General features: G+C 44.5%; 4 protein-coding genes and 1 pseudogene across 5 annotated transcripts; 4 read left to right on the top strand and 1 right to left on the bottom strand.

Annotated features, from left to right (window-relative positions):
• The first annotated feature begins 22,681 nt into the window (after positions 1 to 22,681).
• On the top strand, positions 22,682 to 51,751 carry LOC109741560 (ABC transporter G family member 45-like; annotated as a pseudogene).
• A 4,018-nt stretch (positions 51,752 to 55,769) lies between these two features.
• On the top strand, positions 55,770 to 58,660 carry LOC109741561 (F-box/LRR-repeat protein 10). 2 transcript variants are annotated; one of them, XM_020300646.3, is made up of 5 exons: positions 55,783 to 56,086; positions 56,194 to 56,399; positions 56,552 to 56,645; positions 56,989 to 57,204; positions 57,280 to 58,660. In XM_020300646.3, the coding sequence occupies exons 1-5, from the start codon at positions 55,889 to 55,891 to the stop codon at positions 58,414 to 58,416; spliced, it is 1,851 nt and encodes a 616-aa protein (XP_020156235.1). In that variant the 5' UTR covers positions 55,783 to 55,888; the 3' UTR covers positions 58,417 to 58,660. The 2 variants fall into 2 exon arrangements, with proteins under 2 accessions (XP_020156233.1, XP_020156235.1); XM_020300644.4 differs by having other exon boundaries at positions 55,770 to 56,086; positions 56,989 to 58,660.
• Positions 58,661 to 61,330: 2,670 nt separating this feature from the next.
• Positions 61,331 to 62,854, bottom strand: LOC109741569 (probable carboxylesterase 2). The gene has a single exon (XM_020300655.3). The coding sequence runs from the start codon at positions 62,416 to 62,418 to the stop codon at positions 61,450 to 61,452; it is 969 nt and encodes a 322-aa protein (XP_020156244.1). The 5' UTR covers positions 62,419 to 62,854; the 3' UTR covers positions 61,331 to 61,449.
• Positions 62,855 to 65,621: 2,767 nt separating this feature from the next.
• On the top strand, positions 65,622 to 66,975 carry LOC109741554 (glutathione S-transferase F11). Its single transcript, XM_020300639.4, has 2 exons — positions 65,622 to 65,971; positions 66,308 to 66,975. The coding sequence occupies exons 1-2, from the start codon at positions 65,770 to 65,772 to the stop codon at positions 66,784 to 66,786; spliced, it is 681 nt and encodes a 226-aa protein (XP_020156228.1). The 5' UTR covers positions 65,622 to 65,769; the 3' UTR covers positions 66,787 to 66,975.
• On the top strand, positions 66,582 to 70,067 carry LOC109741556 (glutathione S-transferase F10). The gene is made up of 4 exons (XM_020300641.4): positions 66,582 to 68,000; positions 68,076 to 69,092; positions 69,182 to 69,230; positions 69,318 to 70,067. The coding sequence occupies exons 2-4, from the start codon at positions 68,940 to 68,942 to the stop codon at positions 69,785 to 69,787; spliced, it is 672 nt and encodes a 223-aa protein (XP_020156230.1). The 5' UTR covers positions 66,582 to 68,000; positions 68,076 to 68,939; the 3' UTR covers positions 69,788 to 70,067.
• The last annotated feature ends 2,022 nt before the right edge of the window (positions 70,068 to 72,089 follow it).

Below are 72,089 nucleotides of genomic sequence, written 5' to 3'. Positions count from 1 at the left end.
ATCCACTTGGTTCCAATGACATTATGGTTCCCCGTTGGCCTTGGTACCAATCTCCACACCTTGTTGTACTCGAAGTTGTTGAGTTCTTCATGCATGGCATTAAGCCAATCCGGATCTTTGAGGGCTTCATATACCTTTTGGGGTTCAACACAAGAGACAAACGCGTGATGTTCACAATAGTTTGCCAATTGTCTACGAGTGCTTACCCCCTTTTGAATGCTTCCAAGCACATTTTTCATGAGATGACCCTTGGTGGAGAGCTTGGATGCAATCTTGGCGGCACGACGCTCCAATTCCTCCTCGGTGGTGAGTTGAGGAGCGGTCACTTGATCATCTTGAGCGTCGTCTTGAGCTTGTTCTTGATCTTGAACTTGCTCGGAGGAGAGAACTTGACCTTGGACATCACTTGGTGTGTCAACACCATCTTGAGCATGATCTTGCCCTTGGTCTTGTTCATGAGGTTGAGGGCCTTCACTTTGTTCTTCAGAAGCGTGTGGGCCTTGGGTTGGTGATGGCTCCACTTGAGTGGAGCATTGTCCTTCTCCTTCGGCCACAAGGGGTTCCTCAATGGGTAGGATAAAACCAACACCCATTCTTGTTATGGCTTGAGGAGGAATTTCATCACCTACATCACAAGTGCCACTTTGCTCCACTTGGGAGCCGTTATTCTCATCAAACTCCACGTTACACGTCTCCTCAATAAGTCCCGTGGATTTATTGAGGACACGGTAAGCATGAGAGTTTGTAGCATAACCAACAAAAATGCCCTCATATGCTCTAGCCTCAAATTTAGACAAACGAACACCTTTCTTGAGAATGAAACACTTACACCCGAACACCCGAAAGTACTTGAGGTTGGGCTTGTTACCGGTGAGTATCTCATATGGAGTCTTGTTCAAGCCCTTGCGGAGGTAGAGCCGATTTGATGGATGACATGCGGTGTTGATGGCTTCGGCCCAAAAGTTGTATGGAGACTTGAACTCCGCCATCATGGTCCTTGCCACATCCATCAACGTCCGGTTCTTCCTCTCCGCAACACCGTTTTGTTGAGGGGTGTAAGGTGCGGAATATTGATGCTTGATCCCCTCATCACTAAGAAACTCATCCAAGGTGTAGTTCTTGAACTCGGTGCCGTTGTCACTTCTTATTGTCAAGATCTTTGCATTGTGTTGACGTTGGGCTTCATTTGCAAAGTCAATGACGGTTTGTTGGGTCTCGCTCTTCCTCTTGAAGAAATACACCCAAGTGTATCTTGAATAATCATCCACAATCACCAAGCAATACTTCCTACCCCCAAGACTATCAAAGGATGGAGGCCTAAAGAGATCCAAATGAAGGAGCTCCAAAGGCCTCTTCGAGTAAATGATAGTCTTGGGAGGGTGAGCCTTCTCATGTAGCTTTCCTTCGATACAAGCACTGCAAGCACGATCTTTAGCAAAACTAACATTCGTTAGTCCACGGACATGGTCCCCCTTGAGAATACTTTGCAAAGATCTCATATTGACATGGGCTAAACAGCGATGCCAAAGCCATCCCACGTCAACTTTAGCCATTAGGCATGTCGCGGTCTTAGTGGGTCGCTCCGAAAAGTTAATCACATATAGACCGTTCTCGACATGCCCAACAAAGGCTACTTTAAGAGTCTTGCTCCACAAGAGGGCCACGGTATCAATATCAAAGAAAGTGGCAAAGCCCGTGATTGCAAGTTGACGAATGGAAAATAAATTGTATGCAAGGGACTCAACAAGCATGACCTTCTCGATCGTGAGATCATGAGAAATGACAACCTTGCCGAGTCCCAGTACCTTAGAAGACGAGGCATCACCCCACTCGACATTGGTGGGCATAGATGGAATCTTGTGCACGTCCACCACCAAGTCCTTGCTTCCGGTCATATGATTTGTAGCTCCACTATCGAGCAACCATGATCCTCCACCGGAAGCAAACACCTACAGGAGATCAATGCTTGGTTTTAGGTACCCATTTTGTAATGGGTCCCTTGATGTTAGTAACAAGGGTCTTAGGAACCCAAATAGACCATTCAATGTACTCATAAGGAGAACCAACAAATTTGGCAAAAACATGTCCATCACTAGCACGGCACAACACATAAGAAGGGTTAAAGTCGCCGGCTTTGTTGAGAAGGGAAGTGTTCCCCATCTTGGCATCACCACCCTTCACGGTGTTCTTCTTCTTCTCCTTAGTAGCACCCTCTCCCTCCTTCACAAAGGTTTGCTTAAGAGGGGGAGGTCGTTTGGCCTTGTCATTCTTCTTCTTGATCTTGAACTTGGGTGCCTACCCAACCCCTTCCTTGTCCACAACTTCCTTTTGATTGCTCAAAAGGTCGTTGAGGTTCTTCTCGCCTTGTATGCAAGACACAAGACCCTTCTCAAGCTGATCCTTTAACTTAGCATTCTCCTCAACAAGTTGCACATGCTCACAACATGGGTTAGTAGCATTTGCATTATCAATTAACACCATATGAGGAAATGTGGCTTTCTCCTTGGTTAGCTTCACTTGGAGTTGATCATGAGACTCCTTGAGGCTAGCATGAACACCCTTCAAGACTTTGTGAGCCTTGTCGAGAATGTCAAACTCCTCTTTGAGTCTAGCAAGATCAACCCCAAGCTTTGCCTTCTTGGAGTTTAGCAACGAGAAACAACAAGAGCATGATCAAGATCTTTCTTTAACTTAGCATGATCATCATTGTGTGACTCCTCAAGAGCCAAACGAAGACCACGCTCTTCCTCAAGAGCATTGGAAAGATCCGAAATCTCATCGGCATAGTCACGACTATGCCCCTCCATCTTAGAGATGGTATCTTCGTGAGCCTCGATCATGTCATTGGCTTCACCAAGTTGTTCCAAGAGAGCAACGAAGTGCTTCTTGGATTTACCCTTTAGTTTACCCATAAAGGTCTCAAACTCATTCTCCTCCACATTTTTCCCTCATGTTCATCAATGCTATCCGTCAAAGAAGGATGATTAATGATGGTAGTTTTGATGTTCGGGGTTACCTTGTTGGTGGCTTTAGCCATGAGGCACTTGGCGGTGATGCTCTCATTGGGTGAGTCGAAGAGAGACACCCGTGGAGTCGTCGCAATGGCAACGGAGGCCATGGCAACTGACTCACCATCTTCATTGTCATCATCATCCTCATTGTACTCTTCTTGTACCACCAATGCCTTGGGAGGAGTCTTCTTGGTGAAGTTGCTCTTGTTGGGGAACGACTTGGCCTTGTCCTTTTGGATGAGCTTGCCACCATTGTCTTCCCTCTTCTCATAAGGGCTCTCCGCAACAAAGTGGCTTACATTGCCACAATTGAAGCAAGTCCTCACTCGTTGCTTGGCCTTTGTGCCACTTGAATTGTTCTTGTTGAAGTTGGGCCTTGAGTTCTTCTTGCTCCAAAATTGCCTTGAAGCAAGGGCCATGTGTTCATGATAGGCATACTTCGTATCTTCGAGGTTGCTCTCCTCTTCTTCCTCTTCACCCTCTTCCTCCATACTAACCTTGGCCTTTAGAGCAAGGTTGGGCTTCTTTACTCTTTGAGAGCGAAGTACCGCATTGTCGGCGGTCTTTTCCAAGATGCTCATAGCAACGAACTCATCCAACACTTCACTTGAGGACAAGGTGTGGAAGTCCGGCCTTTGACGAATGACGGAGGACATGGCTTTGTGGTAGGACATCATTGCCTTGAGGAATTTGCGCTTGATCCAATTGTCATCCGTGTCCTTACTTCCATGATCTCGGAGAGAGACCGCGAGTTTGGTTACCCTCCGATAAAGCTCACGAGGTTCTTCATCTTGTTTCATTGCAAACTCATCGGCTTCATCTTGCACCACTTCATAGTTGGAGCGTTGAATGCTTGCGCTTCCCTGATAGAGGGAAACCACTTGGTGCCAAGCATCTTTGGCCATGGAGTAGGCCGGAGATGAGGAAGATCTTCGGGTGGGATATCTTCTTGGATGATGAAGAGAGCATTCTCATTGAATTGATTATCCACGGCTTCTCTAGGAGTGAAGTTGCTGCGGTCATGCGGATAGAAACCTTCTTCAATTATTCTCCAAAGGTTAGTGTTCACATGATTTAAATGATGCTTAAAACGATAGACCCAAGAATCAAATTCTACATTCTTCTCAATCTTAGGGGCCGGGCCGGCATGATTCAAATGAGTGGAAGGAAGCGGTCCACCATAGACAAGTGGAGGTTCCACATGGGCAAAGATGTCGGTGCCATTTTTACCACTAGAAGAAGGAGCTTTCTCGCTAGTAGCTTCCCCCTTGTTGGAGGTAGCATCCGTCACCTTGTTAGCGGGATCACCCACTTTCAACGGTGCGGAGGAAAGTTTAAGCCCTTCTAAGAATTTATTAAACATGGTTTCGACCTCGGTCGTCATGGAGGTTTTCAATGTGTCCAACGCCACATTGAATTCCTCACGAGAGACCGCGGTTCCCCCATCTCCCGTAGACGAGACCGGATTCGCACCGGAGTGCTCCTCCACACTGTCTACGACGTCAACCATACTCTTCAGACGGTAAATTCCTTAAAAAGAGACGAGGCTCTGATACCAATTGAAAGGATCGATATAGTTGACTAGAGGGGGGGTGAATAGGCAACTAACAATTTTTAGCTTTTCTTTACCAATTTAAACTTTGCATCAAAGTAGGTTGTCTAGATATGCAACTAGGTGAGCAACCTATATGATGCAACAACAATAAGCACACAAGCAAGCAAGAGATATAACACAAATAAGCTTGCACAAGTAAAGGCATGAGATAACCAAGAGTGGAGCCAGTGAAAACGAGGATGTGTTACCAAAGTTCCTTCCCTTTGAGGGGAAGTACGTCTCCGTTGGAGCGGTGTGGAGGCACAATGCTCCCCAAGAAGCCACTAGGGCCACCGTATTCTCCTCACGCCCTCACACAATGCGAGATGCCGTGATTCCACTATTGGTGCCCTTGGAGGCGGCGACCGAACCTTTACAAACAAGGTTGGGGCAATCACCACAACTTAATTGGAGGCTCCCAACGACACCACGAAGCTTCACCACAATGGACTATGGTTCCGCGGTGACCTCAACCGTCTAGGGTGCTCAAAAACCCAAGAGTAACAAGATCCGCAAGGGATTAGTGGGGGGAATCAAATTTCTCTCGGTGGAAGTATAGATCAGGGCCTTCTCAACCACTCCCGAGCAAATCAACAAGTTTGATTGGCTAGGGAGTGAGATCGGGCGAAAATGGAGCTTGGAGCAACAATGGAGCTTAGGGTTGGAAGAGGTAGTCGACTAGAGAAAGAAGACACCCCTTTTATAGTTGAGAACTAAATCCAACCGTTATCCACCTAACCAGCCCATGACTTGCGGTACTACCGCCCCTGACAAGCGGTACTACCGCACGGCCACACGGTACTACCGCGAGTGACCGCGGTACTACCGCTGCTATGGCAGGAAATAGGTCAAGCCTGAAGCACAGAGGCTGAGAGCGGTACTTCCGCAGGCGCGGTACTACCACTCCCCCTTGCGGTACTACCGCAAGGCAGGACTGGCCTAGCCTGGGAAGGACGCGGATGAATAAAAATACATCCGTGCCTACTTTCGCTGAAAATCAATCGATGCAAAAATCCGACACGGTACTACAGCTGGAGGAGCGGCACTACCGCATGGCGGCTAAGCCAGGCCAGGGCGGGCAGTACTACCGCACACAAGGTGCGGTACTACCGCGGAGGCGCGGATGTAAAAAATTACATCCGCCCCTACTACCGCATCGCAGCGGCACTTGCCCTGGGGGCCATGGTACTACAGCTCCAGAGTAGCGGTACTACCGTGGGCTCCTGTGGTACTACCGCGCTGAGGACCGGTACTACCGCAGGTGCCTGCGGTACTACCGCTCCAGGGAGCAGTACTACCGCAAGCCCAATATCAGCAACCAAGACATAATGCATAGAGAATAAACGGAGGATGCTCCAAAGCACATGGGAAAGGTGGAGACAAGGAAGAAAATGTGTACGTGATGATTCCACCCGAACCTTTCCGAAACGGACCCCCTCTTGATAGTACGGCTTTCCTACGACTCAATTCCACCGAAAAGAAACGTAAAAAGAACATCGTCTTCAATAGTCTTCGAGGGGCACCAAACCGTCTTGTGCCTAGCGATGAAACGTCTGAGAAACTCAAGGCACACGATTAGTCCGCAAAAGCATTGTCATCAATCACCAAAACACCTTAGGGGTAAATATGCCCTTACAACTTGCACTAGTGAAAGTATGAACCCTAGGCCTTGTTTCCTAGCATTGCAATACCGTTTACGCTCACTTTTATTACTTGTTACCTTGCCGTTTTTATATTTTCAGATTACAAATACTCATATCTACCATCCATATTGCACTTCTATCACCATCTCTTCGCCAAACTAGTGCACCTATACAATTTACCATTGTATTGGGTGTGTTGGGGACACAAGAGACTCTTTGTTATTTGGTTGCAGGGTTGTTTGAGAGAGACTATCTTCATCCTACGCCTCCCACAGATTACTACAGACTGTTCTGTTTTTAACAGATTCTGTTTTTCGTGTCTTGTTTGCTTATTTTGATGAATCTATGGCTAGTATCAGAGGTTATGAACCATAGAGAAGTTGGAATACAGTAGGTTTAACACCAATATAAATAAATAATGAGTTCATTACAGTACTTTAAATGGTGGTTTGTTTTATTTCGCTAACGGAGCTCATGAGATTTTCTGTTGAGTTTTGTGTTGTGAAGTTTTCAAGTTTTGGGTAAAGATTCGATGGACTATGGAATAAGGAGTGGAAAGAGCCTAAGATTGGGGATGCCCAAGGCACCCCAAGGTAATATTCAAGGACAACCAAAAGCCTAAGCTTGGGGATGCCCCGGATGGCATCCCCTCTTTCGTCTTCGTTCATCGGTAACTTTACTTGGAGCTATATTTTTATTCACCACATGATATGTGTTTTGCTTGGAGCGTCATTTTCTTTTGTTAGTATTTTCTTTCTGTTATTTAGAATAATGTTTTGCATCTCTATTTTCAATAAAAAATGTCAAGGATAGCCTTTACCATGCTTATTTTGCAAGTATATATGTTGCTGTTTCAAAACAGAAAGTTTACCGCTGTTACAAAAATTCCCTAGAAAAGTCAGAATGTGATAAAATGTTGAAACCTTTTGCATAATAAGCTCTGATAAATTTACTACAGTGGGAATTTTCTTTCGTAATTTTTGGAGCTAGGGAAGTATGGATCTTGCTGCATTCTTTACAGACTGTCCTGTTTAGGCAGATTGCTGTTATGTTTGCATTGTTTGCATATGTTTGCTTGTTTAATGATTCTATTAGAGGATATGACTATTAAATATGCAGAGGCATTTAGTATGCAATGTTGAATAATAATTTTAGTGATTTGCTACAGCAGAGCATGATAAGGTTTCTGCATTGGTTTATACTAACTTATCTCACGAGTCCTTGTTGAGTTCTGTGTGGATGAAGCTTTTGAGATTTAGGGGGACCGCGATATGAGAGGAATTAAGGAGACACAAAAGCTCAAGCTTGGGGATGCCCAAGGCATCCCAAGAAATATTTCAAGAAGTCTCAAGCGTCTAAGCTTGGGGATGCCCCGGTTGGCATCCCACCTTTCTTCTTCGACAACTATCGGTTAGTATCGTTGATCCTAAGTTTTTGCTTCTTCACATGATGTTTGCTATTCTTAGATGTCGTTTTATTTTGTTTTGCTTGCTGTTTGAATAAAGTATCAAGATCTGAAATTATTAAATGGGAGAGTCTTCACATAGCTAAATAATTATTTAACTACTCATTGATCTTCACTTATATCTTTTTGGAGTAGTTTGTCATCTACTCGTGTGCTTCACTTATATCCTATGAGTAAATAGTTGAATGAGCGAATATCATAAATCTGAAATTATATATGTTTCATATGCTTATCCCATGGGGAGTAATGACTTCACATATAAGAAGTAGAGGTGGTAAATTTATTGAAGGTTAGCAAACATTGTATTGGTCACTTGAACAATTCATGAAAGAATATTGAGGGAAGAGAGATTTCACATATAAATATACTATCTTGGACATCTTTTGTAATTGTGAGCACTCATTAAAATATGACATGCTAAAAGGTTGATGTTGGACAAGGAAGACAACGTAATGGGTTATGTTTTCTTATATCCGAAATAAAGTATATTGTCATGGATCGCCCAACACGTTGAGCTTGCCTTTCCCCCTCATGCTAGCCAAATTCTTTGCACCAAGTAGAGATACTACTTGTGCTTCCAAACATCCCTTAAACCAGTATTGCCATGAGAGTCCACCATACCTACCTATGGATTGAGTAAGATCCTTCAAGTAAGTTGTCATCGGTGCATGCAATAAAAATTGCTCTCGAAATATGTATGATCTTTTAGTGTGGAGAAAATAAGCTTTATACGATCTTGTGATATGGAAGCAATAAAAGTGACGGACTGCATAATAAAGGTCCCTAACACAAGTGGCAATATAAAGTGACGTTCCCTCGCATTAAGATTTTGTGCATCCAACTATAAAAGCGCATGACAACCTCTGCTTCCCTCTACGAAGGGCCTATCTTTTATTCTTGTCTTATACCTTATGCAAGAGTCATGGTGATCTTCACCTTTCCATTTTACATTTTATCCTTTGGCAAGCACATTGTGTTGGAAAGATTCTGATATATATATATATCCAATTGGATGTAAGGCATCATGAGCTATTATTGTTGACATTACCCTTGAGGTAAAAGGTTGGGAGGCGAATCTATAAGCCCCTATCTTTCTCTGTGTCTGATTAAAACTTTGAACCCATAAATATCGCGTGAGTGTTAGCAATTGTGAAAGACTAAATGATAGTTGAGTATGTGGAGTTTGCTAAATCAAAGCTCTGACATAGACTCTTCCTGAAAATAAGATGAAGTGTAATTGTTTGATGACTAATAACACGGTTTGTTAGTTTTCAAGAAAGTTTATGATCTATACTTTAACATGTGAATAGCTTGTTATTTGATCATGAGAAGTCCTATGAGTTGAGCTACTGTTATGATCTATAATGACGCTAGAAAAGGTGATTGAAATTATCATTGATCAAACTTGTGCACCTGCTAGCATTCACACTTCATAAATTCTTTCTTTTATCATTTACCTACTCGAGGACGAGCAGGAATTAAGCTTGGGGATGCTGATACGTCTCCAACGTATCTATAATTTATGAAGTATTCATAAATTATATTATCTGTTTTGGATGTTTATGGGCTTTACTAAACACTTTTATATTATTTTTGGGACTAACCTATTAACCGGAGGCCCAGCCCAAAATGCTGTTTTTTTGCCTATTTTAGTGTTTCGCAGAAAAGGAATATGAAACGGAGTCCAAATGGAGTGAAACCTTCGGGAGAGTTATTTTTGGAACGGAAGCAGTCCAGGAGACTTGGAGTAGACGTCAGGGAAGCTTCGAGGTGGCCACGAGGCAGGGAGGCGCGCCTGCCCCCCTGGGCGCGCCCCCACCCTCGTGGGCCCCTCGTGGCTCCCCTGACCGACTTCTTTCGCCTATATATATCCATATACCCTAAAAACATCGGGGAACATAATAGATCGGGAGTTCCGCCGCCGCAAGCCTCTGTAGCCACCAAAAAGCAATCGGGACCCTGTTCCGGCACCCTGCCGGAGGGGGGATCCCTCACCGGTGGCCATCTTCATCATCCCGGCGCTCTCCGTGACGAGGAGGGAGTAGTTCACCCTCCGGGCTGAGGGTATGTACCAATAGCTATGTGTTTGATCTCTCTCTCTCTCTCGTGTTCTTGAGGTGGTACGATCTTGATGTATCGCGAGCTTTGCTATTATAGTTGGATCTTATGATGTTTCTCCCCCTCTACTCTCTTGTAATGGATTGAGTTTTCCCTTTGAAGTTATCTTATCGGATTGACTCTTTAAGGATTTGAGAATAATTGATGTATGTCTTGCATGTGCTTATCTGTGGTGACAATGGGATATTCACGTGATCCACTTGATGTATGTTTTGGTGATCAACTTGCGGGTTCCGTTTATGAACTTATGCATAGGGGTTGGCACACGTTTTCGTCTTGACTCTCCGGTAGAAACTTTGGGGCACTCTTTGAATTACTTTGTGTTGGTTTGAATAGATGAATATGAGATTGTGTGATGCATATCGTATAATCATACCCATGGATACTTGAGGTGACATTGGAGTATTTAGGTGACATTAGGGTTTTGTTTGATTTGTGTCTTAAGGTGTTATTCTAGTACGAACTCTATGATAGATCGAATGGAAAGAATAGCTTCGTGTTATTATACTACGGACTCTTGAATAGATCGATCAGAAAGAATAACTTTGAGGTGGTTTCGTACCCTACAATAATCTCTTCGTTTGTTCTCCGCTATTAGTGACTTTGGAGTGACTCTTTGTTGCATGTTGAGGGATAGTTATATGATCCAATTATGTTATTATTGTTGAGAGAACTTGCACTAGTGAAATTATGAACCCTAGGCCTTGTTTCCTAGCATTGCAATACCGTTTACGCTCACTTTTATTACTTGTTACCTTGCTGTTTTTATATTTTCAGATTACAAATACTCATATCTACCATCCATATTGCACTTGTATCACCATCTCTTCGCCAAACTAGTGCACCTATACAATTTACCATTGTATTGGGTGTGTTGGGGACACAAGAGACTCTTTGTTATTTGGTTGCAGGGTTGTTTGAGAGAGACTATCTTCATCCTACGCCTCCCACGGATTGATAAACCTTAGGTCATCCACTTGAGGGAAATTTGCTACTGTCCTACAAACCTCTGCACTTGGAGGCCCAACAACGTCTACAAGAAGAAGGTTGTGTAGTGGACATCAAGCTCTTTTCTGGCGCCGTTGCCGGGGAGGTGAGTGCTTGAAGGTATATCTTTAGAAGAAGGTTTTTAAATTCTAGTAAATCCAAAACTCATCTGAAATTCATGAAACTTGGCATGCTATCATGGAGCGGCATCAACATGTCGTGGTAAAAATTTTGTCCCATTTGGGGCAGGTTTGGGTACATGCTTCTCACAAACCGGAGCTTCTCAAAACAAGCATGATGGTTTCGGTAGGGAACGTCCCACCTTTGGGGACGAAACGACATCCATTGCCTCTTATTGCTTTCAAATTTTTTCTCGTGTCAACATAGAACAACAGGAGTGTTGTGTCAATTTTTGTGATTTTTCAGGGTTCGTTTGGACATTTTTATGCATTAACTGAGTTTTCAATGCATTTATGTGGATAATTCAAATTTGAACTACATGCATATGCTCCAATGCATATAAATTGGTTGAAAAATCAAATATGTGTCCTTGGGTGCATGCTTAGGTCCCATGCAAGAAATGGGAATGAATTTCAAACACCAGGGCACCGTTGATTGCCGGCAAAACATTGAGATGCCTGGTTTTTAAATTCTAGTAAATCCAAAACTCGTCTGAAATTCATGAAACTTGGCATGCTATCATGGAGTGGCATCAACATGCCGTGGTAAATTTTTTGTCCCATTTGGGGCAGGTTTGGGGTATATGCTTCTCACAAACCAGAGCTTCTCACAACAAGCATGATGGTTTCTGTAGGGAACGTCCCACCTTTGGGGACGAAACGATATGCATTGCCTCTTATTGCTTTCAAAAAAAATTCTCGTGTCAACATAGATAACAACAGGAGTGTTGTGTCAATTTTTGTGATTTTTTGGGGTTCGTTTGGACATTTTTATGCATTAACTGAGTTTTCAATGCATTTATGTGCATAATTCAAATTTGAACTACATGCACATGCTCCAGTGCATATAAATTGGTTGAAGAATCAAATCTGTGTCCTTGGGTGCATGCTTAGGTCCCATGCAAGAAATGAGAATGAATTTCAAACACCAGGGCACCGTTGATTGCCGGCAAAACATTGAGATGTCTGGTTTTTAAATTCTAGTAAATCCAAAACTCGTCTGAAATACATGAAACTTGGCATGCTATCATGGAGCGGCATCAACATGTCGTGGTAAATTTTTTGTCCCATTTGGGGCAGGTTTGGGTATATGTTTCTCACAAACCAGAGCTTCTCATATAAATTGGTTGAAAAATCAAATCTGTGTCCTTGGGTACATGCTTATGATTTATAGACACATCAGGGGTTTTTCTAAAAAAATTGACTTGAAAGTGAACTTCAAATTGATTAACGAAGACATAAGGGAGTTTTCTGCAAAATAGCATGACGGACAAGAGTACCTATTTTCTTTATTAGTAGGTATAGATTAGCAAGTTTAGGCAAGTACAAAATATAAGTTTGGCCGAAACAATTGCTAAGGTGAGATAACAAGTATAGATATGTGTTCAAAAAGACATGAGTTGAACTAACACAATAATCTAAAGCAAGTGCAAGGTAAAATGACCAAAGTAAACCACAAGAAAGAGCTGAGGTTAGGGATAACCAAAACTACGGAGATGAGGATGTGTCCCGATGTTCACTTCCTTGGAGGGAAGCTAGTCACCTTTGAGGGGTGGGTGTTCCTGTGAAGGCACATCAGCACCACGAAGGCTCACCCTATTGTCCTTGGGATATCACAACGAATGTGATTCCCAACCACTAGTGGTAGACCTTAAGATGACCACCAAACTTTCACAAACTTTCCACGGTAAACGACAAGTAGATTCCTCACTAGAGACGTCATATCCGCCTAGGAGTCTTCAACCTTCAAGATTAAAAATCCTCAATGAAATCAAGGGAGAACCCAAATTCCTTTGGTGGAAGTATATATAGATCGGGGGGCTCCTCTATCTTTTCCTCAAAGGTGTGTAGCTATCTACGGAGGGAAGAGGAGGAACTTCTGACCTTGTCCAGATTCGTGGTTACTTCTCGAGCCCTCCATTCTACTGACCACATAGGCTCTGTTTTCAAGCCAAAGTGAGGGCCAAAGGTCACGTCGGATTCTTGCACTGTCGGATTTCAGAGCATACTCTGGGCGTTTCGGATTCTAGAGCTTGTTCCGTCTAGGCAACAGAGGCTCTGTTATCAGTCGGGACCTACATCAAAGGTAACATTGGATTCCATAGGCTTCCAAAGGTGCTCCCGAAACTTTCGACACCAACTTCCGTCAAGTGCATAGATGGCCCAAATTGCATGTTTCAACCTAGATTTCTTGGTTGTAGGGATGGTGTATGATGTAGGATAAGTACCAAAGAATAATGAGTTCCACCATTATTTCATTGAGCACCCCTCTTAATAGTGCGGCTTTCCTATGCTCAAGTAAATGTAAAATGCTATGTGTATTGAGTATACTGCCTTCTTCTCCCTTTGTCAATTAGGGCTCCACGTGCGCCTTTGCTTCAACCTTTTCGACTAATCCACCTTGTATATACTTAGCACACAAGATTAATCTTCAATTCATATTGGCATTATCACTAAAACCACCAAGGAAGACAATTGCACTTTCACTTGCACATCCAGTCTCATTGCACGAGCATGTTTTTGTTGTCCATGTCCATCTCCATCAGATGAAGCTCAATTAGATATGGATCTGTCAGGGAACTTGTGAGGTTTGTGTCACCATTCTCTGCTTGGCCAGAGTAGGGATTGTCTTCTAGCCCTCCTCGATGTTGGTTTTTTCGACGGAGATCTATCCAGCTCGCAGTCAACGACGTCTTCTGCTCTAGATCGATGACTTCCTGACCACCGCTTCTACAAGCTCTGCGGTTTCTTGATTTTTAAGGCATAAAATGATATGCTCATTTTTTCATCTCTACTAATTTGCATGAAAAATATCCATCGAGTCCAACCTATTGGAGAGATCATTTTGTTGCTGTGCAAACTATGGCAAACACATAATAATTCAAAAATATTTCTCCATCTGATGCAACCAAATACTTTCGGTTAAGCTTTCCTGCATTTTTAGAATCCTATGTCACCGAACAATCCCTAAAAATAGGCTAGAGAGGGTGGTGAATAATTAAGTTTAACCGGACTAGATCTAATAGGTTGTGTCCATTGAGTACATACAAGCGATCACATGCTTGCATCTCAATAAGTTAACTGCATTATTCATACTAGCATTGTATTTACTTAGGCCAACAGAATTTTAAATCTGATGCATTCATTCATATCTCTGAACAACCACCCCTCCCAATTCTACATCTTGGACTGGTGCTAAGCCATGCCACATAGGCCAACAAATGACGTGGCAGGGTAATTAAAGTGGAGAGCTATGGTTTTGGCAAGGTATATTTGGATCCAGTGTGGATCTCCTAGCCTCCATTATCTTTCTTCTCCCATGGTTGTCACTTCAATATTCACACAAGATCCTACAACTAATTAATTGAAGTAAGGTTAATTAGCTAGAACAAACTAAGCATCTATGCATTAGAGAGTTTAGTTCCTAAACCCCCTCATGCATTAAGCACTTGCTCTAAACACATGTGCATTGAGAGAGGCGTAATGCAACAATTTAACAAATTACCACATTATCTATTACTCCATCCACTATTGAATGTGAGACTTCCATGAGTCAGTATATTCGTAGTTTGATTTAGATTAACAGTTACTTGGAAATGGTTTTGGAGGAATTTTGTATGATTTGTTACGAAAGTCATGTTCTGCTCCTGAGCTCATTTGAGCTCGGGATGAATAGTAAAATCGAAAAAAATGAAAAACATTTCAAAAAATTCTGATTTTTTTGGGTGGAAACATTGACAAAAATTCTCAGTGCTTGCAAAATTTATCCAAAAATGACATTCGTACAAGTCGTGCCAAAAAAAACAAAATCAGTACTCCAAAATGTTTTTGGAAATAACATTTTTGGAGCATCAATTTTGTTTTTTTTTTTGCTGCGACTTCCACGAATGTTATTTTGTGATGAAATTTTGTGAGCATTGGGAACTTTGGTCAATGTTTGCACCCAAAAAAATCAGAACTTTTTAAAATTGTTTTCGGGGTTACTGTTCACCCGAGCTCATTTGACCTCGGGCTCAAATACATCACGTCCGATTTGTTAGCAATATTTTCTACGGTTTTTTTATAGAGTTTGTTTGATCTGTAGGATTGATAACCATAAAGATTTAGTCTGTAGACAATTAAGCAAGCAAGGTTTTTTTTTTACCGAACCCGGACCTCTTAATTTAAATATTTTTATTAAACAATACATGGCAACCACATAATGCCTAAAATGAATCATGTATTCCTACGTGGTGCAACCTGACCTACCATTTTAACCTGGTTGTGCTATTGTCTTCAAACTCACGGAAATTAGAGCCTGGTTGCGCTATTGTCTTCCTCCTCCAGCCACTATCCGCTTTTTAGTAGGTGGAACAAATTCAATATATTCCCTATAAAAAATTGTAATTTGGTTGAAATCTGATGTTTTGCATATACTCAAAAATTGTATTCCTCCTCCAGCCAACCAAAAACTGCACTGGATGCACTGGGCCAATGCCTACTGTTGAAATCTGAAATACGTACATGGGTGTATGGGGAATTCTTAATTGCATATACTCGGGGGATTGGAATTGGACGGTAGGATACCCGCGGAGTTGACTATATTTTGCCTACTGTGAGTTATATGGCTTGGTCGCCTACATGTCGTCCCAATCTAGGTCAGCCAACTAGTAGAGGGCATGGACATATTTCCCCGTCTCCTTTCTTGCACACCAATTTTTCGTGTGGTTTTACTTGTAAACCCGTTTGTTTTTATTGTTTTCATCCATCTTTTTCTAAAAGAATTATCTTTTATTTTTTATTACTTTTGTATTTTTCCTATTTCATTTTTGTTTTATTTCATTTTCTGTTTTTATTTGTGTATTAAAACTTATTCATAATGTACTTTCAAAAGTATTCATTATGTATTAATATTTTATTGTTTGAAAATATTCTGCATGCACTAAAATATATTGAACATATTTTAAAATGTTCATCGTGTGTTAAAAATATTCATTGTGTATTAAATAGTGCTCGAGGTATATTAAAGATATACATCATCTATTTCAAAAAAGTTTCTAAAAATGGTCCTCGTGTATTTAGAAAAATATTCACCGTGTATTAAATAATGGTTAGCGTGTATTTAAAAACCATCTTGCATTTCATAAATGTTCAGCGTATATTTTAAAAATATTATTATGTATTTCCAAAATGTTTGGCAGGTGTAAGCCACCTCCGTCCGTACTGTTCCGTGGTCCATCTTTACTAACTAGCATTTCCGCGTGCTCGTAGAAGTCCACTCTATACATATCAGGTTGTACTCAAACACCTTAAAACGCAAATATATCTTCCCTTGCTTATAAGTACACTATATGCCCATGCACGTGCAAGCCCATTGAGACGGCGTCTAGGACAAGCAGCCAGTGCCGCCGTCGGCCGAACTTGGTGTCGTGTCTTGCTCCGAAAGGATGATGGAGTACAGCAGGGAGCCCGAGCAGGCGCCTGAGGTGCGGGTCAAGCCGCCGCCGCCGCTCACCCATGAGGACAACCGCCGCTTCCTCCAGATGCTCCGCGAGAAGAAGGTACGCAAGCAACGATTTCATGCAAGGATCGATTGAGCCAGCCGGTTCTATTGGATGATGAGTTCCGGCTGAGAGTTTCGCAGGTTGGGGGTCGGCTCGAGAAGGTGGAGGTGCGGTTCGAGGAGCTAGGAGCATCTCTAGCAGACCGCGTAAAAAGTCTTGACCTCTGAAATAACCGTTAAAATGCGGGTCGACGAGGAAAATCCCGCTCGAACAGACCCCGCAAACGCGTCCGACCGGCAAAAGATCTCTCCCAACCTTTAGATTCACGGGGCGGGAGGCCGACCCGAGCTTGGTCCCTATCTGCAGCGAGATTTGGCGGAAGAGACATTTCCGCGCGGCCGTTCCTGCTCCCCACCCCTCCGCCACCATTGCCCCCGCCACCGCCCGCTCCGGTGCATCTTCCCCAGCAGTTCTTCGCCGCCATGGATGACTCCCTGCCATCCCCCGTCACCGTCGAGGTAGCGCGCGCTCAATCCCCTCCGGCAGATCTCGTTGCCGGCCATGTTGGCCCCGCCGTTGCCCAAGGCACCACTGCGCCTGCCCGCAAGCGGCAGGGCAACGTGGTCGTGCAGGGTGGGAATCCGGTGCCCCCGCCGGGAAGGCCCGCGCTCCGGGCGCCAACGCCGCTGCGCGATCCCGGCCGGCGACGGAGAAGGTCAACAAGGTCTCAGGCGTAAAGCGGAAGAGGATTCCGGCTACAAAGAAGCCGGCTCCTTCATCCACCCCCTTTTGTGTTTGTCCTACAAAACTAAACTTTTATTTGCATGTGAACTGTGTTCTATTGTTTGAATTTGAACTCATTTGTCAGAATTGATGTCAAATTCGATAACTGGGCGTCTTCGGTTTGCGGGTCGACGCGGCGGTGCCCAAGCAGACCCCGCATAGCCGACCCGTAAAAGAGTATATTCACCGAATATCCTTCTTTACAGGTCCGTTTTGTAGGGTCTGAGTCTGACCGCGCTGCGCCGGCCCGCATATACCATTTTCCGTGAATTGCAAGAGCCTTATGCAGGTCGGCGTTTTATAGGGTCTGCTAGAGTTGCTCTAACCGTGGAGGCCGACGTGCGCGTAGGCCGCCGCGCGCCCGTCAACGCTGCCCAGGTATACATATATACTACCTAAAAAGAGGTACTATAACATATGCTGTCTCTTGCAAAAGAAAAACAGTTAGTCGGATGCTTGGCAATATATGCATAATGCATTGCAACCAAGAGAGATTTGGCATAGTGCCTTCTCTCTCTCGGAGGATAGACCAAATTAGAGAGCCGTACTACTGATTTGACAGTCATGTTTAATCACAAGACAGAGTATCAGTTTGTTGTAATTCACTAATATACAGAACATGACCGTATGTACCTCAAAAAAGAAAACATGACCATAAGTCCATCAAAAACAAAAAAAACAGAAAACAGGACCATGCGTTGGTACAGGTAGTTTCTCCAATAAATGTTGATACAAATAGGTTAGCCCCAACCAGCTAGGCCTAACCTTAAACAGGATTCGCAAATTAAAAAAGGCCTACCTTAAACAGAGCTATTTAACTGCACTGTGGGCAGGATAAGTTGATTGATAGGTAAGGCTTACCAAACAAAAAAACATTATCCAACTATTTCTCTCCAACAAAGCATTGTTTTCTACTGTTTTTGTAGCCGAATAAAGCCATTATTGTTTATACACTAGGATAGACTAAATTAGGAAGCACCGATTTAGCCAACTCTTATTTAATCGCAAGACAGAGTGCTAAACATGGCATATGTCCATTAAAAACATAAATAACATGACCATATGTCCATGAAAATATGGAAAGAGCAAAATGCACGAGCGTTCCCTAACAACGCAATTCCAGTGGGTGTGCTTGTTGCTCGAATAAAAGAGGAAGCCTCATGGTGGTGCCGTGCCGGGGCAAAATATTTGTGTAATGTAATGCCACGAGAGTGTGGATTGTAACTGGCCGATGGTGGTGACTCTAAAAACCTTCTTCTTATTCAATGAAAATGGCAAGCTTTTTGCCTTGTTTCAAAAAAAATGACAAGTACTTGAAGGAGTTGGCACATTAGTCATAATCGGTATTTACGACATACCGGCATGAGACTCGCTGAAGGGGCGAGCGAGATGGGCCCATGAGCGCAGGAGGCCACAGCCTCTTTTTTCTTTCTTTTTTTACGTTTTCTGTTTTCTGTTTTACTTTTATTTTCTTATTTTTGTTTATATTTATATATTCTAAATATATACATTACTAAAAGCACTCTTCAAAAAGTTAATCAAGCATTCGAAAAGTGTTAAATGTCTATAGAAAAAATGTTGACCATGTATTCAAAACATGTTGATCGTTTAAAAAAATGTTTAAAATATATACATGAAAACTCATTTTTCGAAAACTAGTTAATCTAGTATTTGAAAACAGAGACAAAATGGAGAAAAAACTATGACAAAAAGGGGAAAACTGTGGAGAAAACAAGACCATGTCACCTCAAGTAAGGCGCGCCATATATTTCATCAATAAATCTACAGTAGCTTAGTGGTTAGGCACACGGGTTATTACCCAGGGCCGACCCGTCACCGTAGACGCCGACGCGAGAGCAAGCTATTGTCTCGCTTAAAGTGAGAAATAGCTGTCGCGAGCAATGTCAATCAAACATCACGCGAATCCCGCGTGTGGACCGGTCAACTGGCTATGGTACGGGTGTTGCCTCCACCATTTGCAGCCTGCGGGCGGCAAATAGGATCTTCCATGTTTCCCCGCTCAACATGGCGTTTTAGTCACGCAACCCTCGATCGTTATGGATGGCCCGCCTATGCTTCTTTCTTATGACCATCGCGCGATAGTTCCCTATGGATGTGCTATTTTGTTTTTCCATTTGCATGTTCCTTTGGCTATTCCAGTCCAGGTTTCCTTGCTTCTGGGTTTCAATTTTTTTTTTTTTTGATTTTCAGTTGCTTTTATGTTTCCTTGTTATTTTTGCTTCTATTCTAATATATTTTTCCCTTTTAACTAGTTATTTTTCTTTTACTTTTTTGGATTTTCCTTCTAATTTTTCTCTTTACATTTTTATATATAAATAACTAATAATACGCAAGTGAGCATTTTTTTAAAAACGCACAAAACAATTTCCAAATATGTGATGCTATCAAAATACAATACTACAATGTAAAATAGACATTATATAGGGGTGGCATCAATTAATTCAGATCGCAGGGAGTAACATTTTTCAAATACATGATTGATATCTTCAAATACACAATGTTTTCTCATATACATGATGAACAGGTTCAAATAAACGGTTAACATTTTCTAAATATGCATGATCGTCTCAAATATGCGGTGAACATGTTTCAAGTAAGTATGGGCATTTTTTGTCCAAATATGCGCAGAAGATTTCCAAATCCATGATTTTGTTAAAGCATTCATGTATATTTTTCAAATGCATAGACACTTTTAAATTTTGTGGATATTTGTTAAACCGTTGACATTTTAAAATGCATGAACTTTTTTGAAATCCACAAACATTTTCTTAATTCGAAAAAATAGTCATTAACTATTTTTAAATTTACTGATTTTTTTCAAATTCATGATCATTTTAAAATTTATAAATATTTTTTGGAAAAAACACGAACATGTGTTTAGAATTCGTTATTATTTTTCAAATTCAAGGACATCTTGAAAATCCCCGCACATTTTAGAAGTTCCATGAACATCTTTTAAACGCGTGCAATTTTTTCTATATTGTATATACACATTTATTTTTCGAATAAAAAGGCAAACTGGGTTGTGCTAAGAGGCCTTCGGTGTACTAGGACCACTTCGTACATCCGTGCCCCATTGCTTGTGTATGTAACTCGCAAAAAAACTTAAATACGACAAAAAGAGAATAACTGAGTGTTATCGGACAATGGGCCGGCGCACGGTCGAGCGATGCACGTGTTCACTCGGCCATTCCACTATTTATGGAATAGGACGACTCCTCGTCACAATCACTACTTGTCGAGTTCGTCGGTCCCTGCAGTTATATGCCCTAGCCACATCTTCACTCGTTGCTCTCGCGCTGGCTCGCTCGGCTCTCACTATTGTAGTTCAGGTATTCTCGGCTCATGAAATACTAATGAATTGTACACATAACACATATGCTTTAGGCACAATTAGATGTAGCGAATCAATAAGTAGAATATCGTTGTCACCCAAGATACTACTATTGTTGTCCAGTAAGCACCAATGAATAGAAAATCAAATGCATCGAAGGACATCGGGCAATGAATCATTTTGAAGCTACTAAACAAAAGCGAAGCCTGGGGCCTATGTCCAATTGTCGATGTTATGCTTATTTGTTGAGAAAATACTAAACGATGTAACTTAGTGCATGTAGAGTTGCTTGCAATTTTCAATGTTCTCGGTTAGTTTGTGTATGAGGTTTTGAGTTCACTGGTAATTCAGGGCAAAGCATGTCTCTTGACTTGAGAGGAAATGGTTCAATCCACCAAAATGAAGTATCTATGGTAGAATTTTGTTCTACATGAAGCCATAATTTATCAAATGTCTTCGCTCACTTGAAAGCCAATGGTATCTACCCCCCCCCCCCCCCCCCCCACCACCACCACCACCACCGGTGATTAGGTCCTAACAGTGAGGATGGCGGTAACATGCTGCAGTGACGGCGTTCATGTGTTCCCCATCTCACCACCTTAAAAGCCTAGTTTTTTTGTGAAGACATGGGCAAAGAAGACCACCTTACAATGATACCGACAAGTTGAGGGATTAATTTCTCATACTTCCATTTTTATTCCTAAAGCCCTCAATGCCGCTCATGTTTCCTTTGTGATGGCGGCTGATACTACTCGGCTATCGGAGCAATATATATTGATTTTAACCTTTCGATTGATAAGAACAGACAATCTATATTTACTAGAGGGCACCGTATAAAACTCAAGGTTTTGGAATTTGGAAACTATAATGCAAAATGAGAAGCATCATATTAGTTTGCAAACCACAGAAAGGAAAATGACATTTCTGTAAAATAGTAGTTCTAGAACAAGTCTGGGATGTATGTATCCCAAAATATCGAGAGAGTTGCGATGGAGATTCTGTGTATGTCAACCTATTTCAAATTGGCCAACAAAATTTAACCGTGATATAGATAAAAGTACATACCTTGAGTAGATCAAATGTGTTTCTTGTCAATGGAGGGGAGTTGGTGCTAAATGCCTTGACTAGTAGTTTGTGATGAGGTTTTGTTTTGTGTTGGGGTTGCTTAAGTAGATGTTTTTTCTTGTCTGCATCGTAGGTTTCATATATTTTCTTTTGACTCTCCACGGTTGGTCGTTTTAGGGTATTTTGGTTTTGCCACCCCTCATTGTACTGCTAAGACTCTATTTTTTCCATTTTTCTTCCATTATGATCACATGCAGTTCTCCTATATGCATGATTCAAAAAAAATTACATCTCTGACCAAAACGAGAATGGATGTGGTCATTCAATTTAACATCTCTATCATATCACATATGTCTGTCTAAATCCAGATGTTTCATACTTTCATTCAATATGCATATTATTCTACAAATAACATTGAGAACCATCATTCTAATCTTCTTTATTATGTAGAAATTGGCAACATATTCACACATGTGTAATGCAAGGAAAGAACCCATTAAGATTATAAATGGAGCGAGTGGGGCAATCCGTTCATCGCGGTAAGCATGTTCCTACTTCTTACTAAGTTGATAATGATTATTTTTGGAAACTATTTATCTCTGCTAAGTGTTCCATTGGACACATGCACTTTCATAAAGTTCCAAAATCAAATGTTCATCTTTCACTAATTTACTCACCTGCCATCCAAAATTTTGTGGTCCAACATAATCAGTATGACACTTCTTCTAGGAGCTCCTGGTTCCGGGAAAACAAATTTTTTAGAAGCACCTGCAGGGAAGTTGGATTCTTCTTTGAAGGTAGATTGTGTTATCTACTATCCACTACAACCACTTACTAACAAGAAAAGCATTATTGGTTAACCAAAACTGTGTGTTTCTTGATGTCACTTCTCTTAATAGCTCAAAGGAAAGGTCATGTACAATGGGCAAGAAGTCAAGTTCTCAACACCTAAATACATCCATGCTTATATTAACCAATATAATCTTCACAATGCTGAGATGACCGTCAGGGAGACGATTGATTTCTCTTCCGAGATGTTGGGAACCAATAATGAATTTGGTGAGGCACCCTCTTGGGCATCGTGTGCTACTGGTGTTACATATATTACGTAGCTTTACTTCTAGCATATATGAATGAGCTAATCTATAAAAAAATCCAAACAATGTAACTGAAGAAGTATCCCTGAAGATGTTCAAGGAGTTTATTTTCTGTGTGACATAAATACTAATATAAATTCTTGTTTGAAATTGCCACTTTTGGGATGCTAGGAGAAGGTTTAATAGGTAAACATGGTCGCGTCAACAAAGTGAACCAAGATCTTGACTCATTTATGAAGGTCATATAATTTTATTTTCTGCCAATTTTGGTACAACTAGAATCCGGTTCCTGGTTACTAAAGTACTTTTTCTGTAGACTAGCACCTTTGGAGAAGGAAACAATCTCACAACAAACTATATTATTAAGGTAACTTTGTAATCTGTCAATTTAACACATGCCTTGGTAACATAATAAAAAAACTTTGTGTAAATGTAGATACTTGGTTTGTCTGATTGTGCTAATACCCTAGTGGGTGATGAGTTGAGAAGATGTATATCAGGAGGACAAAAGAAAAGAGCCACAATCGGTAAGCATTTTATTTTTTTGTGCTATGTATCTTGTTCCTCTCATCTCCCTCTGTTCCCACTTCCTAGAGTGCATTTCCATGACTTTAGGCATACTAATTCGCACAAGTAAAATTCTATCACCTTAACAAACTCCATATTGTGTACAGTATTGCCTGATAAAACAAAAGTTAGTTCGTTTCATTACACCTGGTGGGGTCTATACTGGCCTCATAGATCAAAGAAGTCTTTTCTACACACTTTGTTCTAATTCTTGTGCACCCGGGATCAACTTACAAATGGGCCATATGAGAAGAAGAAATTCCTTGTTGATATGAGTAGTCTACCATTGTAAACTAACATAAATTCAAAGTTACACCATCAAAGTTCTTGATGTTTTAGATTAAATGGACAATGAAAACAATATTTTGGTAGTGAGTCAGTGGCATACTACATAATTTTCTCTTCCGAGTAAACCCCATATTGTTCTCCCAGAAAAAGTAGTTCCATAATAGGTTTGGTACTTATTCTACTAAAACAGAGCAACCCTAAATATTTGATATAACTAATCACCATTTGGAAAGGTAAAATAATTTGTCATAAGTGGAGCAAATGTTCTTCCACATCGATCAAGCTCAATCGAGATTGAGGCTCGATCAATTGCAAACACTTGTTTCATGATGAAATTGGTACGCAAAGCTTACATGCATTCATAATGTAAAAAAACACTTAGGATTCAACAAAACTCTCTTTTGAACTTGTTAAAATGATGTAACAAGAAATTATCTGCATTACTAGAAGGTACCCAGACTGCAATAAAGCTGCACTTAGGATATATATATATAGAGAGAGAGAGAGATAGATATGGCAATTATAAAAAATAAATATGTTTGATGATGGTAGTGCCAAATATAAATAAACAAAAATATTGGTAAATAATCAATATTAGTTTTCCTTTTCCAATTTATCATAATTGTTGCATTTCAAGATGAATTTTCCAATGCAGAAGAGATGCTAGTAGGTCTGGCACGATGCTTCTTTATGGATGATATATCAACAGGCCTAGATAGCTCCACCACATATGAGATTTTAAAATTTGTCCAACAAATGACTCATCTGATGGATCTCACCATGGTTATTTCGTTGCTGCAACCACCTCCCGAGACATTGGAATTATTTGATGACATTATCCTATTATGCGAGGGTCAAATTGTGTATCATGGTCCTCGAGAAAATGCTATCAATTTTTTCGGAATAATGGGATTCAAATGCCCCGACAGCAAGAATGTAGTTGATTTCCTTCAAGAGGTACTAGATTAAGAAATCGCGACAAGGAACTATTAAATAAAATAGCAGTGCTAACAATTTATTCCTTAACAAAGTGATGTTCAAAATAACTTAAGGATATCAAGTGCATTAATACAACCAAGTAACATGCAATAGATGAGTCACAATTCTATCCGCAAAATGCAGTAATCTATATATAATTGTCTTAGCATAATAATGTATGACATAACTCTTCACCATCTATCTAGGTGACTTCTAAGATGGATCAAAAGCAATACTGGATTAGTGATGAAAATAAGTATCAATATTGGCCAATAGAGAAGTTTGCAGAATCCTTTCGTTCATCCTATCACCCTCAACTTGTCGAAGATAGCCTCTACATGCCAAACAATATGGGAAAACACAATGAGATTAAAAAAAGCGCAACCCGCAGTATCTCCAAATGGAATATTTCCAAAGCATGCTTTTTAAGGGAAGTATTGTTTCTCAAAAGAAACTCCCCACTTCACATATTCAAGACAGTACAAATAGTTATTCTAGCTTTTGTGATTTCAACAGTTTTCCTTCAAACAAATATGAACCATAAAAATGTCTTGACGCCAACAAGTACATGGGGTCCCTCTTTATAGCTATTGTGATAGTAAATATGAATGGTATGACTGAGATTGCAATGACAATAAAGCGACTCCCCACTTTCTACAAGCAAAGGGAGTTGCTAGCATTACCGGGATGGGCACTTCTTTGTTCAATTTTCTTCATCAGCATCCCAATGTCACTAGTAGAGACATGTCTTTGGACCAGCCTAACCTACTATGTGATTGGATACGCACCTTCCTTTCTCAGGTACTCCTGTTGGTCATTTTAGTATCTAATGGTCACAATGCTTGAATAAGTTGGAATAAAAAAGAGTTATCTTGCTTCCTACAGATTTATCCAGCAGTTTCTGGTACTTTTTGCGACACATCAAATGTCAATGGGCCTTTATCGTTTCTTAGCAGCAATAGGAAGAACACAAATGATGGCAAACATGCTAAGCACCACAACTCTTATAGCAATGTACATATTTGGAGGCTTTGTCATATCTAAAGGTTAGATGTTTTAGCCAGAATAAATAAGATGCTTGACAACCCTATAACAAAAAATTCATGTTTGAATACATGTGTTGAGCTAATATCCTCACTGGTTTTATACATCAAAATAGATAAACTTCAACCATGGTTGCAATGGGGATGTTGGACATCCCCATTCACCTATGCACAAAATGCCATTGCCCTAAAGGAGTTCCTTGATGAAAAATGGGCTACTGTAAGCAGTCATTTCAACTATCACTTTTAATTCAATGTATAGAGCAACACATTTTATCTATGACCTAATGGTGATGATCACTCATGATGACAGGAGTTTTACTATGCAAATGCTAATACAGTTGGTGAAGCTATCCTTGAGATAAGGGGGTTTCTCACAAAGTGGCATTGTTATTGGATTTGTGTCATCATTTTATTTGGATTCTCGGTGGTCTTCAATATCCTCACTACATTTGCATTGGAGTTCATGAAGTGTATATATCCAATCTATCAAAATTCGCATAAGTGTTGAAACACAAATGCAAACAAAATCATCCTAATTGTCTATGATTTGCAGCTCCACACTAGCATCAAGTTAATGCCCGTGCAACAAAGTCAAAGATGGATTGCAAGAACCACAAAATTGGAATAGGCAATACATCAACTAGTCAAGTTGTGCTCCCGTTTCAGCCTCTTTCCATTGTATTTGATCACATCAATTATTTTGTCGATATGCCTAAGGTAAGATCTTAAGCATATCGTGCCATACTAAATAGAAGCACTACTGCAGGATGCTGCTAACGCGACACTACGATCAGAGACCCTTCGACGAAACTGTGTGCGATGCCATAATCGCAAATGGTGGTGTGAAAAACCCGTCAAAAAAGGTGTAAAACGTTTGCGATGACGGATGCATCAAACACGGTTCAGATTTCAGTTGCGTGTGCGGAGCAGGGCATACGGTTGATCCACATGAACTGTTTGCGATTAGACAGAACAACAGAAACGGGTGATCCCCTATACTTTTGGGTTATCAAGACCTTTTTCTGGATTGTAGCCTCTTTCAATAAGTAAGAGTGTCGAACCCAACGAGGAGCTAAAGGTAGAACAAATATTCCCTCAAGTTCTATCGACCACCGATACAACTCTACGCACGCTTGAAGTTCGGTTTACCTAAAACAAGTATGAAACTAGAAGTACTTTGTAGGTGTTGTTGGATAGGTTTGCAAGATAATAAAGAGCGCGTAAATAAAAGCTAGGGGCTGTTTAGGTAAAGACACAACTAAAGTAAATATAGCGAGTCTGGAAAAGTGGTGGTAGGAGTTGCGAAATTGTCCCTTAAGCAATTGACTACTTTACTAGACCGATAGCAAGTTTTATGTGGGAGAGGCTGCTAGCATGTCATCCCTTACTTGGAATTCTATGCACTTATGATTGGAACTATTAGCAAGCGTCTGCAACTACTAACGTTCATTAAGGTAAAACCCAACCATAGCATTAAGATATATTGGTCCCCCTTCAAGCCCGTATGCATTAATTTCTATGCTAGGTTGAAGCTTCTGTCGCTCTTGCCCTCCAATACATAGTCCTATCAACATACAACTAACCCTATGGTGTGATCCACGCGCGCGCTCATATGATGGGCACCAAAGGACGGCAACATAACCACAAGCAAATTAAATCAATCATAGCAATTCATCAACCACCGATAGGACAACAAAAATCTACTCAGACATCATAGGATGGCAACACATCATTGGATAATAATATGAAGCATAAAGTACCATGTTCAAGTAGAGGGTACAGAGGGTTGCGGGAGAGTGGACCGCTGTAGATAGAGGGGGGAAGGTGATGGAGATGTTGGTGAAGATGGCGGAGGTGTTGGTGAAGATCGCGGTGATGATGATGGCCCCCGGCGGCGTTCCGGCGCCACCGGAAGCGAGGGGGAGAGAGCCCCCTCCTTCTTCTTCTTCCTTGACCTTCTCCCTAGATGGGAGAAGGGTTTCCCCTCTGGTCCATGGTCTCCATGGCATGGGAGGGGCGAGAGCCCCTCCGAGATTGGATCTGTCTCTCTCTGTTTCTGCGTTCTGTTCTGCTGCCCTTTCACTGTTTCGTACATATATGGAGATCCGTAACTCCGATTGGACTGAAACCTCCGTGATTTTTTACCAAAAATTAGCTTTCTTGCGGCCGAAGAAGGGCATCAACCGCCTTACGGGTGGCCCACGAGGCTCAGGGGCATGCCCAGGGGGCAGGCGCGCCCCCTGTCTCGTGGCCACCTCAGGCACCGTCTCGCGTTGATCTTTCTCCCAGATTTTCCAAATATTCCAAAAATAAGCTCCGTCCATTTTTATCCCGTTTGAATTCCGTTTGATATGGGGTTTCTGCGAAATATAAAACATGCAACAAACAGGAACTGGCACTGGGCACTGGATCAATATGTTAGTCCCAAAAATAATATAAAAAGTTGCCAAAAGTATATGAAAGTTGAATAATATTGACATGGAACAATAAAAAATTATAGATACGACGGAGACGTATCAACGGGCAGCCATATTAATGCGTGTGCGGTATACGGCATACGGTCCGCTCCCATGAACTGTTTGCTATTAGGGAAAGCAACAGAAACGGTCATCCAGATCAAGGTGTGTGTGATATACGGCATATGGTTCAGTCAAATGAATTGTTTTCGATTAGGGAAGAGAACATAAACGGTTCAACTTACGGTTCAGTCGAATGCACACGAACGTGCGTGATCGTGTGCCGGCCCCAAACACTGGCAACACAACTTATAAATTGACGGATGGAGTACTATTTACAGTGATGCATATAATTAATCAAAGGGATCGCACATGTCTATATTGACTAGAACGAGAATGCAATAGCACAATAAGAATTAAGGCCACAATGATGCGATCGCAGTGGTGGTTACAGGAGGCAAGAAGAAAGATGCATCCATCAACGTACGACCTCCTCCTCCTCAACTCAGTGCGCCGGGCCACTGTCCGGCGGCTAAGGAGCGGCGGCTTTTGTGGCGAGGTCAAGGTGCTTCTCAGCTAAGGCATCCAAGGCTTCCTGCCGGTTGAAGAAGGCCAATGTCGTAGCGTCCTCACTAGCCTTGTAGATACCTATGTACACGATTCGCTCGTACACATGGATGTGTAGGTCTATGGTTTGTTGCAGGGCGAGGCGCCTCGCGGCGAGCGCGACCTCCAGGTGGATATTCTTTGTGGCGTCGGCGGGCTGTCGCATGGCCACCAGTGCTTGAAAGAGGTTCCGACCATGGAGGCCGATTAGGGTGGCAGGCAATGAGGAGCCTGGGCGCGCGAGCTGGAGGAGTACGGCGATGTCGTCCACGAGCTTCTTGACGACGGTGAACCTGTTGGTGGTACGAACGATCATCTGGTCATACTGAGAGTCGTAGCTGGCGTCGACGGTGGCCATCCACCAGCTGGTCACCAACACCATGTGGAGACGATCCATGGTGCCATGCCGCACGTCGGCGTCATGGACCATCTCGCACAGCCGCTGGCCGCTCGCGCGCATCGCCGCCGTGGGTCTGGAGTGAGAACTTTTGTGCTTATTAGTGTAGGTGCTTAGGCAAATGCTTAGGTGCATACGATGTGGTAGATGCATTGGAATGGAGGGGCGCCTTTATATGAGTGCAAACTGCGTTGCATTCACATCGTGCCGGTCCTCCTCCCATTACTTCCCTCATGCATTCACACGATGCTAATTGAAGGAGGATGCATCATTGGCCGTTCAACATTTCGGGAACCGCTACCCTCTCCCTCGTCTGCATTAAAGCCGTATCGGGAACTGCACCACCCACTATCAAATCAAATAGTACTGTGCCGCCCGCTGCACGCCCGGCTGAACATGCCTCCTCGCCTCCATCTATGCTTAATTACTGAATTTTAGTTGCAAAAATTAGATACTGCTAGTGATTTTTAGCTTCATATTTTGACAAATCGCAGTGTTACAAGGTTGGCAAATGGCAATGTTACTAGATCAACAAATGTCAATCTTTCTAGTTTGACAAATGGCAACATACCCAATATGACAGATGCAAATCGCACCAAATTGTTTGTAAGTGGTTCACACGAGTCATCCAAAAGAACCGTTTGTGTTCAAGAGATGCACAAATCCTGCTCTCACTTTGCATACGGGTGTTCTATCTAAAAAGTTTGCGATCAAGAGCCATTAAAACCTATAGCAATTAAAATCAAGACACGTGGCGTCACGTGAATGGTTAACATAACACACACAGATTGAATTATACAAACATTTGAGATATTAAAGTGGCAGCTATTTTTTCAAAATGCCTTTGTTGGCTGTTATTCGAGTGCGCCTTCTCTCAAAATGGACACGAAAAATACAACAGATGTCGGGTGCCATTCCATTATAGCATGCCAAGTTTCATCAATTTTAGACGAGTTTTGGATTTACTATAATTTAAAAACAAAGTATCTCAACATTTTGTCGGCAATCAACGTTGCCCTGGTGTTTAAAATTCATTCTCATTTCTTGCATGGGACCTAAGCATGCACCCAAGGACAAAGATTAGATTTTTCAACCAATTTATATGCACTGGAGCATGTGCATGTAGTTCAAATTTGAATTATGCACATAAATGCATTGAGAACTCAGTTAATGCATAAAAATGTCCAAACGAACCCCGAAAAATCACAAAAAATAACACAACACTCCTGCTGTTCTAAGTTGACACGCGAAATTTTTTGAAACCAATAAGAGGCAATGGGTATCGTTTCGTCCCCAAAGGTGGGGCGTTCCCTACTGAAACAATCATGCTTGTTGTGAGAAGCTCTGGTTTGTGAGAATCATATACCCAAACCTGCCCCAAATGGGACAAAAAAATTACCACGGCATGTTGATGCCGCTCCATGATATCATGCCAAATTTCATGAATTTCAGACGAGTTTTGGATTTACTAGAATTTAAAACCAGATATCTCAATGTTTACGGCCGAGTGACGGTGGCAAAGTGTTTGACATTCATTCTCATTTCTTGCATGGGACCTAAGCATGCACCCAAGGACAAAGATTTGATTTTTCAACCAATTTATATGCACTGGAGCATGTGCATGTAGTTGAAATTTGAATTATGCACATAAATGCATTGAAAACTCACTTAATGCATAAAAATGTCCAAACGAACCCCGAAAAATCACAAAAAATAACACAACACTCCTGTTGTTCTATGTTGACACGAGAAATTTTTTGAAAGCAATAAGAGGCAATGGATATCGTTTTGTCCCCAAAGGTGGGGCGTTCCCTACCGAAACCATCATGCTTGTTGTGAGAAGCTCTGGTTTGTGAGAAGCATATACCGAAACCTGGCACAAATGGGACAAAAAAATTACCACAGCATGTTGATGCCATTCCATGAAAGCATGCCAAGTTTCCTGAATTTCAGACGAGTTTTGCATTTACTAGAATTTAAATACAAAGTATCTCAACGTTTTGCCGGCAATCAACGTTGCCCTGGTGTTTGAAATTCATTCAATTTCTTGCATGGGACCTAAGCATGCACCCAAGGACACATATTTGAATTTTCAACCAATTTATATGCATGAGAGCATGTGCATGTAGTTCAAATTTGAATTATGCACATAAATGCATTGAAAACTCAATTAATGCATAAAAATGTCCAAACGAACCCCGAAAAATCCCAAAAATTGACACAACACTCTTGTTGTTCTATGTTGACACGAGAAAAAAATTTGGAAGCAATAAGAGGCATTGGATATCATTTCGTCCCCAAAGGTGGGACGTTCCCTACCGAAACCATCACGCTTGTTGTGAGAAGCTCTGGTTTGTGAGAAGCATATCCCCAAACTTGCCCCAAATGGGACAAAAAATTTACCACGGCATGTTGATGCCGCCCCATGATAGCATGCCAAGTTTCATGAATTTCGAATGAGTTTTGGATTTACTAGAATTTAAAAACCAGGTATCTCAATGTTTGCGGCCGAGTGACCGTGCCCTGGTATTTGACATTCATTCCCATTTCTTGCATGGGACCTAAGCATGCACCCAAGGACATAGATTAGATTTTTCAACCAATTTATATGCATTGGAGCATGTGCATGTAGTTCAAATTTGAATTATGCACATAAATGCATTGAAAACTCAATTAATGCATAAAAATGTCCGAACGAACCCCGAAAAAATCCTAAAAATCGACACAACACTCCTGTTGGTCTATGTTGACACGAGAAAAAATTTGAAAGTAATAAGAGGCAATGGATATCGTTTCGTCCCCAAAGGTGGGACGTTCCCTACCGAAACCATCCGGCTTGTTGTGAGATGCTCTGATTTGTGAAAAGCATATCCCCAAACCTGCCCCAAATGGGACAAAAAAATTACCACGGCATGTTGATGCCGCTCCATGATGGCATGCCAAGTTTCATGAATTTCAAACGAGCTTTGGATTTACTAGAATTTAAAAAACAGGTATCTCAATGTTTGCGGCTGAGTGACCGTGGCAGGGTGTTTGACATTCATTCCCTTTTCTTGCATGGGACCTAAGCATGCAACCAAGGACACAGATTTGAATTTGCAACCAATTTATATGCATTAGAGCATGTGCATGTAGTTCAAATTTGAATTATGCACATAAATGCATTGAGAACTCAGTTAATGCATAAAAATGTCCAAACAAACCACGAAAAATCACAAAAAATAACACAACACTCCTGTTGTTCTATGTTGACACGAGAAAAATTTTGAAAGCAATAAGAGGCAATGGATATCGTTTCGTCCCCAAAGGTGGGGCGTTCCCTACCGAAACCATCATGCTTGTTGTGAGAAGCTCTGGTTTGTGAGAAGCATATACCCGAACCTGCCCCAAATGGGACAAAAAACTTACCCCGGCTGTTGATACCGCTCCATGATAGCATGCCAAGTTTCATGAATTTCAGACGAGTTTTGGATTTACTAGAATTTAAAAACAAGGTATTTCAATGTTTGCGGCCGAGTGACGGTGGCAGGGTGTTTGACATTCATTCCCATTTCTTGCATGGGACCTAAGCATGCACCCAAGGACAAAGATTTGATTTTTCAACCAATTTATATGCACTGTAGAATGTGCATGTAGTTCAAATTTGAATTATGCACATAAATGCATTGAAAACTCAGTTAATGCATAAAAATGTCCAAATGAACCCTGAATAATTCCAATTCTTTTATGATCACTGCAGATAAAAGGTCTAGCAATTCAAACACCGTCCATGGCCGATGTGACCCCATTATATAATTCAAATCAAGACGATAAATCAAGTTGATCCCACACAGTTTATTATATCCAACCGTGTGAGATGCAACACAAAATATCTTGGACCACCGTCGGAGTATAGTACGCATATGGCTTACGCGAGAAGGTGCGACGGCTACAGTCCACCGCCCGCTCTGAATAAGGGACCGTGTCTGATGACACTTTACGCGCCAGTTTTTTGGCTGAAGCGATTCCAAATTTTTGCCTTCCGCGGAAATATCTACCTCCCCGCCCCCTCCCCCTTACCAAAAAGCCACATTTCCCCTATTTCCGCCTTCCTTTCCAAGTTGAAACCTTCACTCCTTGCTTGCAGCGCCGCCTCCTCGCCGGCGACCCTCCTTCACGCTACTCGGCCTCGCCTATCCAGGCAGGTAATCCACACCCGACCCCCATCCTCCTCCTCCTTCCACATCCCACATGCCCCGACCGCCGGCGCGAGTGAGACACCTTCCACCCAAATCACCGACCCTTCCACCAAATAAGCGCCGGCCTAAGCCATGGTGCACGCAGTATAACCAGGACCTCAAGGAGCATTTGGCAGCGGAGAAGCAAATCGCGGCCGCACGCGCGGATGAGGTTGCGATGGCTGCAATTCGTGTCGACCCCCAGATCTTGGAGGAGCACCTCGCCGTCGAGGCCACCGTTGACGCCTCGCGCGCCGGCCTAAGCCATGGTGCACGCAGTATAACCAGGACCTCAAGGAGCATTTGGCAGCGGAGAAGCAAATCGCGGCCGCACGCGTGGATGAGGTCGCGATGGCTGCAATTCGTGCCGACCCCCAGATCTTGGAGGAGCACCTCGCCGTCGAGGCCACCGTTGACGCCTCGCGCGCCGACGCCGCGACGCGGTTGGCTGCTTTAAACGACAGTTCATGGCGTTTTCTCGAGGCCACCATCGGTGCCTTCGACGAAGACTGCGAGGTGTTTTCTCAGCGTGCATGTGCTTACCTCATCTCAAGAGCCAATAGGTTGGTGCCCGGAGCGGCTCAGGCAACTCACCACTACAACGAGGGCACCCACAATGCGGAGGCCTCGCCCTCTTCCATGTCCAAGGAGCCAATCGTCATCGATATCTGCGACAATGAGGAGTAGCTTATCTTATTAGCTCACTATAAGGACCCATGTTCAGTTTGCTAGCTACTACCTTTCCTTAACAAATTCTAGTGAATTGTGATATCTACTTTTACCATGCAATCTTCTGCTATAGTGTATATGTTCTATATGTCGTGCAATGTGGTGTTCAGTTAACTGCTTGGTTCAATTCTGCAAATGTGATGTTCAATTCTTCAAGGTGCAATATTTCCAAGTTGTTAAGCATGCTTGGTTTGGTTAACTGTTTGATCTTCTATTAGGAGTATGTTATATTGTGCAATGTGGTGCTCAGTTAACGTTTGGTTCATTTGTTGTGGTGTTTAGTTAACTGCTTGGTTCAATTCTGCAATGTGATGTTCAATTGTTGTGGCTGCATTCTGTTATTGTATACCATGTGAGGAATAAATCGAATTTGGTTGTACTAAATACATGAGAAACAAAACAATTGCTATATTGCCAAGTTGTTAAGCATGCTTGGTTTGGTTAACTGTCTGATCTTCTATTAGGAGTATGTTATATTGTGCAATGTGGTGCTCAGTTAACGTTTGGTTCATTTGTTGTGATGTTTAGTTAACTGCTTCGTTTAATTCTGCAATGCAATGTTCAATTGATGTGGCTGCATTCTGTTATTATATACCATGTGAGGAATAAATAGAATTTGGCTGTACTAAATACATGAGAAACAAATACAATTGCTATATTTCCAAGTTGTTAAGCATGCTTGGTTTGGTTAAGTGTCTGATCTTCTATTAGGAGTATGTTATATTGTGCAATGTGGTGCTCAGTTAGCGTTTGGTTCATTTGTTGTGGTGTTTAGTTAACTACTTGGTTCAATTCTGCAATGCGATGTTTAATTGTTGTGGATGCATTCTCTTATTGTATACCATGTGAGGAATAAATCGAATTTGGCTGCACTTAATACATGAGAAACATATACATGTGCTATATTTTCTAGTTCTTAATCATGATTGGTTTGGATAAATGAGTTTTCCATGTGGCTTGAATTAATCTGATGAATCTGCAATGTGCTTATTTTTCATCAACATATTTTACTGATAGCATGCGAACCCTTACTTAACCTGATGACTAACTACCTTATATGTGTTGCAGGGAAACAATGGGAAGCACCGAGATTTACAAGATGGTACTAACTATTATACCTTGCCTTTTTTTTATTCCTTTGCCCCATTTCTAATATAGAGAAGATATTTATGCACATCCTTGTTTTCAGCCGATGATTACCTCTCAAACCACCTCTGTGGTCAGGAGGCGAGGAAAGTTTTCATACAACACCCACGGTTCAATATTGAAGTGTTCCTGAAGAGGTCGAAGGATGGACGGTCAATCATCCACAAGCACTGGCCTAAAGTTGCAAAGACCTTCAACATGAATGAAGGCTCCATATTCGCCTTCCGCTTCAGCAGTTTTCCAAATGAGATCATCTCTCTATGTACCGTCTATGATGCTAATTTCGAAAGGTTCTAGATGTTGCATGTGAAACTTGCTGCTGGTGCAGTTGTGTAATGGGGTAGCTGAGTGCTGAAGTTATATCATGTTGTACTCCGATGTATTTCAATTATGAAATCCTGCTTCCTTAATATAGAAATGGAATATATTATGTGCTTAATATGAATGCCAATTAGATTAGTAAATGGATTATTAATAATAGGGCAATTAGCCCGCTAATTGGCCAATTAGCGGTTTTCCTATTGCAAACGGTTAATGAGAAAACACCGTGGGCGATGACCTCAGGCAACGCACACAGTTTCTAGGAATAAACCGTGTTGGATCAATGAACAATCACACACGACATTCTCTTGAAAACTATTTGCGTTATGTCACCTTGCGCAAACGTTTTCCTTGGAGTGACTGTGTGATGTATATATGAACGGAAACGTTTAGCGGTGACTGACTGTGTGGGATGTACTTACGACCGGAAATGATTTCGCCTGTATAATTGTATTTTTTTAGCACTAATGTACGTATTTCTGTATTTGAGTGCTCGCCGGTCGCACACGACCTCATTTTGCCGAGCGTGTGTGCCAGGATGGCATATCCTCGACGGTTTCTGGGTCGTGTGGGAAGGACCCCCCCCCCCCCCTATCGCCCACACTCACTAGGTGACGGTTCCGAACGCCATCGGGGAAAGGGGTTAAAAACCGTTTGTTTAGCACCGACGCGTACCAGTGAAGCATCCATTCCACTCACTACTAAATAGTATCCATTCTAGTAACCTATTAACCAAATGTATGCATAACTTCCACTAGGAGATGATTAAGTATGGAGTATCAAAGAAAAAACTTCAACTGCTACAAGATGTAAGTGGTGTTTTTAGGCCAGGAGTATTAACAGCTCTAATGGGGATCACTGGTGCTGGAAAGACAACATTGCTCGATGTTTTGGCTAGAAGAAAAACTGGAGGATATATTGAAGGTACTATTAGGATAGAAGGATACCCAAAGAAGCAGGAGACATTCTCAAGGATCTCGGGTTATTACGAACAAAACGATATTCACTCCCCTAACCTGACTGTGCATGAGTCACTACAGTTCTCTGCATGGCTTTGACTGCCATCAAACGTCAAATCCCGCGAAAGAGATGTATGACCATTGACCTCTTGCATTTTTTTTACCATTTTTGAAGCTAATATATAACATCGTCTCTCACAAGTTTACTCTTCAAACCTTCTTTAGATATTTATAGACGAAGTAATGGACCTAGTTGAATTAACTGGATTGAATAATGCCATGGTGGGTATGGCAGGAGCAACAGGCCTGTCAGCCGAGCAGCGAAAAAGGCGAACACTAGCCGTGGAGTTGGTAGCTAGTCCTTCCATCATATTTATGGATGATTCGACCGCTGGTTTGGATCCCTGTGCTACAGCAATTGTCATGAGAACAATAAGAAAGACAGTAGACACTGGACGAACTGTTGTATGCACAATACATCAGCCAAGCATTGGGATATTTGAATCATTTGATGAGGTACGAGTAAGTCTAGATTGTAACATATCAAAGCAAATTCTACTAGAACATGAAGAAAGAAAAAGAATGGTCATGTGATGTTAAGACTGAAAGACTGAATATAGTATCCAACTATGTATTACATAGAACCTAACCATGATTTTTGCTAAAAACAAAGCATCAAATATAGTTGTCCCTCGGCACTAGGGTCACAGTTTTTGTTTTACAATAAATTGCTAATGATAGTCAGTTATCCTTTTGTTTTAATTATGAGAAACACTACAAATTTATCTTTCTCAACTTGAATTCAATTTGTTGCAGCTTTTGCTTATGAAAAGAGGCGGTCAAATCATATATAGTGGTTCATTAGGTCCGTTGTCTAGCAACATGATCAAGTATTTCGAGGTAAGATTGCCTAATAGTGAACCACTATCCAAAATATGTAGACAAAAATACCAAATTTGCTTTGTCACAGGGTATACCTAGTGTTCCTAGAATAAAAGAGGGACCAAATCCAGCATCATGGGTATTGGACATAAGTTCACACACAACAGAATATGATATTGGAGTGGACTACGCAGAAATTTATCGGAGCTCCGACCTATACAGGTAAGCATTATGATCATAAAGGTACATCAACCATCTTGCTAACTTCTTTGAGGAACAAGGAAACGAATAACATGACAAATGTGTACCTTGTTTCTGTAGGGACAATATGAATCTAATTACTGAGCTTGGGCACCCAAAACCAAACATGGAGGATCTATATTTTCACCGAGGATACTGGTAGAATTTTACGGCACAATACGTGGCTTGCCTATGGAAACAAAGATGTGCATACTGGAAAAACATAGAACACAATGGTGTTCGGTTTCTAAACACGTTTGTTGTATCAATTTTGTTTGGAGTTGTATTCTAGAAAATTGGCTCAACCATGTAAGCAGGAACGACAACAAGTCTATTGATTTTCTCTCATGCAAACTTATCATGTCTCAATTTGATCATAACTTGGTATCCATGTGCAACAGAACACAACAACAAGATGTATTCAACATACTAGGAGTTGTATCTGGATCAACACTTTTCTTGGGCTTCAGTAATTGCACCAGTTTGCAACCGGTTGTGATAATGGAGAGAGTTGTTCTTTACCGAGAAAAGGCGGCGGGCATGTACTCTACCTTGGCCTACACCATAGCTCAGGTAATGTTTCTTTGTCACCACTTCAAAATTAGAATATATAATCATAACCTAGAATAATAATTGGCATATGTATCTTAACTCCAATGATGGGCTTCTATTTGTAGATGGCAATTGAATTGCCTTATATCCTTGTCCAAGTACTCGTCTTTGCCTCGACCGTATACCCAATGATAGGGTTCCAGATGACCACTGTAAAGTTCTTTTGGTTTGTCCTTTACATGATGCTAAGCTTCATGTATTACACACTCTATGGGATGATGACACTGGCACTAACACCTAACCATGAGATGGCTGCCGGATTGTCCTTCCTTATCTACGTATTTTGGAATGTATTCTCCGGCTTCATCATTGGAAGAGAGGTACTGAAGGAAATATGCCCTAGAGGCAATAATAAAGTTATTATTTATTTCCTTATTACATGATAAATGTTTATTATTCATGCTAGAATTGTATTAACCGGAAACTTGATACATGTGTGAATACATAGACAAACAGAGTGTCACTAGTATGCCTCTACTTGACTAGCTCGTTGATCAGAGATGGTTATGTTTCCTAGCCATAGACATGAGTTGTAATTTCATTAATGGGATCACATCATTAGGAGAATGATGTGATTGACTTGACCCATTCCATTCGCTTAGCACTTGATCGTTTAATATGTTGCTATTGCTTTCTTCATGACTTATACATGTTCCTATGACTATGAGATTATGCAACTCCCGTTTACCGGAGGAACACTTTGTGTGCTACCAAACGTCACAACGTAACTGGGTGATTATAAAGGTGCTCTACAGGTGTCTCCGAAGGTACTTGTTGGGTTGGCGTATTTCGAGATTAGGATTTGTCACTCCGATTGTCGGAGAGGTATCTCTGGGTCCACTCGGTAATGCACATCACTATAAGCCTTGCAATCATTGTAACTAATGAGTTAGTTGCGGGATGATGTGTTACGGAACGAGTAAAGAGACTTGCCGGTAACGAGATTGAACTAGGTATTGAGATATCGACGATCGAATCTTGGACAAGTAACATACCGATGACAAAGGGAACAATGTATGTTGTTATGCGGTTTGACCGATAAAGATCTTCGTAGAATATGTAGGATCCAATATGAGCATCCAGGTTCCTCTATTGGTTATTGACCGGAGACATGTCTCGGTCATGTCTACATAGTTCTCGAACCCGTAGGGTCCGCACGCTTAAAGTTTCGGTGACGATTGTATTATGAGTTTTTGTGTTTTGATGTACCGAAGGTAGTTCGGAGTCCCGGATGAGATCGGGGACATGACGAGGAGTCTCGAAATGGTCGAGACGTAAAGATCGATATATTGGACGACTATATTCGGACATCGGAAAGGTTCCGAGTGATTCGGGTATTTTTCGGAGTACCGGAGAGTTACGGGAATTCCCCGGGTAGTATATGGGCCTTATTGGGCTTTAGGGGAAAGAGAGAGAGGAGGCTGCGCGCCCCCCCAAGGCTTAGTCCGAATTGGACTAGGGGGAGGGGCGGCCCCCCTCCTTCCTTCTCTTCTCTTTTCCCTTTCCTTCTCTCCTACTCCTACTACTTGGAAGGGCTCCTAGTTCTACTAGGAAAGGGGGAATCCTACTCCTGGTGGGAGTAGGACTCCCCTAGGGCGCGCCATAGAGAGGGCCGGCCCCTCCCCTCCTCCACTCCTTTATATACGTGGCCAGGGGGCACCCCATAGACACAACAATTGATCTCTTAGCCGTGTGCGGTGCCCCCCTCCACCATAATGCACCTCGATAATATCGTAGCGGTGCTTAGGCGAAGCCCTGCATCGGTAGAACATCATCATCCTCACCATGCCGTCGTGCTGACGAAACTCTCCCTCAAAGCTCGGTTGGATCGGAGTTCGAGGGACGTCATCGAGCTGAACGTGTGCTGAACTCGGAGGTGCCGTGCGTTCGGTACTTGATCGGTCGGATCGTGAAGACGTACGACTACATCAACCGCGGTGTGCTAACGCTTCCGCTTTAGGTCTACGAGGGTACGTGGACAACCCTCTCCCCTCTCGTTGCTATGCATCACCATGACCCTGTGTGTGCGTAGGAAATTTTTGAAATTACTACGTTCCCTAACAGTGGCATCCGAGCCTGGTTTTATGCGTAGATGTTATATGCACGAGTAGAACACAAGTGAGTTGTGGGCGATACAAGTCATACTGCTTACCAACATGTCGTACTTTGGTTCGGCGGTATTGTTGGATGAAGCGGCCCGGACCAACATTACGCGTACGCTTATGCGAGACTGGTTGTACCGACGTGCTTTGCACACAGGTGGCTGGCGGGTGTCAGTTTCTCCAACTTTAGTTGAACCGAGTGTGGCTACGCCCGGTCCTTGAGAAGGTTAAAACAGCACTAACTTGACGAACTATCGTTGTGGTTTTGATGCATAGGTAAGAACGGTTCTTGCTCAGCCTGTAGCAGCCACGTAAAACTTGCAACAACAAAGTGGAGAACGTCTAACTTGTTTTTGCAGGGCATGTTGTGATGTGATATGGTCAAGGCATGATGCTAAATTTTATTGTATGAGATGATCATGTTTTGTAACCGAGTTATCGGCAACTGGCAGGAGCCATATGGTTGTCGCTTTATTGTAGGCAATGCAATCGCCCTGTAATGCTTTACTTTATCACTAAGCGGTAGCGATAGTCGTAGAAGCATAAGTTGGCGAGACGACAACGATACTACGATGGAGATCAAGGTGTCGCGCTGGTGACGATGGTGATCATGACGGTGCTTCGGAGATGGAGATCACAAGCACAAGATGATGATGGCCATATCATATCACTTATATTGATTGCATGTGATGTTTATCTTTTATGCATCTTATCTTGCTTTAATTGACGGTAGCATTATAAGATGATCTCTCACTAAATTTCAAGGTATAAGTGTTCTCCCTGAGTATGCACCGTTGCGAAAGTTCTTCGTGCTGAGACACCACGTGATGATCGGGTGTGATAGGCTGTACGTTCAAATACAACGGGTGCAAAACAGTTGCACACGCGGAATACTCAGGTTAAACTTGACGAGCCTAGCATATGCAGATATGGCCTCGGAACACTGAGACCGAAAGGTCGAGCGTGAATCATATAGTAGATATGATCAACATAGTGATGTTCACCATTGAAACTACTCCATCTCACGTGATGATCGGACATGGTTTAGTTGATTTGGATCACGTGATCACTTAGAGGATTAGAGGGATGTCTATCTAAGTGGGAGTTCTTAAGTAATATGATTAATTGAACTTTAATTTATCATGAACTTAGTCCTGGTAGTATTAGCATATCTATATTGTAGATCAATAGCTCGCGTTTAGCTCCCCTGTTTTATTTTAATATGTTCCTAGAGAAAACTAAGTTGAAAGATGTTAGTAGCAATAATGCGGATTGGATCCGTGATCTGAGGATTATCCTCAGTGCTGCACAGAAGAATTATGTCCTTGATGCACAGCTAGGTGACGGACCTATTGCAGGAGCATATGCAGACGTTATGAACGTCTGGCAAAGCTCGGTATGATGACTACTTGATAGTTTAGTGCACCATGCTTTACGGCTAAGAATCGGGGCTTCAAAAAGGTTTTGAACGCTACGGAGCATATAAAATGTTCCAAGAGTTGAAATTGGTATTTCATACTCATGCCCATGTCAAGAGGTATGAGACCTCTGACAGTACTTTGCCTACAAAATGGAGGAGAATAGCTCAACCAGTGAGCATGTGCTCAGATTGTCTGGGTACTACAATTACTTGAATCAAGTGGGAGTTAATCTTCCAGATAAGATAGTGATTGACAGAGTTCTCTAGTCACTATCACCAAGTTGCTAGAACTTCGTGATGAACTATAATATGCAAGGGATAACGGAAACGATTCCCAAGCTCTTCGTGATGCTGAAATCGACGAAGGTAGAAATCAAGAAAAGCATCAAGTGTTGATGGTTAACAAGACCACTAGTTTCAAGAAAAGGGCAAAGGGAAGAAGGGGAACTTCAAGAAGAACGGCAAGCAAGTTGCTGCTCAAGTGAAGAAGCCCAAGTTTGGACTTAAGCCTGAGACTAAGTGCTTCTACTGCAAAGGGACTAGTCACTGGAAGCGGAACTGCCCCAAGTATTTGGCGGATAAGAAGGATGGCAAAGTGAACAAAGGTATATTTTATATACATGTTATTGATGTGTACTTTACTAGCATTTATAGCAACCCCGCGGTATTTGATACTAGTTCAGTTGCTAAGAGTAGTAACTCGAAAGGGAGTTGCAGAATGAACAGAAATTAGTTAAGGGTGAAGTGACGATGTGTGTTGGAAGCAGTTCCAAGATTGATATGATCATCATCGCACACTCCCTATACTTTCAGGATTAGTGTTGAACCTAAATAAATGTTATTTGGTGTTTGCGTTGAGCATGATATGATTTGATCATGTTTATTGCAATACGGTTATTCATTTAAGTTAGAGAATAATTGTTGTTCTGTTTACATGAATAAAACCTTCAATGGTCATACACCCAATGAAAATGGCTTGTTGGATCTCGATCATAGTGATACACATATTCATAATATTGAAGCCAAAAGATGCAAAGTTAATAATGATAGTGCAACTTATTTGTGGCACTGCCGTTTAGGTCATATTGGTGTAAAGCGCATGAAGAAACTCCATGCTGATGGGATTTTGGAATCACTTGATGCTTGCGAAACATGCCTTATGGACAAGATGACTAAGACTCCGTTCTCTGGAACAATGGAGCGAGCAACTGACTTATTGGAAATAATACATATTGATGTATGCAATCCGATGAGTGTTGAGGCTCGCGGCGGGTATCGTTATTTTCTCACTTTCACAGATGATTTGAGCAGATATGGGTATATTTACTTAATGAAACATAAGTCTGAAACATTTGAAAAGTTCAAAGAATTTCAGAGTGAAGTGGAAAATCATCGTAACAAGAAAATAAAGTTTCTACGATCTGATCGTGGAGGAGAATATTTGAGTTACGAGTTTGGTCTTCATTTGAAACAATGCGGAATAGTTTTGCAACTCATGCCACCTGGTACACCACTGCGTAATGGTGTGTCTGAACATCATAATCGTACTTTATTAGATATGGTGCGATCTATGATGTCTCTTACCGATCTACCACTATCGTTTTGGGGTTATGCATTAGAGACAGCTGCATTCACGTTAAATGGGGTACCATCTAAATCCGTTGAGACGACACCATATGAACTGTGGTTTGGCAAGAAACCAAAGTTGTCGTTTCTTAAAGTTTGGGGTTGCGATGCTTATGTGAAAAAGTTTCATCCTGATAAGCTCAAACCCAAATCGGAAAAATGTGTCTTCATAGGATACCCAAAGGAGACTGTTGGGTACACCTTCTATCACAGATCCGAAGGCAAGACATTCGTTGCTAAGAATGGATCCTTTCTAGAGAAGGAGTTTCTCTCGAAAGAAGTGAGTGGGAGAAAAGTAGAACTTGATGAGGTAACTGTACCTGCTCCCTTATTGGAAAGTAGTTCATCACAGAAATCAGTTCCTGTGACTCCTACACCAATTAGTGAGGAAGCTAATGATGATGATCATGAATCTTCAGATCAAGTTGCTACTGAACCTCATAGGTCAACCAGAGTAAGATCCGCACCAGAATGGTACGGTAATCCTGTTCTAGAAGTCATGTTACTAGACCATGACGAACCTGCGAACTATGAGGAAGCGATGATGAGCCCAGATTCCGCGAAATGGTTTGAGGCCATGAAATCTGAGATATGATCCATGTATGAGAACAAAGTATGGACTTTGATGGATTTGCCCGATGATCGGCAAGCCATAGAAAATAAATAGATCTTCAAGAGGAAGACGGACGCTGATAGTAGTGTTACTATCTACAAAGCTAGACTTGTCGAAAATGATTTTGACAAAGTTCAAGGTGTTGACTACGATAAGATTTTCTCACTCGTAGCGATGCTTAAGTCTGTCCGAATCATGCTATCAAATTGCCACATTTTATGAAATCTGGCAAATGGATGTCAAAACTGCATTCCTTAATGGATCTCTTAAAGAAGAGTTGTATATGATGCAACCAGAAGGTTTTGTCGATCCTAAAGGTGCTAACAAAATGTGCAAGTTCCAGCGATCCATCTATAGACGGGTGCAAGCATCTCGGAGTTGGAATATACACTTTGATGAGTTGATCAAAGCATATAATTTTATACAGACTTGCGGTGAAGCCTGGATTTACAAGAAAGTGAGTGGGAGCACTACAACATTTCTGATAAATATATGTGTATGACATATTGTTGATCTAAAATAATGTAGAATTTTCTAGAAAGCATAAAGGAGTATTTGAAAGGAGTTTTTCAAAGAAAGACCTCGGTGAAGCTGCTTACATATTGAGCATCAAGATCTATAGAGATAGATCAAGACGCTTGATAAGTTTTTTCAATGAGTACATACCTTGACAAGATTTTGAAATAGTTCAAAATGGAACAGTCAAAGAAAGAGTTCTTGCCTGTGTTACAAGGTGTGAAATTGAGTAAGACTCAAAGCCCGACCACAGCAGAAAATAGAGAGAGAATGAAAGTCATTCCCTATGCCTCAGCCATAGGTTCTATAAAGTATGACATGCTGTGTACCAGACCTATTGTATACCTACACTGAATTTGGCAAGGGAGTACAATAGTGATCTAGGAGTAGATCACTGGACAGTGATCAAAATTATCCTTAGTGGAATAAGGATATGTTTCTCGATTATGGAGGTGACAAAAGGTTCGTCGTAAAGGGTTACGTCGATGCAAATTTTGACACTGATCCAGATGACTCTAAGTCTCAATCTGGATGCATATTGAAAGTGGGAGCAATTAGCTAGAGTAGCTCCGTGCAGAGCATTGTTGACATAGAAATTTGCAAAATACATACGGATCTGAATGTGGCAGACTCGTTGACTAAACTTCTCTCACAAGCAAAACATGATCATACCTTAGTACTCTTTGGGTGTTAATCACATAGCGATGTGAACTAGATTATTGACTCTAGTAAACCCTTTGGGTGTTGGTCACATGACGATGTGAACTATGGGTGTTAATCACATGGTGATGTGAACTATTGGTGTTAAATCACATGGCGATGTGAACTAGATTATTGACTCTAGTGCAAGTGGGAGACTGAAGGAAATATGCCTTAGAGGCAATAATAAAGTTATTATTTATTTCCTTATTACATGATAAATGTTTATTATTCATGCTAGAATTGTATTAACCGAAAACTTGATACATGTGTGAATACATAGACAAACAGAGTGTCACTAGTATGCCTCTACTTGACTAGCTCGTTGATTAAAGATGGTTATGTTTCCTAGCCATAGACATGAGTTGTCATTTGATTAACGGGATCACATCATTAGGAGAATGATGTGATTGACTTGACCCATTCCGTTAGCTTAGCACTTGATCGTTTAGTATGTTGCTATTGCTTTCTTCATGACTTATACATGTTCCTATGACTATGAGATTATGCAACTCCCGTTTATCGGAGGAACACTTTGTGTGCTACCAAACGTCACAATGTAACTGGGTGATTATAAAGGTGCTCTACAGGTGTCTCCGAAGGTACTTGTTGGGTTGGCGTATTTCGAGATTAGGATTTGTCACTCCGATTGTCGGAGAGGTATCTCTGGGCCCACTCGGTAATGCACATCACTATAAGCCTTGCAAGCATTGTAACTAATGAGTTAGTTGTGGGATGATGTGTTATGGAACGAGTAAAGAGACTTGCCGGTAACGAGATTGAACTAGGTATTGAGATATCGACGATCGAATCTCGGGCAAGTAACATACCGATGACAAAGGGAACAACGTATGCTGTTATGCGGTTTGACCGATAAAGATCTTCGTAGAATATGTAGGAGCCAATATGAGCATCCAGGTTCCGCTATTGGTTATTGACCGGAGACATGTCTCGGTCATGTCTACATAGTTCTCGAACCCGTAGGGTCCGCACGCTTAAAGTTTCGGTGAAGATTGTATTATGAGTTTTTGTGTTTTGATGTACCGAAGGTAGTTTGGAGTCCCGGATGAGATCGGGGACATGACGAGGAGTCTCGAAATGGTCGAGACGTAAAGATTGATATATTGGACGACTATGTTCGGACATCGGAAAGGTTCCGAGTGATTCGGGTATTTTTCGGAGTACCGGAGAGTTACGGGAATTCGCCGGGTAGTATAGAGGCCTTATTGGGCTTTAGGGGAAAGAGAGAGAGGAGGCTGCCCCCCCCCCCCCCAAGGCTTAGTCCGAATTGGACTAGGGGGAGGGGCGGCGCCCCCTCCTTCCTTCTCCCGGTGGGAGTAGGACTCCCCTAGGGCGCGCCATAGAGAGGGCCGGCCCCTCCCCTCCTCCACTCCTTTATATACGTGGCCAGGGGACACCCCATAGACACAACAATTGATCTCTTGATCTCTTAGCCGTGTGCGGTGCCCCCCTCCACCATAATCCACCTCGATAACATCGTAGCGGTGCTTAGGCGAAGCCCTGCGTCGGTAGAACATCATCCTCGTCACCACGCCGTCGTGATGATGGAACTCTCCCTCAAAGCTCGGCTAGATCGGAGTTCGAGGGACGTCATCGAGCTGAACGTGTGCTGAACTCGGAGGTGACATGCGTTCAGTACTTGATCGGTCGGATCGTGAAGACGTACGACTACATCAACCGCGTTGTGCTAACGCTTCCGCTTTGGTCTACGAGGGTACGTGGACAACACTCTCCCCTCTCGTTGCTATGCATCACCATGATCTTGTGTGTGCGTAAGAATTTTTTTGAAATTACTACGTTCCCCAACAGGTACTACTCTCTCACAGTTGATATATCCCTAACCATGTCATCTTAATTATGACAGCCTCATGGAATTCATAAGTAAACCACACATAGGCTCATAATTTAATCCAATGTTGAACTTTTCCTGAAAATGAAAATATTTTAAAAAGGTCATGAGATTTTGTCCATGCCTAACATAACGAACAACAAAACTGTGGCAATATGGATGCAGCTGATCCCAATATGGTGGAGGTGGGTGTACTGGGCTAATCCAGCGGCATGGACAGTATACGGGCTCATGTTCTCACAACTGGGTGATCGGATGGAGCTGATCCGTGTGCCGGGGCAGCCGGACCAAACGGTGCGGGAGTTCCTCGAGGGCTATCTTGGCCTCGAGGGTCGCTACTTCAACCTTATCACCTACCTGCACTTGGTCGTCATCGCCCTCTTTGCCTTCCTCTTCTTCATCTTGATCAAGCACCTAAAGTTCGAGCGAAGGTAGTGCAGACTGATTGAATAACGGACTGCAAATACACACTAATCAGTAAAGTGCTTATAATAGTATAAAGCTATGATAAGAGAAACACTCAGTCACAAATAAGCACAGGACCACAAGGATTTTGCTGCTGCAATATAAAGTGTGTGAATAACCACATGATTTGTGCAAGCATTTGTATTGTACGTGCAGCCTTACTGGATTGTTGTTATAGCAATGTTGATGACCAGATCAAATTAGAAAATATAATGCGATAGAATATGTAAAAGCATATACAAATGTTTACGACATATATACTCAGCGCAAACGTTTGATTGGTGCACACGGCCACGTACCTGCGGCCATGATGCAAGCATGAGGCCAGAGTGGTGTCAGTGAAGCAACGAGCCGCCCGTCGCGCGCAGCCGTCACCCTGTACACCGATTCTCTCCAAAGTTTATTCGAGTGGCTAACTGGTATATCATCCTATAGTCCACATCGCAATGGTAACGAGTCGAACTGTTCGTGATCTTTTTCTTCCATCATGGTCCCGTTCAGACCTCATCAATCTAATCACAAGATTATTTTGGGGGGGAGGGGGGGGGGGGGGGGGGGGGGTTGTATGTAACAAAAACAAGAGCATTGGTAAGGGCATCTCCAAGGCTGACCCCAAACTGCCGGTATCCGTCCGATCGTAGCTGTCCAAACACCGAACACCATCCAATGCCGACCTCATTGATCCGTGGAGCAGTCCGGACCGTAATTTTCTTGCAAAATGGAACCAAACGAGGGGGGCTTTGCGAGAGTATGAACACGAGCCACATAGGACTCCGACGCCCCATGCCCACCAAAAACTAGGTTGGAGTCTGTGCTTTTGTAGGTGGGCGCGTTGTTTCCGCGGCAAAATCCCCCACTCCCCTCTTTGATCCTGTTGCTCTCCACCCAATTTCAGTCCTTTTTCGCGGCCGTCAACGCATGGACCCGTAGGGGAAGCTGCCGGAGACGGTCGTGGTGGAGTATCCGACGATCACGCTCGCCTGGAAGGTCAACTTGGAAACATAGCAAAATCATCGCCTTAAAGCGAAGGGCCACAAATGCGGCGCCGCTCAAGAAGCAGAATGTGACGCCCCCGATTCAATCGTACACTAATCATACACGCAAATGTGTACGATCAAGATCAAGGACTCATGGGAAGATATCACAACACAATTCTAGACACAAATCAAAATAATACAAGCTTTATATTACAAGCCAGGGGCCTCGAGGGCTCGAATACACAGCTCGATACACAAGAGTCAGCAGAAGCAACAATATCTGAGAACAGACATAAGTTAAACAAGGATGCCTTAAGAAGGCTAACACAAAAGCAACAACGATCGAAGAGGCAAGGTCTCCTGCCTGGGACCTCCTAACTACTCCTGGTCTTCGGCGGCCTCCATGTAGTAGTAGTCGACGGGGGTGGCACCTGGCTCCAAGGATCTACCATCTGGTTGCATCAACCGGAAAGAAGAAAGAAGGGGGAAAAGGGGTAGCAAAGCAACCATGAGTACTCATCCAAAGTACTCGCAAGCATCAGATCTATACTAAGTATGCATTGGTATCAAATGGAATGGTTGTATATGTGGACTGAACTGCAGAATGCCAGAATAGAGGGGGAAGGCCTAGCCTATCGAAGACTAGCATCTTCAAGCAGCTCCAAGCATCTTGCAGCATGTAGAAGAGTAAAGAATAGCAATTTAATTTAACAAACATGTTGTAGCAACAACGCCCAGAGATCCTTCCCCGACTCCCTGCGGGAAAGCAATCTCGGAGCCACATATCTCAAGCATCCATTTGTAGTTGTATAAGATCAGGATATAAGTCTGAACGTCCGTTACCGTGGACATGGCTATTAATAGATAATCTTCCCTGCAGGGGTGCATCACGTTTTCCAACACGCTTGATTACTCTGGCCGGACACACTTTCCTCGGTCATGCCCGGCCTCGAAAGATCAACACGTCGTAGCCCTACCTAGGCTCAGCAGAGAGGTCCCCGCCGGTCTACCTCCTAAGCACTCCGGGGTCTGGGCCCATCGTACGTTGCACTCCGGGTCGTTGCGCGCAAGGCGGACCTAGGCACCACCCCTGGGGTGCCGGCCCAGCCGTGCCGCACTGCTGAACTGGACGTCTGACAAAGCTTCGGCTGATACTGCGACATCGAGGCCCATAACTATTCTCGCGTGATGGTTACTGCGTAAAGGCCAGAGGCCAACTCAGAACAAAGATACCCAAACCATAGTGTATTATTAGCTTGCGGAGACGAGCAAAGACTCACGATAATATGACCCCGTCGCCCCGTCTCGTGGACTTACGACAAGGGCCCAGAATGCCCGGCCGTGCCACGTAACCATCTTGCCTGGCATTCTGCGCCGCTGCTGTGGTGCGCTTCCCAAGCCAGAACCTTGGTGGTTCCCTGGAAGTTGTCGGGACTCCTCTCAGACATGCCTGCCGCCGCTGCTCGTACTCGGTGGAAATGAAGAACCAGAGTCGAAGACGTGAGAAATTAAACCCTATTTGAACTGAAGTGCGAGACGCCTAGCGGATTATGACCTTTGGATTGGAAGCTTGGACGGAAGAGGTGAAACTATTGCAGGATTTTGGTTGGAAGACATGGTAGATCGATGGCAACAGGGACAGGGAGGGATGTGAAGCTTTGTGAGTCTACGACTGTTGTCACGTCGCACGATATGTGACTCTATTCTTTGTGACTGTCATTCACGTCCCTAGAACCTGGTGTACAGTTTATTTGTTTTAGTAGTTCAGCTCATTGTTTTTTTACGAGAAAGTTTTCGATCTAATCATCATGCCATGGCAGTACAAAGAATACACAAATAACAAAAACTACATCCATGTTCATAGACCACCTACTGTGGAATTTGTGAGCTCGAGCTCACATGAGCTCAGATGAACGGTAATTTCTGAAAAAATAGTAAAAGAATTTAAAACATTCTGATTTTTTTTGCAAGAAACATTGATTTTTTTTCACACCCGTGAAATTTTTTGTGATCAAATCACATCCGTGGAGGTGTGAAAAAAAAACAATGCTCCAAAGAAAGTGTTTTTGGAAGCATTTTAGAGCATCAAATTTGTTTTTCCCCGCACCTCCACGAATGTGATTTCATCACAAAAGATTGCACGTATGTTGAAAAAATATTAATATTTCTTGCCAACAAAATTCAGTTTTTTCTTATTTTTTCAGCATTTACTGTTCATCCGATTTCACGTGAGTTCGAGCTCACAATAGCACTTTTGGTGTAGATTTATTTTTGTAATGAATAATAGTATTGGTGTAACTCGTACTAGTACAAATTTATTTGTTTTACCAGTTCAGCTCTTCTTTTTGCCGGGACAGTTCAACTATTGGCTTTTTCTGCGAGAAAGTTTTCGATCTATTCATCATGTCATGGCAGTACAACGAATACAAAAAAAATTACATACATGTTCGTAGACCATCTAGTGACGACTACAAGCACCGGAGCAAGCCGAAGGCTCGCGCTGTCATCACCGGTCAGGCCAAACTTCTTGTAGTAGATAGTCGGGAACTCCTCGTGCTGACGTCACACAGGATAAGCGAACCAGAACAACAACCGTCGCTGATGAAAGGAAGTATAGATCAAAAGGATCCAACATGTAGATACATGGACGAACACGAATAAAGACCGGATCCAAGTGGAACCACCAAAGACCAGCACCAGCCGAATCCCGCGAGATCCCTCGGAGACACACCTCCACACATCCTTCGATGATGCTAAACTCATCACCGGAACGGGGCTAGGCGGGGAGAACATGATTCAACGCCACCGCCTCATCATCGTGAGCAGGACACAAACCTTAAACGAACTCACAAAAACACTTAAAAAAATGAACCAATATCGCTCCGGCCAACAAGGATTGGGGTCCATCGTGCCTCCATGGCCCTAGGGCCACCAGAGACGAGGCGGACCGGTGGCCGCACCGGCGGGAGGCAGAGGAGCCCTAAGTTTTTCTTGGAGAGGAGTTTGCGGCTGCTTCTTTGGATCTAACTATTCAGCTAATTGTTAATCCATTGTTCAAGGAGATAGCAGGTTGCTCATACCCAAGTTCTTAGAAGATCCAAAAAAAATTCCTATAAGGAGGGACGAAGGGAGTATCAAATAAGAAATAGACATGTTCTTTAAGAAGAATATATGATTTTGTTTCTTCATATTTTTAGAGGAGAAATGCTACATGTGCGGATTACATCATCGGGGATTAATGAATAGGCTTAGGTGGATTTTTTGGTTGGATGGAATGGGCCCACCTAGTTAAATTCAGGTGGGTGGAGAGATTATTAAGGAAGGTTCCATAATGAGTCTATAGATTACCCTTAGGTGTAGTATACTTTTGTTATTAGAGCATCCGGAGCAGGCAATTGCAGATCTAGTGGCAGTGCCATGCAAACCCCCCGCCCCCCTAAAAGTGCAATCTAATTTGTAGTACACACTAGACGCTAATGATACAACCATTTAATGCTACTTGAAGAGTATTTCTATGATTATGATGGTATCTAGATCAAATTGCACTATTTGACACCCCAGTGCTTTGATTCTAGGTCCGCCACTGGGAGCAGGGTCCCTAAGGTTGGTCATAGTGGGAGTAACGTAGATAGTAACATACATGTCACATAAGCAAAAAAGATGATGTGTCAGGTAATTAATGAAGAGAGAGGCAAATAGAGTAACATAATATGTTACCATCACATAGCGGTTCCCAACGCAAAATGAGTCTACAAAGCAATAAATAAGGTGATGCATGACACTACACATATGTTACTACCCATTATAGGGGTAGTAACATAGACTAGTAACACATGCATGTTATTAGTCTAAGTTACTCCCCACTATGACCAGCCTAAACTCAATCCAAAAATACCTAGCACCCCCCCCCCCCCCCCCCCCCACACACACACACACATTCCCCATTCCAGAGGGATGGAAGAACACAACAATTGTAATAATATCGCAGGATGGTAATCGAGACAAGGTATCTCAACTTAGACTTATGAGTTATGGTAATGTTATCTATGAGGTGAACTCTAAGTTGCTTGTGACTCGCTTAAAAACACTTTTCACTATAGTAGAAACCTCCATTAGTGAGCCCATTCCCGTTGATGTGTATAGAACAAAAATAAAATGCTACGTCCCAACCCAAACCCAAGCCCGTTGTTGTTATTTTCCGGTGCCCAAAAATCTTTTCTCTCCTACTCTAATATCACTTTTGGGCACCAAATTTTACATCATCTGTTAGAAATGCTCTTAGATGTCTGTCTCATGGTGGTGCTGCCGTGACCGATATTCGTTGGGTAGCTACTCCCACAGAAATTGCAGACTCATGGTTAATTAGGCCCTTGTCTCTAGACTAAAGGTCATTTAGTCTCGTTCCTCATGAGAAAAACAGTAGCACATGAATCGCTCGTCGGCGCAACGCCAAAAATAAATCGAATGTTCCCCTCCCAACGTCTCCTCTCCCTGGTGACCTAGACGAATCCTAGGTGCATCATCATCATCGCCGGGTAACCGAAATAACTGGGCAAGCGGCCCCCAGGCAGCATAGCCGGCTGAACAACCCTCCACACAACCAGTTGAGCGCACCATACAAGCACGTGTGCCCGACTCGCGCAACACAGCGTCTGGTCGGACGGCACAATGCACGGTGCCCGACTCACGCGGGCAAAGCACCCCATCCGGGACCGAAAGCCACCACATGACCAAGCCCCTCTGCGTCCTGGCTGCCTGGCCCCATGCGCTAGTCGGCTAAGTCGGGCTCCGCACACGGACCCACGCGCGAGCCGGCGCTGCGACCGCGACGCAATCCCCGCTTGTCGTGACCGGACCAGCCCGACGCGGGTCGTACACGCCGACAGACGGGTCTAGTTGGGTCGTCACGCGAGGGACAACTCTCACATGCATGACAGCCTCCGCCCAATGACAATGGCCCTGCGGGCGCCCATCAGTCCACCCGTCATGGACCTCCCAGCGGGGTCACTGGACGCGTGCCATGTGTGTAGATCGGACGGTGCGGAGCCGCCACGAGAGGCCCCCATAGCAAGCCACCCGGCGGCAGAGAGCTCAGAGGGCCTCTTCACCCGCGAGGTGCCCTGGAAGGCGCATACTCCAACATCCTTTATAGGAGTAATTACATCGAGATGCTTTGCAAGATGTTGATTTTGATAATGAGACCATACTTGCTTCGGCGAAAGATTTTTTATGTCTAGTTGCATATTTCTTAGATGATGACTTGTTTGTGGTCCTGGACCTATGCAGTCTCGGTGCACTTCATATTTATATTAGACATCAATAGCTTTGCATCAGTGCTTGTGTTTTAAGCATCCAATTGTGATTTATGCTAGTACTTGACAATATCGCGCTACTACGCTGTACATAGTTAAAAAAAACTTTTCAAACCGGTCGATGTGAAAATTAACTTTGTGTCATATTCATGGATATACCTACCATTCTATCATAAAAATAATAGTCAATGCACACCATAAATTTATAGTATTCATGTTGATACATCTGATATGGCAAAATCACACTATTAATGATCAAAAGCTACTTGTTTCTTCCCACATGTGAAAACTAAGAACACTCCCTTAGGTTCCTCGAGCTTCACTTTGTCGGCTAATTATGATTATCGTCATTGTTGTGTGTTGTTGAAGGTAAAGAGTAGAAACATTCCATGGCAAGTGGCGCGATACATGTATTCTTGGAAGAAGAAGGCGTTGGTGAATCAAAAGATGGTGAGCACAAGGTCAAGGGAAGAATGACAAGCCCATGGAGGTATCCCACAGACTAAGTCCATGTTCGGGAAGAGGAGGGAAGGCTATGAAGACTAAGCAATATTATGTTCACAGAAACTTCCATATATCTTCGGTTTGTCAAATTTCTTCGCAACATGATGTTTCGGTAACTACTACATATTGATATTTGAATTAAGATGACATGTGCATGTACAACCTTGTGCCATAAGTTGATCCACCGATGCATTTACCATTAATTGGAGGTGAACATCAAAATCATTATTGATTTTTATTAAATTGCATCTTTTGTTGACATTGATATGTTCTCTTGTTCTTTCATTTTTATTCAGATTTGTTATGATTTCTTGATTAGAAGGGATTACGAGGGGCGTGCCCATGGTCTATTCACATATGCACACAACCCAGGCTAGTCATTAGTGGAAAAGTTAATACATATTAACTATAAGGGAGATTATAGAGCTCTTTTGTTGGACCATGTAACCCCAACAAATCTACCCAAAAATGATGGAACGGGAATAAAGAGAATGCCCACCACAATTACAATGTACCAAATAAAGTCAAACAATTACTAAAATATACAAATTAATTCATGTCAATTTTAAAGCAAAGTAAAATCCTTCATATATTTGTATCAATCCCTAACATCACAATGCCAAAATGGATGAGCGTAACACCGCATGCCATCAGTGATCTAGTTGCAGTTGCAATAGTAAGAGGAGAACAAGTGGGAATCAATGTTTATAGGGATGCTCAAACGATGTCTCATCTGTTAGTTGGTGAAGATTCTTTGATTGTTATGCCTGTTGCTAGGAGGGATGCAAGTAATTTGAAGATTTTGGATCGATATTGTGCATGTTGGAAACCAAATGGATGCCCAATTGCCCAAATTCCCAAGCACCATAACAGAAAGGCCAATATATGGCACATGAGCCGGCTAAGAATGTTTTCCCTTTTTCTTTGGACCACCTAAACATCACTCGACTCGAAAAACTCTATCAACTTTAGTCGATTCTATCCAAACCGTGGGATGCCAATCCAACGGTCCCGGTCCGAGCATTGTTTATCTTCCTCCTCACAATCCATCTCCTTTCCCGCCTCGACGCCTTCTCCCTCCTCCTCGCCTTTGCCGCCCCTTGGCCATCTATACATATCCGCCACTATCTTCGTCATCGTCGGACGCACAACACTCCTGCACGTTTCGCGAGACCTGGCCGAGCACATCATGGCCGACCGGGACGTTGTCTCAACGTCCTAGTAGAATGGTATGACCCCGGCTAAATTCTGAGGCAACTTAGAAATAACCAACCCGTTTTTCTTTACATCATTCATGTACTTGGAGGGGAGGTGATGATCCACTCTCATCAACATAGCGCGCTGAACGTCTTTTTCCTGATGATGAGAAAACAAAATACGGCGTGGTCCACCGCTCTCCGGCCCCACAAAACAGCCGCCGCAGCGCACCAAGCGGCGCGTGGGCCCATGTGATCCGGAAGGAAGCTTCCGCGAAGCAGCGACGGCTCTCTGCTCTGGCTCAAAACCCGCCCATGTCCGTCCGCTCTCCTCCCAGCGCCAGTACTACCGCCCACCACCGCCATGTCCGCGCCAGATCCGATCGACGACCCGGCCCCCGACCCGCCGCCGGCGATGGACGCCGCGCTCCCGGCCGCCGTCGTCGCCACCATCCTCTCCCGCCTCGACGTCCGCTCCCTCCTCCTCGCCTCCGCCGTCTGCCGCTGCCTCCGCTCCTGCGCCTCCCACGCCCTCTCCTTCCTCCCCGCCTTCCACCTCGACGTCAGTGCCCCGACCCTGCTTCACTTCGGCGTACCGCGACGCCGCCACCGACCGACTGCGGCTTGCTGACTTACGTCTCTTGTTTGTGTGCATGTTGGCTGGTTCAGGAGGAGGTGCTGACGCACGACCTGCTCCGCCCGCTGCTGCCGCGCAACCCGGCCCTGCGGAGCCTCCGGCTGGACGCCGCGCGGCTCGACGACGCCGCCGTCGACTGCCTCGCCCGCCCAGGCCTGCACGAGCTCACCCTCCGCAACTGCAACGGCATCAGCGGCCGCCTGCTCCGCGAGCTCAGCGCCACCTGCCCGGATCTCAGGTATTACCTCCGCACGGTGTGATTTGTTTTGCCGCGCTCGCGCCTGTATGCATATCACAAATCGATTGCGCATGGTGAACTATGTTTGGCTCTGTTGTGCGGTGTGAAGTTGACATTCAGAAATAAGTATCTCTTCTTTTGCTTGGATGCAGGGTGCTGTCTCTGAACTCGCTTGCTGATCGGAGGGGCTTGGCCATGGCATTCTCTGATCTGAAGGCGTTGCTCGATGGATGTTCGAGTTTGGAGGTAGGTCCGGATTGGTTTCATCTCAGATTTGATTTTGTACAGTCATCACCTCCTTTGATTGAACAGCGCCGTACAGGCCCCATTCTGGAGCATTTAATAGTGAATTAGTAGTTAACTAAAGCCAAATGATGCTATTGCTATCAACTTCTAATTGACTTACATTGCATGATCTTCTGACTAACATACAACACACTAGCTGGAGTCAATGCTGAGGCCTTGAGAGTTTCTGCTTATCAACAGTAGCTATTGCCGTCCCATAAACAGTTGTGTGATTTACTTTGAGATCTGAGTACCTTTATTGGTATGTAATTGAACTGACAACTTACATGCCTTTTATTTGCAGACTCTCAGCTTGGCACTTGATTTCTCAAAGTTCGATGACCCCAGTTTCAGCCATGTGTGGTCATCTGCTTCTCAAGGCCTGTCCTCTCTTGAAATGGGTTTTATCCCATTGCAAATGTTACTTGCACTTCTGGCTGTGGCTATCGAGTCGCGACAACGCATTGGTTATGTCAAGGCACCTGTCTTTTTTCCTAGCCTTCAGAAGTTGCGCCTCACAGTTGAGTTCATCACCGACGATTTGATTGGGTCCATATCAACAGCACTTCCATTATTGACACATCTGGACCTTCAGGATTCACCAATTATGGAACCTGAATCTGCAACTGCAACAGATCTCACAGATGCTGGTCTTCAGCAGATCAATCCGAAGGGTAAGTTGAAACATTTATCTCTAATTAGAAGCCAGGAGTTCATATACACGTCTTTCCGCCATGTAAATGATCTGGGAATTCTGCTAATGTCCGAGAAGTGCTCAAATCTGGAGAGTATCTGTCTTGGTGGTTTCTCCCGTGTAACGGACACTGGGTTTAGGGCTATCATACACTCTTGTCCAGGTCTTCATAAGCTTAAGGTGACTAATGGAAGCCATCTCACTGATCTTGTTTTCCATGACATTGTTGCCACCTCCCTTTGCCTAACACATGTGAGTCTGAGATGGTGTACTCTACTAACTGATGTTGGGATTGAGAGGCTGTCATTCAACAAGGATCTCAATGTTTTGGATCTTAAAGATTGCAAGAGTCTGGGTGATGAAGCTGTAAGAGCCCTGAGCTGCCTTCCCAGGCTGCGGAAATTGGTGTTGGATGGAACCGTGATCACTAATCAAGCAATGGAGTATCTGGGCGCTGGAGTATGCCCGCTAGCTTCATTATCTCTGAGGGGCTGCTATAAGCTAACAAATGATTGCATACCCTTGCTGCTTGCTGGTTCTGTTAAAGAGAGCCTACATGCGTTGGATCTCTCAAGAATCCCAAGTCTCACCGACGACGCTATCATGGTGATAGTGCGGGCCCGAACTCCCCTTACTGAGCTGCGGCTGCGAGAGAATCCAGAAATAGGGGATGCTTCTGTGAAGGCTCTTGCATCCATGCAATTCGAGGGGGTAACTTGCGGCAGCACCTTGCAGCTGCTGGATCTCTACGACTGCGGCGGGATCACATTACTTGCAATGAAGTGGTTTAAGAAACCACTCTTCCCAAGACTGCGATGGCTCGGGCTAAAAGGCAGCTTGAACAGGATCATGGTCGACGCCCTGGTTCTAACCCGCCCTTTCTTGCGCCTGGCATGTGGCGGCGAGGAACTGGGGACACCATACCGGGACACATCCGGCGAGTGGTGTCGGCACGAGGACGATGATTCCGAAGATCTTGAGCCCTGGCAGTTGGACGGTGAGCCGGTATCCGACGCGGAAACCACCAATGAGGAGTAATGCAGCAACTTGGCCCTATGCTGCCGTGTGCCATGTTTGCTTGCCCCAGAATGATCGAAACAGCTCTCATCAGTCGTGTGTTGGTCTCTTGTTGTATTACCGGATAAGCTATATTTTCTTGCCGTTATCTTTCCTCATGTGCCCGTTCCGTGTGCATATGGCATCCTGTTTGTTGTTACATTGTGCTATATATGCTGTAGTATTCAGATTCTGGATGTTATTTATGGAAACATTTGCTTCCTCACATGTTGCTGCTTTTTTTCATATTTCTCTACACATGCCTTTTGTCCTGCCGTTTTTGTAAGGTTTGTACTGAATTTTCTTGGCCGTGCCTGCGTAAATAGGCTTCTAAATTTATCAGGTAGATGTGTTATATATATGCTCTGTAAGCCGATCTCCCCCTCCAAAGGAACAACATCATTATGGATAAGTGAAACAAATCCATCATCATAAGCTGATTGCAGTATTGTATAATGTACATTCGGTGCAGATCATTTCGGCAAAATGGCGAGTTCCCTCATCTCTCACGTAACCTGTGTTCTGAGTGGTTGTGGCAAAAGACAGTTCAGGCGTCTAACTTGCCTAATCATCCACGAAAAAAGGAACATTATTACTCCTAAATAGGCACAAAACGTGTGATGCTATTGTTGTGTGGCTGACGTGTGATGTTTATGCATCGGAAACACCAACGCCCACACGTGTGGGCGTTAGCCAACTCGCCCACACGCCTCGATCGCTGTCCAGCGCCTTCTGCATGATTTTTGGAATGAAAAGGCTGATTTTGTGTGCCACGTAGGACAACTCGTGTGTGTCGTGTGAGGGAGTTCGCCTGCACGCCGGTTTTCTCTCCGCGGTCAACGGTTGCTAGTCGGGGCGTGCGGTGGAACTGCCGTCGCGCCCGCACGCCGCGCACCACTTCTGTTTCCCCATCTCCCACGATTACCCATTCTCCGACTCTCCCACACCCAAGCTGTCATTTGCCATGTTTTTGAAGGGTACATGGAAACTGCCCTATTTGTGATTGTAAGCAGATGGCAACTCTCTTTCACCCGAACGTGTTATTTATTGCCACATCTATTTGTAGCGCTACATGGCAACTGTCTAGTGTTAGTAGGTGGCAACTCCTAAAGGTACCACCGTCGCCCACGTGCCCGTCTCCTCTCCCACACACCAAAAGCTATCAGTTGCCATGTGTTTTTGCAGGGTACATGGCAACTGCCCTAGTGTGCTTGTAAGCAGATGACAACTCTCTCTTTTACCCGAAACATGTTTTTGCCATGTTTTTGTAGTGCTACATGGCAACTGTCCAATGTTAGTAGGTGGCAACTCCTAAAGTTTTCAAAACATGGCAACTGTAGTAGACCAGACCATACATGGCAACAGCTGCAGTTGCCCAAAAATGGCATCCGGCACTTGACCTAAGATGGCAACTGCAGTTCAGCCACCATGGCAACTGTAGTTGTCAGACATGGCAACTGTAGTTCAGCAACATGGCAACTGCAGTTCAGCAACATGGCAACATGGCAACTGAAGAGGGTTCGGACCATGGCAATCGCGGCGGGACGCGTGGTTACTGCCACGCGGGGCGTGTGGCTCACAGGCGGGGAGGGGCGACGGCCGAGACGGGTCGTGCGGGCCGCGTGGTCGCTCGCCCGGACGTGCTTATGCGGGCGATCGTGCCGCACACCGAACGTGCGGGCTGGCGGGGTGCGCCCGGACGCCTCGTGTGGGCGGGGTTGTCTCCGTGCCACACAGGGCGTGCGGCACAACCCCTTAAATGCCACACGTGTGGCAGTTATCGTCGTCCTTATGCATTGTTGTTGAAAGCTCTTAACTGAATGAAGCATCCGGACATTGTTGCAAAAAAATTGGCAATAGAAACATCATACGGTTTAAGTTATGCGAGTGTGCGGACTTCTCCTGTTGAGAAGGTATGTGGATATATTTAGTTAACAAGATCAAAATTATTCACAGTTTTTTTTAGAAGTACCACATTTATATTAGTAACATCGATAAATTCCAGCAAATATGACATTTCTCTACAGTTATCCAAAGAAATAGCACACCAAGAAAAAAAAATATTGGAAGCGCTCCCAACAAATGAGATTTGCATGAAATTCCTCTTCATCCTTGTAGCCACCAACAAAATGACCAAAAACTTCGACCACCGCCCTCACCCGAGCATCCGCCTGAAAGGAGAAGAAGTGGCCTCCACTTAGCCAAGATCCAAGAGAAAGCCATGGCAGCTGCGTTGTAAGCCCACCACGACCGTCACCACTCACCACACTTGTCTCTGTGGGCTGTCGGCCCGAGCAAATCTCCAACTCACTTGGACCGCGACTCTGAAATTCTCGAGCAGGAACGTGGCCGAGAGGCTCCGGAACCGCCAACCATCTTCTGCCGCCGAAAAAACCCTTGTTGCACCATCTCTCCGACAAGACCAGCGCCTCAGCGCTAGCCACCTCCAACACGAACACTTCCGGCTCCGCATGGCGCTGGAGGAACAGCCGACGTGACGTGGACAAAGCTAAAGAAAGAGGATCCGCAGCAAGACCTCCACCGGCATCTTGGAGACGTTTCCTGGGTACAAACCCACGGCTCCTCGATGTCGTGGTAGAACGCCATCGAGGCGGTGGCCCAGACTACAAACTTTCATTCGCGACGACGACATCGTCATCAACCGAGCACCGACACCGGACAAGACCAATCCTATACCTAGACATTAGAGAGAAGGAACTGGCTCCCCCGCCCTACCGCCGTCGCCGGAGCGACGAGCGGAGGGAAGGGGAGCCAGTGGCTTCAGCAGCATAGGAACAGGAGCCGCTCGCCTCTATATCGCCTGGGAGGGAGAGACAGCCGAAAACCGTTGTGGAGGAGTTGCGGTTGCTTCGGTAAAATGATTCACAGTTATGACTTATGTTATGAGAGTGTTTTATTCCACGCATCATACGCATAAAATTCCAGATACACGCAGAGTAGAACAGAGTACTAGTACAACACCAAACGCACTAGTGCCAGCACCTGACGTCTGGTCTACTGCTGGTTCTCGCCGGCGCCGAGGAGCGCGGCCAGCCGGTCCATGAGAAGCAGCGCCGTCGCGGTCGGGGGCTCCCGGAGGAAGAACTGGTGGTCCTCGCCGACGGAGTCGAGCAGCTCGGCGTCGCCCTCCGCCCACCCGCTCCCCAGCAGCCCGTCGTGGTACGCCTTGCCTCGGAGCCGCAGCTCGTCGTCGGCGAGGCAGACGAGGACGCGGTCGCAGCCGAGCCGCCGCAGGCTCGGCGCCCCGTCGGCCACCGGGTTGACCCGCGGGTCGTCCAGCCCGGCGGTGCGCCCGCCGCACGCGAACGGCCACAGCTCCTCCAGCTTGCCCCTCAGCCACGAGTGCTCGCCGTCCGCCTTCTCGGCCGAGAGGAAGTACGGGTGCAGGAGCCCGAGGCCCCTGACCCGGGCGCCGCGGGGGAGCGCGTCGGCCTCCGAGCCGGCGCGGAGCGCCACGTTGTGGGCGACGTTGCCGCCGGCGCTGTACCCGACCACGAACATCCGGCCGCGGTCGCCGCGGTCCCGGAGCCACGGGTCGGCGCCCTCGGCGGCCCACCGGAGCGCGGCCCACGCGTCGTCGTAGCAGGCCGGGACGGGGTGCTCCGGCGCGAGGCGGTACTCGACGGACACGCCCAGGACGCGCGCGCGGGCGCACAGGCGGTTGAGGAACGCGTGCTCGGGCGCGTCCGCCGCCGAGCCGGCGACGAGACCGCCGCCGTGGAGGTACACCATGATGGGGAGCCTGCCGCTCTCGTCGCCGACGGGGGACGCCGGGGCGGGGAGGTAGAGGCGGGCCCACGTGCCGGTGGCCGGGTTGACGACGACGTCCCTGGAGGCGACTCCCGTGGCGGCGTCGACGGAGGGAGGGACGTGGTCCACGGGGAGCAGGCGCTCGACGCGGCCGCTCCTGTACTGCCGGATCACCGGCACGAACTCGAACGTGACCTCGGACTCAGGGTCCATCTGACGGGCGAAACGATACGGCAAGGAATCAGGGATGGCGCGGCGGGCGGCTATGGCAGTGGAGGAGTGAGCTTCATTTGGAAGATGAATATGGGCGACGGCGAAGCATCGGGGAATGGGACACGGCGGGGAGTGCGCGGAGGAGATGCTCCCGATAACCCTGTGCTCCCCGCCGTAGAAAATAAACGAGAGAGAAAATGGCTCCGTGCTTGCCGCCGTTCTAGCACTGTACCGTGTGCCGGTCAAACGGCTGAACCAAGATCTGATCGCGAACAAAGCAGCTGAGCTATGCAAATTTGGTGTCAAAGCAAGGATGGGCAGTTGCAGGGTGGGCAGCCAGGCATGTGACTACCCATTGACAAACGGATTACAAACAGTATGCACATGATCACATAAAAAAACATAGATGTCTTGTAATATTGCATCAAAGATCCCACGAGAAGTAAAACTAGAATTCCCGCTGAAAACTAGAATTCCACTTTGGAAGTACCTTGTGCCATGTGGAGACATGGTCCACCGTCATCAGGCAACGTCGACGAAAGAGGGAAACTACGGTCTTACTCATACATGGAGGAGCACATTCGCCTATAAGGATGCTTTTGAGCCGATGAAACGGACCTCCGCAAGCGACGATACCAAAACTTTGTGGCATGTCGGTCGGGGTTCTTCCCCATGTTCATTAGATTCTGGCGCCGTCAACTTCATCCAACGTGGTCGAAGAAGAGAAGCACCACGACATATCGTCATCCACGTACCCTGGTACAGAACACCAAACACTACTGCAACAATCGACACCAACGCAAACCGGGAATGTCGTGCATCGACCACCGGACACAAATCTCGCTAGATCCGAAGACCGCACCACCTGGGCACCTCGGAAAGCAAACAACACTTATCCTATCTTCTTACTGGAGAGAAACTGTAGAGGTCCCCGTTGCTCCTGCCGCAAGAGAGGCGGACGAAGAAGACAGAGACTCGCAATGTCGCGGGCGTTGAGAGAAGGCAAGAAGATGCCCCGCTGGAACGGTTTTCATGAGCGAATTAAGCGGTTGATTCGCAGGAGTTTCAAAGTACATGAAAAAGAAAAACATATAATTATATAGAATTAAAAAACTACAATAAGTCGGATAAGAGAGTATTAAACACTATAGGAAAAAAATGTACTATGAGGTTTAGCGGATGGATTTTTTTATTTACCAAAATAGGGTGCAAAGTAGCCCTAGAAAGAATGATATGGATTCCTACGAATCAAACAATGTACACAAAAATAATTCCTAAAAATCAAATTTCTCCAAAGTATTACTCCCTCGTCCTATAATACAAGATTCTACTTCTATTTAAACTGATAAAATGTCTTACATTAATAAACAGAGGTAGTACATTGGTTATAATAACATCTTGACTCAGCCTCTATACAATGTCGGATCAGAGGGAGTATAAGATTTCCTTGAATCAAACGAGCCCAATAAAGAATTGCAAACCAAATTTCTAAATTTTGAAACAAATTTGCCATAGGGATTCCCAAAAAAAAGCTACCATAGGGAAAATCCAACCTTGCCCCATCTGTCAGATGTTAGGACATAGAAATGCAAAAAACATTAAGTCATCTCCAACGGCAACTCTCAAGCCGCATGTATCCGTCCCGACCGTACGAGTCGGACATGTTGTGCCATCCAACGCGGACCTGTCTCGGTATAGGTCCGCGGGACGGTTCCGACGTACTGAACAAGAGACAAATATGGGGGTTTTGCGGGCGTCCGGATAACACCCATGCCTGCTTCCGACCGCCCTGGCCCATCCAAACCCCCTCCTCAATCGCTCGCGTGCGGTTCCGCCCGACGCCACCTGCCCGCATTTATGCCGCTGTAGAGCACGCCACTCCACATTGAAGCCAGCCCAGAGCGGACGCGACCTCTCGCTAGGTCCGCCATTGAAGCGGCACGCCGCCCTAGGGCGTCGCCCGCGACGCGTCCCCAGTGTTCGTGCCTCTTCGGAGACGGGTTACTGGACAGGACGGGACATATATCTACAACGCCCGTTCAATGCCCCATCCGTCTGTATGCCGCCATTAAGCGGGCTCGCCGTCCGAGAAACCCACTCCGGCGCCGCACATTGACGAATCCGGACACCTGGCCTCACCGGAATCCACTATTTAAAAGCGACCACACCTGGCTAACCCCACGTCACAACACAAGCCGCTCCGCATCCTCCTTCCTTGCACAACATCCGTCATGACTGCAGGCGGTGAAGCTCTGTGGTAGAGCCTTTCCAGGGAGATGAAGCAAGAGGTGGCCGCCCTTGCGGTCGCCTAGCAGAGCCGCCGTGCCAGGCGGATCGAGGCCGGCTTGCCGACCAGCTCGCCCGAGGTCTCCGACGACGAGGACGGCCCCACCATGGAGATGGGCTCCGAAGACACCGGCGCCCGCGCCCGTGCACACCGGCTTCGCGATGGAGCAGGCGCAGGCGCACCATAACACCGCCATGACGGAGGTGAGAGCCCGCGTCAGCACCTACGTTGGCGTTCTAGCAGACGCAGTAGGAACAACGGTACAACATATTCCTCCTGGAGCAGCACCGATTGACGGAGGCCTTGGCGGCCATGTCCGCCACGAACCCCAACTTTGTCGCGGAGCAGCGTGCCATCTACGATGCCATCTGCGCTTAAGCCGCCGCTCGCTAGGAAGCGACCGCCGCGGAGGAGAACAACGCCAACTACGCCTCCTACGCGCTGCCGACGAACTATCCGGCCGCCCAGTGAGACGATGACAGCGCGAGCGCCATCATTTCCATCGTGGACCTCATGTCCACTGGCGACGGACAAGACGCAGACTCCTCTGATGATGAATATGGCATCGGAGGCGGCAGGGCCTTGCGTCCATGTGGGTCGGTCCGTCTGTTCTACTCTTCCTCGCAGGAGAACACAACTTCAATTCATCGGTCTTAGCGCCGGTGCTTATGGAGACGACGGATAGAGGACGACAAGGGCTTGGACGACGGACACCACCGTAGGATAGGTTTAGGGTCGGGTAGATACAATTTTTTATTTTTTTTCTAAATGTTCAAAATCTAATGAGAATTCATCATTTGCATGAATGTCGTCCGGTTCATTTGAAATTCACCGTGTTTGCACAAATTTCGTTTGGTTGGTTAATTTTTTTTAAATGAATGCAGGTAGCATTAGATGGTGGCCTTTGTATTTGTGTATGTGGCGGGTGGCTTTGGAGATGCCTTTACGGGCCGCTGGCCGCAGGCAGAGTCATGCTCTTGCTGTGCGGTAGCATCTGACACTAGCTATCTCCTACCCACCTATCCCCCGTCCGTCCGCCCGTCTAGGTCTCTGGAGAAGCGGCGATGGCGGCGCCCGTGACGGTGTACGGGCCGGCGATCTCGCCGGCGGTGGCGCGCGTGGCGGCGTGCCTGCTGGAGAAGGACGTGCCGTTCCAGCTCGAGGCGGTGGACATGTCCAAGGGCGAGCACAAGTCCCCCTCCTTCCTCAAGCTCCAGCCCTTCGGCCAGGTCCCCGCCTTCAAAGACCACCTCACCACCGTCTTCGGTCGGTACCCACTCCCTCCCCCACCTCTTCAACTATTTCTTCAGCTAGTTTCTTCACATCTTTCTTTGCTTCCCTATCAATTGCAAGTGCCTTTCGTTGATAAAGATGGAAATTGTACTCAGATCTGTATCCATTTTATCAGTAATTATTATCCAGTTTCTGAATTTAGGGTAAATTCCAGTGTTGGCATGTTCATATGTGTGGATGATTGATTTCTTTTCTTCGGAAAGGAGGTTAATGGATGATTGATTGACTGGTCTGTGAATGCGAAAGAAAAGAAAGATATCTGTAAATGGTCGTTTGTGTTCACAAGCTGTATGGTTCATCTTTTGGCAGAGTCAAGGGCCATTTGCCGTTACATCTGTGACCAGTACTCCGACCGTGGCAACCAGACTCTCCTAGGCCGGAAAGAAGACGGCGCGGTAGGCCGCGCTGCCATCGAGCAATGGGTAGAGTCCGAAGGCCAAGCATTTAACCCGCCGAGCTTGGCCATCGCATTCCAGCTCACCTTCGCGCCTCTCATGGGCATGGCCACCGACATGGCCGTGGTGGAGCAGAATGAGGCGAAGCTCGCCAAGGTGCTCGACGTGTATGAGCGGCGGCTGGCGGAGAGCCAGTATTTCGCCGGCGACGAGTTCACCCTTGCCGACCTTGTGCACATGCCCAACACTGATCTCCTCGTGAGCAAGGCCGGCAAGGCGGGTCTGATCACCGAGAGAAAGAATCTGTCCAGATGGTGGGATGAGGTCTCGGCTCGTCCGTCATGGAAGAAGGTTGTCGAGTTGCAGAGTGTACCACGGCCCTCTAAAGCTTGAGGGCCCCTTCAGTTTTTTTAGCCGAGCAGCTTCTGGTGGCAATTAGTCACATTCTGTTATGTGTTGCCATCACTCCTAAATGTTATTGTGTTGTGAAAGACTCGGGCTGCTTTGTACAATATGTTATCCTGCTATCTATCTCTGTGGTATTATTGAGTTTGCATGGTTGGATATGTTCCTCTGGTTTCTCAATTCTGTGCTGTTGCCTGTAGGAACTCGATTGCATCCCATAATCCACATAAATCTGTCCATGAGATGTCGGTTTACTACCCTGTTACTTTCAGTGGTCCATTCTTGAAATCTCTTTACTTATTGAATTTTACTCTCTGCATTCCAAATTATTTGAAGTTCTAGCTTTGTCCTAAGTCAAACTTATTTAAGTTTGATCAAGTCTATAGAAAAATGTGCTAGTATACAACATCAAATTGTTGAGCCAGGCCTTAAGCTAGGAGTATAATGCAAGAGTAACACATCTTGATTCCATTGTTGATCCATATATTGTCTCACTGGCAGCAGTGGGATTGAGGTATATGATTTGAAGATAACAGCATTGTGAGTTGTCATTTGTAGTATTTGGCCCTCTCGACATACTTGGATGAATCCATTGTGGACTATGAGAAATATTGATAAAAAACAGAGTTCTGGCAAATTTAAGGCAGCACAACTGTTCAAAGAATTTTGCGGTCTGTTAAGCTGATAGTATTACTGGCTGAAGTGCAAGCTAAATAATGCTTATTTCAGTTGCTCAAAATGAGATGCTGATTTATCACTTGGGTTAATGCATTTTGGCAGCTTCTTATTTTGCCTCTTCACACTATTATAAGTAATATAATATGTAAAACTTAAGCAAATGAATTCATCTTGTCATTTTACAGGCACTACTCCTGATAAATCAGTTATGTTCTACCAAATGAAACATACTGGGATTGAAAGCTAAGCACATTCAAAGATTCCCTTTTATTTTCCTTCCATCAGCTGAACGGTTCAAATATACCTGCCTCCATATGGGGGATGTTGCTTTTGTCGAAAAATATATTCTTGCACTCTGACAGAAGTCATCAGATCTTCGTTACTTCTGGTACTTGATGCCAACCTTCTACTTATCCATGCCTGATAGTATTACTGGCTGATGTGCAAGCTAAACGCTCAGGATGACGTGCTGATTATCACCTGGGTTAATGCATTCTGGCAGTTTCTTATTTTGCCTCTTCATAGTATTCTACTCCCTCCGTCCCATAATATAAGAACGTTTTTTACACTAGTGTAGTGTCAAATATTATGGGACAGAGGGAGTAATATGTAAAACTTAAGCAACTGAATTCAGCTTGCCATTTTACAGGCACTACTCCTGATAAATCAGTTCTGTTCTTCTACCATATAGAACATATTGGGGATGCAATCCCAGTATGTTTTTCCTTCCATCAGACCAACGGTTGAATTATACCTGACTCCATATGGGAGACATTACTTTATGTCGAAATTTTTATTCTTGTACCCTGACAGAAGCCATCAGATTCATCACAGCTGGTACTTGATGCCAATCTTCTTACTTATCCTAGCCAAATTCTATCTATCAATTGTCCAAAACCATCCGTGCAACATCATGAGCTCCTCACATACTGTTTTTTTTCTCTCAGTCAAGTTATCAAAGACTGGATTATAAACATATACCTGACTAGTGACTCCATACGGTGGACGTTTCTTTTATCGAAATAATTATTCTTGTACTCTGACAGAAATCATCAGATCTTCGTTACTGCTGGTACTTGATGCCAGTCTTCTCACTTATCCAAGCCAAATTCTCTCCATCAATTATCCCAAACCATCCATACAACATCACGAGCTCCTCATATATTGCTTTTTCTCAGTCAAGTAATCAAAGACTGGATTGTACATAAACGATGCTATATATTTTGCAGGGCTTGTTTGCTACAACAGACACTATGATTGCTGCAAGCAAGAATCCAGAACCACACTTTCTCTTTACACTTTCCCTTTCCAATTGTAAAATATTGTGCTAGGTAGCAAGAGCAAGGCAAGTATGGAATTCCACCTTTTCTTTCTTCAAATACCTTGCATTGAAACATGCTGTCACCATTGCTCATTGCCATTGCATAGCCTGACAAAGAGATCAATCAAGCCAAAGAGAAAGGATGGCTTCAGGCTTGCAAGTGTTTGGCCAGCCAGCATCCACCGATGTTGCCAGGGTTCTGACATGCCTCTTTGAGAAGAATTTGGAGTTTGATCTCGTCCGCATCGACACATTCAAGAGGCAGCACAAGCTTCCTGAGTTCATCAGGCTGCGCGTAGGAGGCTTCGATCACTTTTTATTCAGTTTCAAAAAATCTTGAATTAGTTAAAGCATGTACTAATTTTTCCATTCATCCTTTTGCAGGATCCAAGTGGACAAGTGACATTCAAGCATGGTGACAAGACTCTTGTCGGTAAGGAGAACATTAACAGTCATCACATTACATTTCTGGATTCACATTGTTTAAAGGGCTGAAATGCAACGTGAACCTTCTGTGCAGACCCAAGGGCTATTTGCCGGTACCTCTGTACCCAGTTCCCAAACCAGGGAAACAGGAACCTCTATGGGACTGGCTCTCTGGAACGGGCATCAATAGAACAGTGGCTGCAAGCAGAGGCTCAGAGCTTCAACCCTCCCAGCTCGGCCCTCGTGTTTCAGCTGGCATTTGCTCCTCTTCTGGAAATCCCTCAGGACCACATGGTCATTGCAGAGAATGAGAGGAAGCTTCAGCAAGTCCTCAATGTTTACGACGAAATACTCTCGAAGAATGAGTACCTGGCTGGCGACGAGTTCACCCTGGCTGACCTCTCTCATCTTCCGGACTCGCAGTACCTTGTGAGCTCGGAGAGGGGGATGAAGCTCTTCACCTCCAGGAAGAATGTGGCGAGGTGGTTTGACCAAATCTCGAGCCGCAAGGCGTGGGAGCAGGTTGTCAAGATGCAGATGGAGCATCCTGGTGCCTTTGAGTAACGCCTTGGTGGTGGCAAGCAAGTATTTTGAGTTCATCTTGAAGAGCTCTCTACGTTTATCGATCTTACTTTCATGTGTTCTTTGGTCATCATTGCTACTTGTGCTGTCGTCGTTTACCGAATCCTCATCCACGTTTTCTTGTGAACCAGAATAATATGAGCCGTGATGTGTTATGTACATTGCGCTGTTTAAAATGCTTTTGCCCTGAACATTGCGCCGTGATGTGTTATGTACATTGTGATGTGTTATCTACTGAATAAAATTATCTGTTTGTTTTTCACATGTACAGTTTTGTTTACAGAAGGAAGTTGATCTTTTATTAGGTGTATTTGCACTACTTTCATTTTCAGTTAGTTCTAGTTTGCAAACGTTGTTGTATTTAGGTTTTCTATCAACTTGCATCCCGGTTGCATATTACCGCGCGTCGCCCCCCCCCCCCCCCCTTCGCGCAGGCCAGGCCCACCGGCCAGGAACCGCGTATTTCAGGGAGAGTCTTGCAATTAATGAACTGTAGTTTAAATTAAAGACCTCTTTAAATTATCTCTGTACCTGATGTCTTTGCATTTGCACAAAACATTCCGCTAGTTTTACAACTTTAATGTTTATACTGAGAGATGTGTGAACAACTGCACCGCGTACCAAGCGCGGCTCCACCACCCGCGGCCGGCGGGCGATACTGCATACCGCTTCACTGCCCCGCCCCTCCCTCAACCTCGCTCCACCGCCGTCGCTGGCCACTGCCCCGGTCATCCCTCCACCGGCGCAGGAACCCCAATGACCCCCCGCGACCCCCTGGGTGAAGTTTTTGCCTCCACCTGGGACGCTGCAGCTTGTACCGAAAAAGGCTTCACACCCTGCTTTATAGATAAAAGCTCAAACCACGATACAACCCAACCACACATACGGAGGTCCACGAGGAGATATACAAAGGCAAACAAGAGAAAAGAGAGAGGTCTATGCTGCATGCATAGCACAACAAGCCCAGACATAAATAAATAGATACATCCTCAAGGAGGGTAAGTGATCATCAAGAGACGGCTCGCCAACTCCTTATATCTCTTCATCAGCTGGTCCACTGCCGATCTATCCCGCCACTTGCAAAGTTGTTTCCACAGCTGCAAGAAACTACACATTTTATAGATAGCGTCAGTGGTCCTGTTAGGGTATATGTGCTCGATAACTAGCTTATTTCTAATACACCATAATGACCACGCCAAGGTCCCAAAATTGACCCATGTCAATCTGCAAACCTGCCCGAGCACCCAACCAAGAGCAGGTAGAACTCGGAGAAGTTGGTCAGACACCACCTATTGTCCCACACCTCCCGGAAGCAACCCCACAAAAATTGGGGGGAGATACAATAGAAGAATATATGATTGAGATCCTCTACATCGCAAAGAGGGAAAATCTCACTCCCCGGTCCATTATGTTTATGAACTTGGTCCGCCGAAGGTAGCTGGCCCCTAACAAGCTGCCACAAGATCTTTATTTTTGGCGGGAGTTTCGTCTTCCAAATATTTGATAACTCTTCTGGTCCCCGACTCGCCGCCAATCGATCATGTAGGGACTTCGAAGAAAAAGGAGCAGAGGGGTCAAGGCTCCAAGACGTGACATTGCGCCGGTCCGGAAGGCTAGTGGCCACAATGACATCTGCGAACAGTAGCCACTATGCGGACTCACTGGAACCAAAGGATCTTCGGAATGACAACGAACTGGCCTCCTCTTGGACCGCTGAGGCCTCCGAGATTGAAGGTTGGTTTGAGATAGCGAACTGTGATGGGAATTGTTCCTGTAGAGGCCGTGTTCCAACCCAACAATCAAGCCAAAAAGGGTGTCAGTACCCCTCCCAACTGACACCGAGGCTCCTAACCGAAAGCACGGCTTAAGAGCTTGAATTGTTTGCCAAAATTGAGACTCCTTGGACTGAGCACACATGGTGAAGGACTAGCCACGAAAGTATTTCACCTTAATCAAGTCCAGCCACAGACCCCCATCATCCTGCACAACGTGCCATATCCATTTAGTCATAAGGAAAATATTCATCCGCCTGGTGGAAGTAATGCCTAGACCCCTGGTCCTTCGGCATACAAATGTCTCTCTACTTGACCATGTGGTACTTCTGTTTACCAGCCTCCCCTTTCCAGAAGAACCGATATTGGAATTTGTAAAAATCCGCATGGGCCGCTTAAGGAAAGAGGTATAGGCCCATAGCAAACAACGGAAAGCTCGCCAAGGACGAAAAGATGAGCACAGGTTTGCTGGCCTTGGAAGTCAACCTGCTCTGCCAAGGGTCAACCCTATG

This window comes from Aegilops tauschii, chromosome 4, assembly GCF_002575655.3.
Source record: "Aegilops tauschii subsp. strangulata cultivar AL8/78 chromosome 4, Aet v6.0, whole genome shotgun sequence".
Taxonomy (NCBI): domain Eukaryota; kingdom Viridiplantae; phylum Streptophyta; class Magnoliopsida; order Poales; family Poaceae; genus Aegilops; species Aegilops tauschii.
Note: the sequence above shows the minus strand (reverse complement) of the source record. Positions and strands in the feature narration are given on the sequence as shown.

Bases quoted from the DNA above. Each gene is read 5' to 3' on its own strand.
- LOC109741561 (XM_020300644.4), top strand. From the start codon at position 55,889: ATGTCCGCGCCAGATCCGATCGACGACCCGGCCCCCGACCCGCCGCCG. The intron at 56,087-56,193 runs GTCAGTGCCCCG...TGGCTGGTTCAG, and splicing joins TCCCCGCCTTCCACCTCGAC to GAGGAGGTGCTGACGCACGA. The intron at 56,400-56,551 runs GTATTACCTCCG...GCTTGGATGCAG, and splicing joins GCCACCTGCCCGGATCTCAG to GGTGCTGTCTCTGAACTCGC.
- LOC109741569 (XM_020300655.3), bottom strand. From the start codon at position 62,418: ATGGACCCTGAGTCCGAGGTCACGTTCGAGTTCGTGCCGGTGATCCGG.
- LOC109741554 (XM_020300639.4), top strand. From the start codon at position 65,770: ATGGCGGCGCCCGTGACGGTGTACGGGCCGGCGATCTCGCCGGCGGTG. The intron at 65,972-66,307 runs GTCGGTACCCAC...ATCTTTTGGCAG, and splicing joins CCACCTCACCACCGTCTTCG to AGTCAAGGGCCATTTGCCGT.
- LOC109741556 (XM_020300641.4), top strand. From the start codon at position 68,940: ATGGCTTCAGGCTTGCAAGTGTTTGGCCAGCCAGCATCCACCGATGTT. The intron at 69,093-69,181 runs GTAGGAGGCTTC...ATCCTTTTGCAG, and splicing joins CTGAGTTCATCAGGCTGCGC to GATCCAAGTGGACAAGTGAC. The intron at 69,231-69,317 runs GTAAGGAGAACA...CCTTCTGTGCAG, and splicing joins TGGTGACAAGACTCTTGTCG to ACCCAAGGGCTATTTGCCGG.